Genomic DNA, 69,612 nt, shown 5'->3' with positions numbered 1-69,612 from the left:
ACCTGGACACCAATATCTTTCATCACCGAGTCATATAAGCAATGGTGGCGAGAGTGGAAAGAACAACTGTTCGCAACTTCTGTTCACACATATCGGCACATGATCGACCCTGAATATGCCATCCCTGACGACGCGGTAAGTTTCCTTTAACTCCCTTCTGCTTTTCCCTTCATATATCAGTAACTGATTCTCTTGTAACAGGTTAACAACCCAGCACCATCGGTGAGTAAAAGTGGGAAACCCTTCAATCTCCGGCCTGTTTCCCTAACATCGCCGATCGGCTACAACGCTCCCACCTTAGCCGCTTTGACCCACCAGAAGATTCGTACCAAGACCATCACTTCTAAGTCCAAATTGGCTACATCCAGGGCTACTCCATCGGCCGCTGCTACAACCTTGGTCAAAGCATTTAAGGTAACAACCTTGATTATTTTCACTTATGCCGATCACAAACTGTATTAACCTTAATCATCAGGGGGTAAGAGCTGCTACTGGATCATCATCGGCAATTCCGCCGATATCAAGCACCACTTCTTTCGATAAACCTTTAGAGGTAGCTTCTTGACTTTACATTTTATCTGTTAAATATCATATCTTACACTTGTTTTGTAGCAACAATTGGGTACATCGGCAAACGTACCAGATGTCCAAGCTTCACAACCAACAAGTGTCGATGCCCCCCAGCCAATCGTTGCCGATGCCCAAGCAAAGCGCAAAGCTTTAACAGATACTGAAGCACAGCCAAAACGACAAAGGTCTATGCCGATCCCTACATCTGCCCCAATGTCATCGGTCATCATACCTCAAGAACCCACTACCGATGAAGTCACAGAGGATATCCCATCGGCAAGCTCAGCCGATCCCCCACACGACATACTCCAGGTTGCTTCCTCCAGTCAAGCACAGGAAATTGCCTTGAAACAGGTAAACCGATCAACCTAGCTGATTTTACAATACTCATACTTACCCCTAACTGATCTCCCTTTCTCTCTCTCAGGAACAAGATTCCCCGAACAGCCTATTTTCCTTTGCCATTGACATTTCTGACGACGATGGAGAGGAGACAAGTTCTTCCCTTGCGCTGGGAACAATATCGGCAGAGACTAAATCCAAGTTGGAAACCCTCCTGAACTTGCTACAGCAAGGTACCGCCCAACTGGTAGATGACTCGGACCCCGCAAAGGCAATTTTCAAAACAATTCGTGGCCAGGTCCCTGCCGATGTTGAAGAAGTACTCCTCCCAGCAGCTCACTTAGAAAGCCGCCAACTGCAATATCAACGGGCTGCTCAGCGCATTGCCGATAGAGCAGCTCAAGCTCAACTCAAAGAAGAGATGCTACAACTGAAACAAATCGCTGATGAGAAGCACAAGGGCATCGTCAACTTGCAGACTTCGGGTGCTGCACTTAAGCAGAAAATCTTGGATCTATCAGCAAGGAAGATAGCTCTATTGGTTGAATTGAAAGAAATCGATGCAGCCTTAACTCATGCTCAACAAGAAGAAAGCCAGCTACCCAATGCCGTCAAAGCCCTTCAGCAAGAAAGAGATATCCAAGCTCGCAAAGCTTTAGCCATGAAGAAAAAACTCAAGCCTGTGGAAGGTGCTGCCGATGACGATATCAAAGAAATGGAGGAAGCCGACCAGATTCGCCTGCGTGCGATATTAGCTATCCAATCCTTGTTGAACATGTAATCTTATTCATTGTATCGGCACTTTATGAGACATTGACATCCTTGCATAATTCTAGCCGATAGTACTGTCATCGGCACTTATACTTTTATGCATCTATCCAGATACTAGGGTAATATTTCTTTAAATATTTTCCATTTAATGCTCTGGGAAACACAACCCCTTCGAGGGTTTCTAAAATATATGCATTACCAGGAACAGACTGATTTATCCGATATGGACCTTCCCAATTAGGAGACCACTTTCCAAACTTTGAACTTTTAGTCCCAATCGGTAAAATCAATTTCCAGACCAGATCTCCATCGGCAAACTCTTTTACTTTCACCTTCTTGTCATACCATCTAGCTACTCTTTTCTTATTTTCTTCGATACTAACTAAAGCCCTTAACCGATGACCCGCCACATCTTCCAACTCATCCTTCATAAGAGTATTATAATCATCGGCTGTCAGCTGATTTTGAGAACGTATTCGTCTAGAGCCAACCTTAATTTCCCAAGGCAATACTGCATCGTGTCCATATACTAACTGATAAGGCGTTACTTTGGTTGCACCATGACATGACATCCGATATGACCACAAGGCTTCATTTAATACTGTATGCCACCTCCTAGGATTTTCTTCAATTTTGCGCTTAATGAGTTTGATGATCCCTTTGTTAGAAGCCTCAGCTTGACCATTAGCTTGAGCATAATACGGAGAAGAATTTAAAATTTTAATTCCCATACCTACAGCAAACTCATCAAATTCTCCTGATGTAAACATAGTACCCTGATCGGTAGTGATAGTCTGAGGAATACCAAATCGGTAAACAATATGCTCTTTCACAAAATCAATCATATTGACCGATGTCACCTTTTTTAAAGGAATTGCCTCAACCCACTTTGTGAAATAATCGGTAGCAACCAGAATAAATTTATGTCCTTTACTCGATGGCGGATAAATCTGACCAATGAGATCAATAGCCCATCCCCGGAACGGCCATGGTTTGATTATAGGATTCATAGCCGATGCAGGCGCTCTTTGGATATTACCAAACTTTTGACACCCCTGGCATCCCTTAAAATATTTAAAACAATCTTCAAGAATAGTCGGCCAATAGTACACATTCCTTCTGATCATCCATTTCATCTTGAAAGCCGATTGATGTGCCCCACATACTCCTTCATGAATTTCACCCATCAAGCTTTTCGATTCATCATTGCTAACACATCTGAGTAAAACTCCATCTATAGTTCGATAATATAATTCATCATCGAGGAGCACATATTTGGTAGCTTGGAACCTTATACGTCTCTCAACCTTTCTATATGGATCCTTTAAATAATCGACAATCTCCTTCCTCCAGTCATCGGTATCAACTGCCGATGTTAGCACTTCCTGAATAGGCTGATACCCTGAAGCATGCTGAGCTAGTCGATTAGCTTCCTCATTATGCAATCGAGAGATATGTTCAAGACGAAAATCTCTAAATCCTTTCAATAATTGCAAACACCTTTCATAATACGAAATCAAAGCTTCACTTCGGCATTCATAAATTCCAGCCAATTGATTTATAACTAGCATAGAATCACCAAAGATTTCAACAACATCGGCACGTATCTCCTTCAGCAATTCTAACCCTTTTATCAAGGCTTGGTATTCAGCTTGATTGTTTGTCGCTGTAGCAACAATCGGCAATGAAAACTCATACTTTCTTCCTTGAGGTGAAATTAACACAATGCCGATACCTGCTCCTTCACCACATGTGGACCCATCGAAGAAAAGTGTCCAGGGAGCAATCCCCAGAGAGTCCACTATATTACAATGCTGAGTGACAAAATCAGCCATCACTTGCCCTTTAACCGCCTTAGTTGATTTGTAGCGTAGTTCAAATTCTGATAATGCTAAAATCCATTTGCCGATTCTACCACTTAATATCGGCATCGACAGCATATACTTGACCACATCGTCTTTGCATATGACCGTACATTCGGCAGATAGCAAATAATGCCTTAATTTGACACAAGAAAAGTATAAACACAGACATAATTTTTCGATGGCCGAATACCTCGTCTCAGCATCCACTAATCTTCTGCTCAAATAATAAATAACACGTTCTTTCCCTTCAAATTCTTGAATAAGAGCTGAACCGATAACTGTATCATCAGCTGACAAATACAACCTGAAAGGCTTCCCATGTTGAGGTGGAACTAGCACTGGAGGATTTGATAAATATTTCTTAATTTCATCAAGGGCTAATTGCTGTTCAACTCCCCATACAAATTCCTGATCAGCTTTCAATTTAAGTAGTGGGCTGAAAGCCTTGATCTTACCCGACAGATTAGATATGAATCTTCTAATGAAATTAATCTTACCGATCAAAGATTGCAATTCAGTCTTATTGGCAGGAGCAATCACCTTGTTAATTGCATCAATAGACTTCCTACTGATTTCAATGCCCCGCTGATGCACCATAAAACCCAAGAATTATCCTGCCGATACACCGAATGCACATTTATTAGGATTCATCTTCAATCCATGCTTCCTTATGCACTCCAGTATCTTTCGCAGATCGGCTAAATGTGCTGTGATATCTCTAGACTTAATCACTACATCATCAATGTAGATCTCCACTAATGTGCCGATGTACTCATGAAAAATAAAGTTCATAGCCCTTTGATAAGTAGCACCGGCATTTTTCAAACCAAACGTCATGACTATCCACTCGAACAACCCCACATGACCTGGACATCTGAAAGCAGTCTTGGGAATATCTTCCTCAGCCATGAATATTTGATTGTAACCTGCATTACCATCCATGAAGCTGATAATTCGATGTCCAGCCGCAGCATCAATCAACAAATCAGCAATCGGCATTGGATAGCTATCCATCGGTGTGGCTTTGTTGAGATTCCTGAAATCAATACAGACACGAAGTTTTCCATTTTTCTTATAAACAGGAACCACATTAGAGATCCACTCTGCGTATCGACATTGCCGAATAAACTTTGCTTCAATTAATTTAGTTATTTCGGCCTTAATGTCAGGAAGTACATTAGGGTTGCATCGGCGCGCTGGCTGCTGATGTGGCCGAAATCCAGATTTGATAGGTAACCGATGTTCAACTATCGATCGGTCTAATCCAGGCATCTCAGTATAATCCCAAGCAAAACAATCTTTATATTCTTTTAACAAATCTGTTATTCACTGCTTACACTTGGAATCTAACTTAGCACTAATAAAAGTAGGTCTTGACCTATCACCATCACCGATATCTACTTCTACTAAATCATCTGCCGATGTGAACCCTTGACCTAATTTTCCATCATCGGCAAACCTATCCATTAAAACTCCTCTTCAGAACCGACTGCTTGGATCGGTGGAATTTCATAATCAGCAACTCTAAGGAACTCTTTTTCCCAAGCTTCTCCTGATATGCATTTAGTTCGCTCATAAGTATCTGATTCTGCCGATGCGATGATATAAGAAGAATCACCAGGGATGACCTCAATCTTATCCCCAATCCACTGTACGAGGCATTGATGCATTGTAGAAGGAACACAACAATTAGCATGAATCCAATCCCTCCCTAGAAGCAGATTATATGCACCCTTGCCGTTGATAACAAAGAACGTCGTTGGCAAGGTTTTGCTGCCGATGGTCAATTCAACGCACACTGCCCCTTTAGCCGGTGACACATTGCCTTCAAAATCTTTCAACATCATATCGGTTTTGGTCAAGTCTTGATCTCCTTTACCAAGTTTCCGATACATCACGTAAGGCATAATATTAATCGCAGCCCCTCCATCAATAAGTACCTTAGACACAGGCTGCCCATCAACTCTGCCCTTCACAAATAAAGCCTTAAGATGCTGTCTCTCGTCATCGGTAGGTTTCTCAAAAACAGCCATCATTGGATCTAGTGTTAGCTGAGCTACTTGATCAGAGAGAACAACTTCTTCCTCATTATCAGATAGTGCCAGAAACTCCATCGGCAACATGAATACCATATTAACATCTGCCGATGGACCCTTATTTTTGTGTTTTACCTGCCACTGCTGATGACCAGGCCTTTTATTGGAGGAATTTTCCTCTTGGTATAAATCCTCCTGACGCTCACGTTGCATCCTCCTTCTCTGCGTCTTTGTCAGACCCTCTGGGCACCATCGAGGAAACTTGGTTTTCCAAACCGGCTGATAACAAGTCCTAGTTGGTTCTACATGACGTATATTAGGGTCCCTGTAGAATATTTCCTCATCGGGAACTCTTGCGTTTGCCATCTCCTCAAGCTCCTCTTGATTCCTTGGAAAATATCCAGCGCGTTTACCAAGCCTCTCATGTACACTAAGTCTGCCCCCCAGCCGATCATGCACTGATGCTCTGCCTCTGATCGGCTCATTGATAGACAAACCCTGATTACCAAGTTGAAACCTCCTTTCTGAGCGATTGACTCCGTAATAACCATTACACTCAGGGCAATTTTCAACAGTTGGCAATTTAATACCTTCTTCCCAGCAATGGATGAAAAACGGACATCTCCAATGATCTTTATGTCGATTCCATTCTTCCCGACGTCTCATTTCTTGCTGTTGTCGATATCGGTCATTACGTTGACGCCAACCCTCCTGCTGCCTTCGATGAGTAATCACAATGCCAGGTCGAGGAGGATTTTTGGAACTACTGCTTTCTCCTAGCAAACCCTTACTCTTTGCATCATCGGTAGTTATCCGATGTTGGGGGTCCACTGACGCGTTTTTCTCAGCAGCCTCTGACGTCAATACCTTGGTCTTTCCTTTGGCATCCAACATATTTGCTGGAAAAGGGTGTTGATCAATTTTCATCGGCTTCTGGGCCTTGGAAGTACCAAACTTAATTCTCCCAGATTCAATAGTCGATTGTAACTGTTGCCTGAATACCTTGCACTCATTTGTACTGTGTGAAGTTGCATTGTGCCATTTGCAGTACAAAATCTTCTTCAACTCTTCTGCCGATGGGATCACATGATTAGGTGACAGCTTAATTTGGCCCTCTTGAAGCAGAAGATCAAATATTTTATCGGCCTTGGTGATATCAAAGGTAAACTTTTCTGGCTCTTTTTGACCAAAGGGACATGATATCGGCTTTTTATTCTTAACCCACTCAGCTAAACCGATAACTGGCTCTTCATCAGAGTCAGAATCTCCTACTTCTTCAACAAATGATACCTTTTTACTCCAGTTCTTTTTAGGTTCAAAAACCCTAGTATCTTGATCAGAGATCCTTTGCACAAGATGACTAAGGCTTTCAAACTCCTGAGAAGCATATCTGTCTTTAAGATGTGGCAATAACCCTTGGAAAGCCAGATCGACAAGCTGCCGATCATCCAGCACCAGGCTGTAGCACTTATTTTTTACATCTCGTAGCCTTTGTACAAAGCTCTCTACCGATTCATCATTACGCTGTCTCAATTTTACTAAATCGGTAAGCTTCTTTTCATGGATTCCAGCAAAGAAATACTTATGGAATTGTTTTTCTAGATCAACCCAAGTAATAATAGAATTTGGTGGTAATGAAATGAACCATGTAAATGCTGATCCAGACAAAGATGATGAAAATAATCGAACTCTTAATTCATCTCTGTTAGCTGCCTCTCCACATTGAATAATGAAGCGATTGACATGTTCCATTGTTGATGTATCATCTTGCCCAGAGAATTTAGTGAAATCCGGTACCTTGTACCGATTTGGGAGAGGAATTAAATCGTATGCAGGAGGGTATGGAGTCCGATAAGAATAAGTATTGACCTTGGGCTTTATCCCAAACTGATCCTTCATAATTTCTGCTATCTTATCGGCCCAAAAAGCATCAGCCTCCTGCTGACGAACTGGTTGAACTTCTACAGGAGGTGCCTGCTGACATCCCTCCACATATCTTTGTGGACCACGATCTCCAGCAATCGGCATATTTGCCGTTACTTGTGGTCCATTAGCCTGTTGGAAAGGATTCATCGGCTGGGCTGCCGATGCTTGATTCTGGAAACCAGCTTGCATATGACCTTGTTGAATCCCTGCAACCTGCTGATTTTGCTGAACTGTATGTTGAACAGGTAACTGTCCTGACCAATCATTATTAGAACTCATCGGTACAAAACTTACCGATGGCTGGTAATTTGCTGATATTGTTGGATAATTATGACTGGTTTGAGGCATGAACTGAACCCCAGTTTGACTCATAGCAGGGGCTTTCTGCTGCATCGGCAGTAAGCTCGCCGATGGACTTGAATTGAATGTTTGAATCATAGGCCTCTGGAAACCTCCTGGAATTGGTTGCACAGAAGTATTTGCGGCATATTGAGGCACTTGAGCCATCGGCGAAACGGCCGATGGTATAGGCGCTCTTCCTACTGCATCAAACACTTAAGGCAATCTAGGATTGAAAGCAGATGACTCTGGAGGCATGCCATATCCCCACCAATTAGTAGGAATCTGGCTATTCTGAGACACAGGGCCTGACATAGCTGATGCCGATAGATCTGTATTAAGCTGAACTCGCCCTCCTGGTAGTACCTGATCTGATTGTATCGGTGTAGATTGAATATTAGGTGAGCCTGCCAATACTGGAGGGGAAGTAACTTCTGTATCCACAACGGCCGAAGGAGCCGATGGAGTTTTGACAGATGCCGGCTCTGGTTGATGATAGGCAGGCCCAACGTAATGTGGTGCCGCTTGTCCTTCTTTGAGAGTTCGAACCACAGCATTATGAACAGTATTGGACAGCACATTGGAATGATTAATCAAAGCATGATTTACTGCAGAATTAACCATCTCTTGAAGTTTACCAGGATTGGAGTCAAAGGTAACCTGCCGAGGCAACGGCAAATCTTGCTTCTGGATGACTTGTCCACTCTTGTTCAAGCTAAACGATCTCAGACAAAGCTGCTTGTATTCTTCCACAGCCTTTTCCATAGCCTGCCTCTGTTCTTCCTTGAGATCTTCTTCTGATACTGCGATGATGTTCCCTGAATCGATCTCGGGATTGAACATATCGATTGATTGGTCCCACCGGGCGTGCCAAAAGATGTGTTGATGCAAAAGTGGATCTGCAAACACAAAGGGCTAATACCCGAATCGATATCCAAAGCGTGCCAGTCGATTTGACCTGCTAATCGACAAGGATGAAGATACGAACACTTTGGTCCTGACAACAGCGATACGCCCGGAAGTCACGGCCAAGAGGTGCTCACGCGGAACTCGAGAATCGCCGAAGGTCGCACTGAAGCGATGCAGCTCGCCGAATCAATGAGAACTCGTAAAAAAAGGAAAAATATGCAAATTGATGAAGTCGCCGAAAAGTAAGTAGATGCAAATAGGAGTAAAAATTGGTTTTGATATTGATTGATTTCTATTACATTGCCCCTTACTCCATATTTATACCCTGATCTAAAGAGACACAACCAAACACAACTAGGACACCAATCCCATATCTAAGGAACACGTGACTCTTACATGAATCATACCCTAACAAATATAGAAAAGGAAATCAACTCCTATCTATTTCCCTGTCCGCCTCAATTACGATGGAAACCTCACCGTCCTCCTTCCCATCGGCATACTCCCTATTTCATCGGCAGTAGTCTTCAAGTCTTCCTTCATCGGCATACTCCCTGTTTCATCGGCAGTAGTCTTCAAGCCTCCCTTCATCGGCATACTCCATGTTTCATCGGCAGTAGTCCTCAAGCCTCCCTTCATCGGCAACGCCCGAGTCCAAATCAACCTTTCCATCGACCATCACCAGCTATCGGCAACCATCTTTACAAACTGGCTTTCATCAGCTATCAAAGTATTCAATAACTTTCCCCTTGCCGATTAGTCCACTCCGATTATTTTGACACGTGCAAAAAACGGTGTCAACAAACTTTGTGTCTCTTTGCATCACCATCCGGAATTGGGAACACGCGGTACAAATTTAATAGTTGGTTAAGGACCAGCCGGTCCCGAACACCAACACTATGATTTTTCAAAGATTCAACCAAAATAAATAAAAAATAAAAAAGATAAAACAGCCTTCAAAACCGCTTATCACCGGGCCAGGGAAGTAAGATGAACGGTTTTAAAAGTTGAGGGAGGTGTTTTGCCTGGATTTGAAGTTCAGGGAGGAAAAACTGACTTTTGCGAAAGTTGAGGAAGATAATGTGGACTTTTTCCATAAATAAAAGGTTCGTTCTATCTCGCTAAGATATTTTTTCTTTTCAAAATTCAAACACACGAATCATATTTCTGAACTGTCAAAACCATATAGATTAATAGCCTAGATTGAAGTGGCCCTTAAGGCAATTTTGTCAATTTTTATTTAATATAAAATCCAGTATACATATTATAAGATTTTTAAATCATAAAAATGTCTCTAAGCTTCTAGAAAGTCCAAGAAAATTCCTAGAGATATGTTGGAGCACGATAACCCAAAATAAAAATATTTAGAGCTCATGAAAATATCTCTAGAAGCTTTGAAAATATATTTATAGCTACAAAATAAGAAAATACACAAAATATCTTGAAAATCACCGAAAACATTATAATCGATGTATATACTTGTGTTTAAAAACTTTGCATGGCAAAATATTTGAGATGTAGCTAGCATGAGTGCACATTGATATTGAATGCATTTGTGCTAGTTGTGTCGTATGTTTTTGTTGTGAAACATTTTTAAAAAGGTGCTTAGACAACAATTAGAATGTTTTGAGAATTTTTTAAAAAATCTAGATATTTTCTCATTTTCTAGAGCTCATCTAAATTTTGGAAGCTTCTAGAGATATTATGATGATCTTTAAATATTTTATTTGAATTTTTTGTGTCCTAAACTATCTCTAGGATTTTAATTGAAACTTTTAGAATCATAGAGATAGTTTTTTGGATTAAAAACTTTATCAAATATTTATCTTATTTACAACTAAATAAATAATGAAATCGGCTTCAAAACCACTTCAAACCCAGACAAGGAGATAATTTAAATTTTTAGAGTTTTGGAAGTAAGATGTGTGGTTTTGAAATTCGAGTAGGAAAATCAGACACGTTGATAGTTCGAGGAGATAAAAGTGGCTTTTTCCTAAATCCCTTTATCCTCTCAATTATCCACGGAGCACAACTTTACTTCTTAGTGTATAAAATCTGATCTGCATGACTTTTAACATTGTTCTTTTTAACTTGGGCGATTTAGACGATAGTTTTGTGTGATATGGCATCAAGTAGATGATTGACGTGGCGCCAATGGAAAGACTAAATCGGACTATGTTATGGTTTATGGTTATCCGGGTGATGGTGATGTTTATGGCATGTTAGTTTTTGAATGGCTAGTGTGAGCATGCCAGAGTCTCAGGGGTGGCCCACACTAGCCATCCGAAACTAAAATGCCATATCAAGAACGGCTCAGGGATGGCTCATAGATATTTTTGTAGGGTAGGTGGAGCTCTAGAGTGGTAGCACACACTAGATCAACCTTGTGAAGATATTGTAGTAAAACTCAGGCGCATAGCTTGGGAGTGTCACATGTGAATAATAATCATGGCATACAAGAAATCATAAGCTATGGATAAAGACAAATCTCTGAAGAATGTCTAAAACTAATATATCATCGGTGCTCACGGGCGAAAGTGGCTGGGTACGATATGTACTCATTCCCCCACCCATTCAGTAAGTAAAAGTAAAATCTGCTTAGAAGTTGGAGATGATGTGGGGTGTCTAAAAGACTACCAGGAGCGCTTAGCGTATGTGTTTTCTAGGCACCTTCTTGTGGATTATTGGACAATCCGCTGCTATTTTTGTGGTTAATTGTATAATATTTACATGTTCGCTTATTTATATATACTGTATTTATTATTCATTTATGACATCGTTGTATGTATGGAAATTCATCTTAGCACATACGATGTACACTTAATTTTATTCTTGAAGACGGATGTGACAGTTTTTTTTAGTCTGACGCATAAAGAGCTGTCGTCTCTCTCATCTATATTCCTTCCGTCTACTCCTCCCCAAACTGAAGAAAGTTCATGATAAACTGGAAATGCATCCACGAATTTATTTGTTAACTTATTTAGACTGAATTTGGAAACAAAGTTCATGGATAAACTGAAAATGCCTCTACAAATTTACTTGTTAACTTATTTATGCTCCCTCCGGAATGTAGAAAATTACTGTGTAAATCCTGCAGAATTCATGTGTTTCAAAGGCCCCCACAAGTTTTATTGTTAATACCACATGGCATGCAGCCTTTTGGAGCTCAGAGTTGCTTGGCCGACCTGGGCTTGCTATAGTATATCTGTGATACCACTCACTCAGAGCTGTCGTTTCAGATTATTTTTTCTCTCTGCGTGAATTTTTCACTCGTCCAGCAGCTGGTCGGTTCTCCAGCTTTGGAATAATGCGGTGTCACGTCTCACTGGGGAGAGAATAATTCACCATCAGCCAAGAAATTTTTCGTTCTTAACATTAACGATGATGCATTCGAGGAAAAAAAACATACTCGAAAACTTGCGACATCTTTTCCCCTAAATTATCGATAGGTGCCTATCGTATGATTTGCCTGAAGTTACATGCGGTACTACCATCACGCAGTATATATTGCAACTTGCAAGGGAAAATCAAAATCATTTCGCGCAGAGTGCACTCGGTGTACGCAGTGTCGGCATACATTTCTGACGACCTGATCGGGTGTTATTAGGATTCAGGACATCTGGGCATGTCTGCGTAAATTTCTGAGGACCTGATCAGGATCCAGGCCACCATGCAGAAGTAGAATATCCGTCCATTACTTTGTTTTCAGCTCGTGGAGTTTTCACTTAAAAACTGTCCAACAATAATACAACAGTCATCGTGTCCTTTAAAAGTAGATCAAACATGATCGCTGTTTCGACAACACAAATAAAGGTCACAAACTATCTTTACGAGGGTAAACACGAGCAAATCACAGTAGCATATTCCAAAACCAACATTGAAACTGTCTCCAGAAAGCAAGACTTCTACTGAAATCTTCTGCTCTCACAGCTCTGAGGCAGGAGGGGACAGATAAGAAGAAACGAAGGAAAACGAGGAACAACAGGTAGAGAGAAACCTTAAACTGGTAAATAAGGAGTAGGCTCCTGCAGGAGCTCACCATTGCCGATCTCTGACTTGCCGGTCTCTGTCCACGCCTCACCGGGCCTTCCGGAACTGGAAGCTAGCCAGGGAAGACGGCCATAAGAGGCATGGGCAAATACAAACTGATGATGGATGAGGAGCAGCAGCTCAGCTGGCCATTGTCCTCCAACCATCCATGAGCTGCTTTGCTGCTTAGGCAACTCTCAAGAACCATGCAGACACTCCTGCCATGCTTCCTCCATGATTTGCAGGGGGGCAGAGGATTGCAGTAGAGGGGAGGAGAGGAATGCTTTTACCTGCCTGCAGCCGGCAGGTGTTGATGCAGCAAAGGCTCTTGTCGAACCAAGAAGAACTTGCACGGTGGCATTTTAAAGAGGCTAGTGGTGGTGTGCTTTAATGGAAAAAAAAAGAATAACAAAGAAAGCTTACTGTATGGGGTGCGTGGCATTGTCTAGAAATCCCTATCCATGCTATTCTTGTCTCACCAAACATCAATTCTGCAGCTATTCCTTCTGCTGACAATTCTCCATTCCTATCCTTGTTTGGGGGCTGTCCAAGAGTAATTTGTACTGAAGGTAAATGTACTACATCCAGCGATCCACCCAAGGCATTCATGCTGGTAAAAGCTAAGACAACCTCTATACTAATCTCATTAACCTTTTTTACAAGTAATAATTTGGTGTCAGCTTTTGACCATTTGCCATGCTTGCTGCCAAAATTTGGAAGCCAAATGTCCTTTCTTGCTACCCAATTGCTTAGCAATTAAGTTTCTAACAATCAACCTAAGGCCAAACCCCAACTAACCAATCTTTACCAACAAACTGAGGTTACTCAGATTTTACCAAAGAGACCAAATCTACAGGTCCACGATGCAGAAAATAAAGGTACCTTTTACAAAAAGTTGAAGAGGCAATCTCCTCTTTTGAGATGCACTTTTTGGAACAGGGAGATTGAGGAGTGTGGCCTTCCTGTTTTGCCACTACTTCGTGCTTATCAACCTCTGCATCCCTCAATTCTTCAGTGCAAGTGAAAAAATAACTTCCATGAATCTAGTTGAATTAGTTCTTCATGATATTGTCGCAGGGCCATAAAAGGCAACAAAGTGAGAAAAATACCATGTAAAAAAAATACTGTTTTTCAGTCTGCAACAAATAATGATTCAGAGTTCAGAGGGAATATACCATGCATTTTTTATTGAAACTGCACCACAAAAAAGGAGAGAATCAATACGGCCAAAGAATGGCATTCCACAAAAGTCGGATTTAATGGTTGAAGGCCTAGTGCAGTGGACCCCTCCAATGGAATTTCTGAATACCCTTTTCCTCCTTCAAACGGGTGGAATGGTGGAGGAGCCATGGAGGTGGTGAGCCTGCCTGTTGCAAGTGCTCCTAATCATCGCCATCATGGACCCAGAGAAGCACCACCAATAATAGGTCCCTTTCGACCTGACGTGTCCCACGATCAAGCATCAACATGCACAGGCATCAAGAATTTTCCAATTGATGGCCTCCACTTCTGACTGTGTGTGCTGAATGATTTTTGTCCTTAGCATCCAAAACAGCAACAAAAAAAAAGAAAACAAAAGGCTTCCTAGAATAGAACCCTAATAGCTTATCAGCCTGTTCGTTTGGCTGTGGCTTGTCGTAAACGATCGTAAATTTTCATCTGGAACAATATTTTTCTCTCACACAAACCAGCCAGCGGTATTTCTTCACGAACCAGCAACGATATGAACCAGCCAACCGAACAGGCTGTATGTTGCTCTCCCTACCGGCCCAAAGACCACTCAAGTTGGAAAATAGCCTCTTTGTCAGCTTCACAAGCATCAGTATTTTCCAATTTGTTCATCTTGTAATGGACCAAGCCAATTTTTGTTTACAAAGCAACTGAATGATCCATGAAGCAATTGCGAGCTTCCATTCCCATTCAAAAATTTATGTTGCTATCAGTCTTCAGACTAATATAAAGTAAACAACACTCAAAAGGTACATGATTGCCCCACCAGAAATAAATGGTTTGTTCTTTCTAGCATGTGCAGGGTGCACGATTGAGCAGTACAGATGTCAGTCACCTGACACATAATAGCTTTTAGTCACGAAACAAAATTGTACCTTTTCATCCCCAACAGTAACCAGTGGTCAGGCTAACGATTACATATAGTTTGTATACAGAGGACGTGATTAGTGTAAGGAGATACTACTATGTACAAGAGCTTGGTGAAACATAATAAAGTGATATAACACACAACTTTTGGGGCAACTCTTTACACACTTTGGCCAAATCACATGTATTTTAGGTTCCTACTTTTTACTCGGACTAACTTTGGCAGAAGATGGTTCAGCAATTGACAAGAAAAAGATTATTTTTTTAAAAATCTAGATATTTTCTCATTCTCTAGAGCTCATCTAAGTTTTGGAAGCTTCTAGAGATATTATGATGATCTTTAAATATTTTATTTGAATTTTTTTGTGTCCTAAACTATCTCTAGGATTTTAATTGAAACTTTTAGAATCATAGAGATAGTTTTTTGGATTAAAAACTTTATCAAATATTTATCTTATTTACAACTAAATGAATAATGAAATCGGCTTCAAAACCACTTCAAACCTAAACAAGGAGATAATTTAATTTTTTAGAGTTTTGGAAGTAAGATGTGTGGTTTTGAAATTCGAGTAGGAAAATCAGACACGTTGATAGTTTGAGGAGATAAAAGTGGCTTTTTCCTAAGTCCTTTTATCCTCTCAATTATCCACGGAGCACAACTTTACTTCTTATTGTATAAAATCTGATCTGCATGACTTTTAACATTGTTCTTTTTAACCTGGGCGATTTAGACGACAGTTTTGTGTGATATGGCACCAAGTAGACGATTGACGTGGTGCCAATGGAAAGATTAAATCGGACTATGTTATGGTTTGTGGTTATCCGGGTGATGGTGATGTTTATGGCATGTTAGTTTTTGAATGGCTAGTGTGCGCATGCCAGAGTCTCAGGGGTGGCCCACACTAGCCATCCGAAACTAAAAATGCCATATCAAGAACGGCTCAAGGGTGGCTCATAGATATTTTTGTAGGGTAGGTGGAGCTCTAGAGTGGTAGCACACACTAGATCAACCTTGTGAAGATATTGTAGTAAAACTCAGACGCATACCTTGGGAGTGTGACATGTGAATAATAATCATGGCATACAAGAAATCATAAGCTATGGATAAAGACAAATCTCCGTAGAATGTCTAAAACTAATATATCATCCGTGCTCACGGGCGAGAGTGGTTGGGTACGATATGTACTCATTCCCCCACCCATTCAATAAGGCCGCGTTTAGTTCCGAAAATTTTTGGCTTTTGGCTACTGTAGCACTTTCATTTGTATTTGGTAAAAATTGTCCAATTATGGACTATTTAGGCTTAAAAGATTCGTTTCGCCAATTACAGGCAAACTGTGCAATTAGTTATTCTTTTTACCTACATTTAATGCTCCATGCATGTGCCGCAAGATTTGATGTGACGGGGAATCTTGAAATTTTTTGGTTTTTGGCTTGCATCTAAACGGGGCCTAAGTAAAAGTAAAATCTGCTTAGAAGTTGGAGATGATGTGGGGTGTCTAAAAGACTACCAGGAGCGCTTAGCGTATGTGTTTTCTAGGCACCTTCTTGTGGATTATTGAACAATCCGCTGCTATTTTTGTGGTTAATTGTATAATATTTACATGTTCGCTTATTTATATATACTGTATCTATTATTCATTTATGACATCGTTGTATGTATGGAAATTCATCTTAGCACATATGATGTACACTTAATTTTATTCTTGAAGACGGATCGATGTGACAGTTTTTTTTTAGTCTGACGCATGAAGAGCTGTCGTCTCTCTCATTTATATTCCTTCCGTCTACTCCTCCCCAAACTGAAGAAAGTTCATGATAAACTGGAAATGCATCCACGAATTTATTTGTTAACTTATTTAGACTGAATTTGGAAACAAAGTTCATGGATAAACTGAAAATGCCTCTACAAAATTACTTGTTAACTTATTTACGCTCCCTCCGGAATGTAGAAAATTACTGTGTAAATCCTGCAGAATTCATGTGTTTCAAAGGGCCCCACAAGTTTTATTGTTAATACCACATGGCATGCAGCCTTTTGGAGCTCAGAGTTGCTTGGCCGACCTGGGCTTGCTATAGTATATCTGTGATACCACTCACTCAGGGCTGTCGTTTCAGATTATTTTTTCTCTCTGTGTGAATTTTTCACTCGTCCAGCAGCTGGTCGGTTCTCCAGCTTTGGAATAATGCGGTGTCACGTCTCACTGGGGAGAGAATAATTCACCATCAGCCAAGAAATTTTTCGTTCTTAACATTAACGATGATGCATTCGAGGAAAAAAAACATACTCGAAAACTTGCGACATCTTTTCCCCTAAATTATCGATAGGTGCCTATCGTATGATTTGCCTGAAGTTACATGCGGTACTACCATCACGCAGTATATATTGCAACTTGCAAGGGAAAATCAAAATCATTTCGCGCAGAGTGCACTCGGTGTACGCAGTGTCGGCATACATTTCTGACGACCTGATCGGGTGTTATTAGGATTCAGGACATCTGGGCATGTCTGCGTAAATTTCTGAGGACCTGATCAGGATCCAGGCCACCATGCAGAAGTAGAATATCCGTCCATTACTTTGTTTTCAGCTCGTGGAGTTTTCACTTAAAAACTGTCCAACAATAATACAACAGTCATCGTGTCCTTTAAAAGTAGATCAAACATGATCGCTGTTTCGGCAACACAAATAAAGGTCACAAACTATCTTTACGAGGGTAAACACGAGCAAATCACAGTAGCATATTCCAAAACCAACATTGAAACTGTCTCCAGAAAGCAAGACTTCTACTGAAATCTTCTGCTCTCACAGCTCTGACTGAGGCAGGAGGGGACAGATAAGAAGAAACGAAGGAAAACGAGGAACAACAGGTAGAGGGAAACCTTAAACTGGTAAATAAGGAGTAGGCTCCTGCAGGAGCTCACCATTGCCGATCTCTGACTTGCCGGTCTCTGTCCACGCCTCACCGGGCCTTCCGGAACTGGAAGCTAGCCAGGGAAGACGGCCATAAGAGGCATGGGCAAATACAAACTGATGATGGATGAGGAGCAGCAGCTCAGCTGGCCATTGTCCTCCAACCATCCATGAACTGCTTTGCTGCTTAGGCAACTCTCAAGAACCATGCAGACACTCCTGCCATGCTTCCTCCATGATTTGCAGGGGGGCAGAGGATTGCAGTAGAGGGGAGGAGAGGAATGCTTTTACCTGCCTGCAGCCGGCAGGTGTTGATGCAGCAAAGGCTCTTGTCGAACCAAGAAGAACTTGCACGGTGGCATTTTAAAGAGGCTAGTGGTGGTGTGCTTTAATGGAAAAAAAAAGAATAACAAAGAAAGCTTACTGTATGGGGTGCGTGGCATTGTCTAGAAATCCCTATCCATGCTATTCTTGTCTCACCAAACATCAATTCTGCAGCTATTCCTTCTGCTGACAATTCTCCATTCCTATCCTTGTTTGGGGGCTGTCCAAGAGTAATTTGTACTGAAGGTAAATGTACTACATCCAGCGATCCACCCAAGGCATTCATGCTGGTAAAAGCTAAGACAACCTCTATACTAATCTCATTAACCTTTTTTACAAGTAATAATTTGGTGTCAGCTTTTGACCATTTGCCATGCTTGCTGCCAAAATTTGGAAGCCAAATGTCCTTTCTTGCTACCCAATTGCTTAGCAATTAAGTTTCTAACAATCAACCTAAGGCCAAACCCCAACTAACCAATCTTTACCAACAAACTGAGGTTACTCAGATTTTACCAAAGAGACCAAATCTACAGGTCCACGATGCAGAAAATAAAGGTACCTTTTACAAAAAGTTGAAGAGGCAATCTCCTCTTTTGAGATGCACTTTTTGGAACAGGGAGATTGAGGAGTGTGGCCTTCCTGTTTTGCCACTACTTCGTGCTTATCAACCTCTGCATCCCTCAATTCTTCAGTGCAAGTGAAAAAATAACTTCCATGAATCTAGTTGAATTAGTTCTTCATGATATTGTCGCAGGGCCATAAAAGGCAACAAAGTGAGAAAAATACCATGTAAAAAAAATACTGTTTTTCAGTCTGCAACAAATAATGATTCAGAGTTCAGAGGGAATATACCATGCATTTTTTATTGAAACTGCACCACAAAAAAGGAGAGAATCAATACGGCCAAAGAATGGCATTCCACAAAAGTCGGATTTAATGGTTGAAGGCCTAGTGCAGTGGACCCCTCCAATGGAATTTCTGAATACCCTTTTCCTCCTTCAAACGGGTGGAATGGTGGAGGAGCCATGGAGGTGGTGAGCCTGCCTGTTGCAAGTGCTCCTAATCATCGCCATCATGGACCCAGAGAAGCACCACCAATAATAGGTCCCTTTCGACCTGACGTGTCCCACGATCAAGCATCAACATGCACAGGCATCAAGAATTTTCCAATTGATGGCCTCCACTTCTGACTGTGTGTGCTGAATGATTTTTGTCCTTAGCATCCAAAACAGCAACAAAAAAAAAGAAAACAAAAGGCTTCCTAGAATAGAACCCTAATAGCTTATCAGCCTGTTCGTTTGGCTGTGGCTTGTCGTAAACGATCGTAAATTTTCATCTGGAACAATATTTTTCTCTCACACAAACCAGCCAGCGGTATTTCTTCACGAACCAGCAACGATATGAACCAGCCAACCGAACAGGCTGTATGTTGCTCTCCCTACCGGCCCAAAGACCACTCAAGTTGGAAAATAGCCTCTTTGTCAGCTTCACAAGCATCAGTATTTTCCAATTTGTTCATCTTGTAATGGACCAAGCCAATTTTTGTTTACAAAGCAACTGAATGATCCATGAAGCAATTGCGAGCTTCCATTCCCATTCAAAAATTTATGTTGCTATCAGTCTTCAGACTAATATAAAGTAAACAACACTCAAAAGGTACATGATTGCCCCACCAGAAATAAATGGTTTGTTCTTTCTAGCATGTGCAGGGTGCACGATTGAGCAGTACAGATGTCAGTCACCTGACACATAATAGCTTTTAGTCACGAAACAAAATTGTACCTTTTCATCCCCAACAGTAACCAGTGGTCAGGCTAACGATTACATATAGTTTGTATACAGAGGACGTGATTAGTGTAAGGAGATACTACTATGTACAAGAGCTTGGTGAAACATAATAAAGTGATATAACACACAACTTTTGGGGCAACTCTTTACACACTTTGGCCAAATCACATGTATTTTAGGTTCCTACTTTTTACTCGGACTAACTTTGGCAGAAGATGGTTCAGCAATTGACAAGAAAAAGATTATTGGTAGTTTGGGGCAACCAGCTGTTCTTTGCACAGAAAATGTCCTTATCATATTTGAGTGCCATAATGTTACTCCACAGTGCCTATATTTAATCCCCTTGAATTAGCTCTAGACCGAACCCAATTGATCACTGCCTAGATTTACTCCCCTTGAGTTAGTTCTGGACCCAATTGATCACTGACAGTAGCGATATCCAAGAAGCAAACAATCTGAACATTTTTATCTGAAAAAAATGAACAAAAATCCGAATCAGTGTTTGTTTCAGATTTTAAATCTCACTTAATCTTAGAGTTACTTTTTGTGTACTTTTTATTCAAACACAGCAGTACAACTGTCTGCCATTAGATTAAAGAAGATGAACGCTTGCCCATGCAAACCCATGTGGAACACACTGCACACCCCAATACAGACACACCACCAAATAGAACACTTAAACACATCCAGCAAGGCCCGGGTTCATGAGCTGATTCCTCGTGGCATTCCATGTGTCTGCGCACTCCCCTCGAATTGGGGAGAGTGGAGGAGAGGCAGTCTTCAGCCAGTGGTGGCAATGTGTCTGTGTACTCCCCTCGAATTGGGGAGAGTGGAGAAGAGGCAGTCTTCAGCTGGTGGTGGTTCTACCCTCTGTACACGCCAGAAGGGTCGGCGTTCTGGACGATCCACGGGTGCTCAAGAACCTTGTGGAGTGGCAGCCGCTGCGCCGAGTTCTTGACCAGCATCTGTGTACAACAATTGATGAGGTTCTAAATCTGAACAGCAATTTTCTTTACGAGACAAGGGAAAAACTGAAGACTTCTTACCTGAGAAATCAAATCCTTCGCGGCAGGTGAAACGAATGGTTTCAGTGGGAACTTCAAGTTGACTTTCACTATCCTGTATCCAAGTAAAAACGACAGATTCAGAAACAGCAGTTGCTCTCTGAGTTTCACAACCACAAGGATAGATAGAAGGAATTCATGGATCTAAAACATGTGAAGCTGTGGTGATCAATATAGTGCTTCCTCTTTGTACACTAGCACTATATGCAACTTCAAAAGTTTCCTCACCAATTATCAGAGCACAGCTCAAAAGTCGCAAGAAATAATCTAGAACTCATATGGGCAAGTTAGGGACAAACGACAGATTCAGAAACAGCAGTTGCTCTCGAGTTTCACGACCATGAGGATAGATTTTTTTTTTTTTTGTGCAAGACGAGGATAGATATTCACTATGGCACTATGCTATACATATATACTAATGATAGATAGAAAGAATTCATGGATCTAAAACATGTGGAGCTATGGTGATCAATATAGTGCTTCCTCTTTGCTACACTAGCACTATATGCAAGTTCAAAAGTTTCCTCACCACTTATCGGAGCATAGCTCAAAAGTCGCAAGAAATAATCTAGAACTCACATGGGAAAATTAGGGACAAAATCGCTGCATACTAAGATCCCATAGTTGCTTTTAGAAACAGCAGTTGTTTTCAAAGCCGCAAACAAGCAAGTCAAAGACTCGAGTTTCACAACCACAAGGATAGATATTCACTATGCTATTACGTATATACTAATGATAGATAGAAAAATCATGGATCTAAAAACATGTGGAGCTATGGTGATCAATATAGTGCATTCTCTTTGCTACACTAGCACTATATGCAAGTTCTAAAGTCTCCTCACAATTATCAGAGCATAGCTCAAAATCACAAGAAATAATCTAGAACTCACATGAGCAAATTAGGGACAAAATTGCCGCATACTAAGATCCCAGAGTTGTGGAGTTACCTTCTGTATGTTTCTGAGTGCTCCTTAGCTTCGAAAGGTGGGACCCCGTAAAGGAATTCATAGCACAGAATACCCAAGCTCCATATGTCTACATGGTAATCATGTTCTGTCTTCTCCACTGGACAAATCACAACAGGATTCAGAGCCAAGGAAAGCAGATAGGCCTAGAGAGCTGGAACAGCTGTGGGAATTTTCAAGAACTAGTTGATAACTGGAGGAAAATGGTTAGCAAAGTACACATTTCAGGTGGCAGGTAATCCAGAGTTCCGCACATAGTCCGTCTTCTGCTGAAGGTGTGCACGGACCAGCCAAAGTCGGCGATTTTGATCTCGCCCTGTTCCAAGGAAACATACAACAATGCAAGTACCAGTCTTCCAAGTAAGCATAGAGTTCCAGTCTTCCAGATCAGGGATACCAAAAAAACACAATGCAAGTACCTGGGCTCCAACCAAAAGATTTTCTGGTTTAATGTCCCGGTGGATGACATGCTTCCCATGAAGGTAGATCAGAGCTCTAGCCAATGATGCAATATACTAAAAATAAAAGGAAATCTCCATTACTACTTTGGTGAAAAATGAGCTGCAGATAAATTCACCAAGTACATGTATAGAGCATCAACTCACAGTTGCTGAACGTCTCTCAGAAAAATGTTTGCACCTTGTCAGTTCCTTATACAGTTCACCCTTGGCAGCATATTCCAGGATTAGGTAAACCTGGCTCTGAGAATTCCACATGACAGAGAAATGATGATGTCTCTTGCCATATAAATGAAGCAATGGTAACTCTATATTAGAAATGTGGATATGTTTTTACCTGATCATAGAAGTACCCATACAGGCGAAGAATATTAGGATGGCGAAGATGACTCTGAATCTCCACTTCACGTCGCAGCTGATGCTCGACCTGTGATTGCTTGAGTTGGCTCTTGAAAAGCACTTTCAGAGCCACAATTTGACTGCTCTGTTCCACAAAAAGACGTACTGTAAGCCCTAGCTGCTTACTAGGATGATTAACTAGAGCATAAACAGAAAACACTCTGTAAGATGTTTCCAGAGTTGTCATTTAACATGTTTAGTAGTATATTTGCTGACTATAGCATTAGTTACAGTAGTATAGTTGCTGATTGTACAATAATATAAAAAAGTTCAGTTAGTAGATACGAAACAGGGTACAATACTGAATTAGTCAAATCCCAGCAATCTCGGTGCAGTAACCACTCAGCTAAGCTAGAGACTAAAAATAATCAGTGCAATATTTGCTGACAATTAACATTAGTTACAGTAGTATATTTGCTGAGTATACCATAATAATTAGTAAGTACAGACATTGTACAATACTGAAGTAGTCTATTCCCAGCAATCACAGTACAGTAAATCATTCAGTGAAGTTATAGACTAAAAACAAGCAGTTCAACTAACCAAAAGAAAGCTTAAACATGTTATTTACCCTCTTTTCTCAGGCCAGATAAACAATATCAAACCTGCGCTGCTCACTAGGATGATTAACTAAAGCATAAACGGAAAAAACACTCTATAAGACGTTTCCAGCGTTGTCATTCAACATATTGTTAGTCACAGCAATCTCGATGCAGTACCCATTCAGCTAAGCTAGAGACTGAAAATACCAGTGCAATATTTCCTGACAATTAACATTAGTTACAGTAGTATATTTGCTGAGTATACCATAATATAAAAAGTTCACTTAGTAGATAAGGACATTGTACAATACTGAAGTAGTCAACTCCAAGCAATCATGGTACAGTACATCATTCAGTAAAGTTAGAGACTCACAATAACCAGTGCAAGTAAGCTTAAACATGTTATTTACCCTCTTTTCTCTGGCCAGATAAACATGGCCAAACTTGCCCCTCCCAAGAGGTTTCCCAACCTCAAAATCAGACAGCACCCACCGCTTCTCCTCGTTTCCGTGGGCTGGAGCCTGCAAAGTGAAAACAAAATGCACCATTATGGGTGTGTTTGGTTCGTGTTTTAGTCCTGACTTGGCTAGCCAACTAAGCCAGGACATCACAAGCCTGGCTTTCCCAATGCAAGGTGCTGTTGTTTGGTTTACTCGCCTTAGCTAAGCCTGGCTTACCCAGATCATGTTTGGTTGCCTAGTTAGCTTGAATACAGTCAACTCAACCTCATTCAGGTAAGGTTACCTCATTGAGGTATTTCGTCGAACACGTTAGGGGCGCCTCCATCGTCTGGATCTCCAGCACATCTGCCGTCGCCATGGGACAGGAGCTCGAGCAAGGGGCTCGTGGCACATCTCCAGCAAGGAGCTCGTGGCGCATCTCCGGCAAGGAGCTCGAGCGCAACAAGCGAGCACCTCCATGGGACAGCATCGGCCATGGCACACGTGCGGAGGCGACCCTACGTGGAATTCCGGCGGCAGAGGCGACCCTGCGCGGATGTCCGGCGGCGGCAGCGACCCTGCGCGGAGGAGGACACATCGGCCATGGAAGAGGAGGTGCTCCGCGTCGGCATCGTCTTCGCATCCGGCCTGCTCCGTACGACTGGATGCAGGTTCCACCGACGAGCTCGAGCGGGTGGATGCGGGTGGGAGGTGAGGCCGCGCCGGTGGTAGTGAGGTCGGAGCGGGTGGACGAGGTGGAGCCCCTGCCGCGCGAGCTCTGCCGGGGAGCCCCCGATGCGCCGGCGGTAGTGAGGTCGGAGTGGGTGGATGAGGCCGCGCCCCTGCTGCGCGAGCTCTGCCGGGGAGCCCCGCCGTCGCGAGCGTGGACGAGGTGGAGGGCCGGTGCGCGAGCTTGGACGGCGAGCACGGACCGTGGATGGCGCGACTTGCGATGGCGAGTCGGGGGTAAAGATGTCCAACGGGCCGGCCCAGCCCGGCCCGGCACGAGCCCGTGCCAGGCACGGCCCGATGGGGTTCGGGCCGGCACGACACGTCGTGCCTACCGGCCCGTGCCGAGGCGGGAACCATGCCTGACCTACGGCCCAGGCACGGCCTGCTGGGCCGTTTATCGGGCCGGGCCGGCCCGAGACGCACGGCCAGTCCAGCGTGCCGGGCCAGCACAGGCCCACGATGAAGCGCTAGCAGCCAGAGAGGGGGGGAAGGGGACGAAGCGCGAGCAACCGGAGATGCAGTGGCCGCCGGCAACCTTGCCTTTGGGGCCCTTGACATCGGCGAGGAGACGGAGGGGGCGTCGGCGTCCGTGACGCAGAGGTGGGAGGGGAAGAGAGTTAGGAGCGCGGTGCTCCGGATCTCCGCCCGAACGCGCCCGCCGGGTCTCTGCAGCCCGCGGAACCCCCCGCAGTCGTGGTCGCCGGAGTGGAGGCGGGGAGGGGGTGGGGGCGCGGCATCGGCGCCCGTGCGCGAGGGCCGAGGGGAGGGAGGGGCGTCCCGCACGGCACCGTCAGCGCGTCCGAGGCCCAGATCCAGGACCGTGTGCGAGGGATGCGGAGGAGGAGGGGACCAGCACGCCGCCACGTCGGGAGAGAGGGAGAGGAAGGGACGACGGGAGCGGGAACGATGGGGGCGGGGGTCGCGGGAGGCTCGGGCTCGGCCGGCGCGCCTCGTGAGAGAGCGAGAGAGGGAGCGGATGGGAGCTAGGGTTCGGGTCTGAGGGTCTGAGGGAGAGCCGCCGCGTCGCGGCGTGCGCTCTTATATGAGGGGGGGGAGGCGGGGACGTTGGGCCGCGTTGGGCTGCGGGGAGGGGAGGAGTGAGGAGGGGGAGGGGGGAGGTTGCGCCGACCAACGCAGGCCGGGCCGTGCCGTGCCAGTCCACGGGCTTGAGCAGCGGCCCAGGCACGACCTGCTCCCTCGGGCCGGGCCAGCCCGGGCCCGCACGTCACCGGGCCGTGCCGTGCTCGTGTCGGGCTAAAAAAGCGGGCTTCGTGCCGTGCCGTCGTGCCTCGGGCTGCATGGACATTTATAGGCGGGGTGAAGGAGTAGCGGGAGGTGAGACGAGCCTGGCTCAAGCCTAGCTACGCGGAAACGGAGGGGATGGTCGTTTCCCCTAAAGCCTGGATAGTTGCTCCCTTTTGGCTTACCTAAGCCTGGCTAAATGGCCTGGGCAGCCAAACAAACATGGTTTGGGTGCATTAGGTGGCTAGAGGCTGAGAGCAACTCCAAGAATTTATTTAAAATTAGTAGCCAAATTTCATAGTTTAGCTATTATGTAAAATACAAAAGTTCTAAAAAAAGAAGAGGTCTACAACAGCTTAGCTATTTTTCATCTTCTATATTCAAAAAGTTAGCCACATCAAGTAACTGCCATCAATTTTCACTTGTTCCTGGCACTTGAAATAGGATCGGATCACATGTGCCAGCCAATCACAGGAGAGGGTAGGCGCGGGAGAGAAAACCATGCACGGAAGCCGCAGATGGCGAGCAGGCACGGCTCGCAAAAGATAACGACCGAGACAGCTGGGATAGCGCTTGGGGAAAAAAGGAAAATGGGATACAAGAGCTATTGGGAGTGTTTTTTTGCCAACACAGTATTTTTCTCTCACAACAAAACAACTTCAGCCGGCTTTAATACCAGCCGAACAGGCCTAATCATGTACTCTGCAAAAGGATATTGAGACAATGGACTGCGGCCAGGGTACCAAGCTCGCAAGCACTACCACAGTACTCTGAAGCTGGAACCATCGTGAGAAGCTTAATCAGTCATGAACCCTCGTTTACTAAGCCTCTAAACACAGGAAAAATCACTCAAATGGAGTGAAGTTCATGGATAACCAGACAGGAACAGAATGAAGAGTTAGAATCCTAAGCGAAGGATCTGGTAAACCCCATATTATACTTCACTGGCGCAAGGTGTAACAAGCCAAGCAAAGGGGATGCCCATGCTTTTCAACAAATAGAGGTCAAACCCTAATAATCACTCCGCAAAAGGATATATTGACAAAATGGACTGCGCACAGCTAATAAAGCAACGATATATTAATGTCACACGCAGGAAAATAAGAAACGTCTGTTTGACCCTGTCGCGTCCACGAGCTACAGCAACCACAAAACGAGAGGCAAAAGAGACGGAGGAAAATCCCCCAGATTCGACGGTAAACCGGCACCAATTTGACTACGGAGACGACTATAATCAAGCACACCAATCGCTCACCGAACCCCACGAATCAACCGCTACGCACGGAGCCCCCCAAAATCAACCGCGAGCGGATCCGACCAGGGGGAGGGGAGAGGTGAGAGGGGAGAGGAGAGAGGGAGCACTAGTATACCCTGTCCTCGCTGCCGCGCGACTCGGTGGCGATCGCCATGGCTGGAGCCTGGAGGAGCGGCGCGGAGGGGAGGAAGCGTGGGTAGGGATGGGGGACGGGGAGCGCGGAGTTTGGAATTGAGGGGAGAACGCAACGGTCGAATCCTTGGCTTCTCGCCTCGCCCGGTCGCCCGCTCGATTGCTGGTACTCAAGTTGCAGGCGGGGCGCGTTGTTAACGTAACCCGCCCACTCGCCCCGCAAAACTGGGCTTCGTGGCTGCTGTGGACAAGCTGCAATTTTTTCGTGGGCCGAAGACTTCCGGCCCTCAAAGCCCGCGAGAAGCCTCACAGCAACCCGCAAGACCCGCGGCCCACCCGCAAGGCCGCAACACCCTCCTCTGCTCTCCCTTCCATCGCCGGGCCACCACCACCGCCGGCCAAATCTGAGGTTGCCTTCCGCCTCCCGGACGACCTGGACCTCGGCGGCGGCAGCCCCGACGGCGACGCCTTCGACGAGATCGGCTCCGAGGACGACCTCTTCTCCACCTTCATGGACATCGAGAAGATCTCGTCCTCCGGGCCCTCCAACCTTGATGGTTATTTATTTTCATATTTACATGGCGTGTGCCAATTGCAATAAGAAGATTTTCTTGCTTCTGTTTTTGGCTCTAAACATCACGCCTCATGGTCTCTTCTGTTAACATTGCAGCAACTGAAGATAACTAATCAGCGAAGGAAGGTCAAGGTGCTTTTGCCTCTACCAGTTGCAGCGAAGTGCTCGTTAGCGTGTATCTGAAACCTCGCTCACAACTGATGTTCACCACTCTTTTAGTTTCTATGTAGCTTTATATATCTACTCTCACCCATGTATTTGGATCGGCATTCTAAGCTAACGAATCATTATGTTCTCATACGGCAGTGTCGACATTGTTCTCATTAAGATTGCATGAGGGACTGTACTGTACGTCTTGCGGGTCTTGCGGGTTTTGCATACAAGTTTGTTGTGTCTGCGGAACACTTGTCCGCAAGATCCGTAGCTTTGTGGCAAGCCACAAGCCCGCTAATAAACTTTGCGGCAAGCGAGGCGGATTAGCGGCCGGCCGCGAACGAGCCCGCCTGCAAGTTGACGGGGTTCTATAATTCGACACGCCTTGATAATCCTGAGCCGTCGATTGCTCTGTTTACGGTCTGGATCACGGGAGGGACAGAAACCTGGAGAAAGCTGCGGCGGTTTCGCCAACTGACCTGTGGGCCATGTTTCACAGCGACACAAACAACTCCGCCGCAACGGGGGCCAACACGGCGAGGCCAAACCAAACCATTTCTTCTTTCCCTTAAACCCTAGCCAAAACCCCACCTGTTCCCCGCTCGCCGCCCGTCACCATGTCGATGGCGGTGGCCTCCTCCCTCCGCTCCCTGGCGCGCCGCCGACCCCGCCTACGCTTGCCCGCTGCGCCGCTCGTCGTCCCCGGCGGCCGCGCGGCATTACTCTCCGGCGCGGCCGAGGAGGCGGCCCCGCTGGCTGCCGCGGAAGCGGCGGCGGCGGCGGCGCCGCCTGCCCCGGGTCGGAAGGTGCTGGAGAGCTTCCGGGAGGAGTTCGAGATCGGGGGGCGCTCCATCGCCTTCGAGACGGGAAAGATGGCGCGCTTCGCCAACGGCTCCGTGGTGATCTCCATGGAAGACACCCACGTCCTCTCAACCGTCGCCGCCGCCAAGTCCTCTGAGCCCGTTCGGGACTTCCTCCCACTAACTGTACGGATAACCCCCTGTATTTTTTCTTTTAATGTGATCGTTATGTGAGTTTGTAGAGAGCGTTGAGTTCTACAAGGAATGCCCAATTCATGTACTGCAACTTATGAATCTTGCAATTTGATATGGTTCTATACTGCCGTAATTGACCCCCATTCCATGCTCATATTTTAGCTTTTGAGGTTTTATATTGAATTTGGTTCACATTTCACAAGCCTGTTTTATATTGCAGATTAATAACTGTTCTTAACTGTGCAAATAGGGGCCCAACTGGCTTTTTTTTTAATATTAATGAAACTAAAAACTGGTGCCAGTTGTCAGTTCGATGCATATTGAGTTTGAAATGATTGCAAAACTGCAAAAGCCCTATCTGGTTATGTGGTCAACTAGCTGTGTCGTGTATGGTGTGTTATTTAATTTGTTATTTAGTATGATTCTAAATTGTAAAAATACTGAATGTTAGGATGTCATTGTCCAAAAAAGAAAATGATCTTTTGTGCTACATTCAAAATGGAAAATTGAAGTTTTGTTTGTCCTTGCATTTTTAATTGAACATTTGTTCTGTATCTTGTGAGTACTATTTTCGTGTTTCTTTTCCTCAGCAAAGTTTTTCGTTTCTGGGTGGCTGTAGGTTGACTATCAAGAGAAACAATATGCTCAAGGTGTTATCCCCACAACATATATGCGCAGGGAAGGTGCTCCTAAGGAAAGAGAACTCCTGTGTGGGCGTATAATTGATCGGCCAATAAGACCATTGTTTCCTCCTGGCTTTTACCATGAAGTTCAGGTATTCTTCTCATGATGCGTCAAATTCTCAAAGTTGGCTAAACCATCAGAACTCATAGCTAACGTTATATCCTGCTTTTTTAGATCATGGTAAATGTTCTTTCATCAGATGGAAAGCAAGATCCAGATGTAATGGCTGCAAATGCCTCTTCAGCTGCACTAATGCTATCTGATATACCTTGGAATGGGCCGATTGGAGTAATACGTGTAGGGAGAATTAATGGGACTTTCGTCTTAAATCCTACAGTGGATGAGGTAAATTGGATTGGTTTACTGACATAGGAATCATTGTGTTCTACCCTGAGTTGTGCATGTATTGTTTCCATGATATTGTACATTTATACTGCTTGTGGACTTGATATTTCTCTACCATTTCATAGCATATCTGAACGTCTCAATTTTTTTTGACCATGTATATTCTACACTACTAGAAATTTGTCTGGTTGACTCATATTTTGTGTATGTTGTACGGTGCTTTGCAGCTAGGTTTGAGTGATCTCAATCTTGTTTATGCATGTTCACGGGATAAAACTTTAATGATAGATGTACAAGCTCGTGAAATAACTGAGAGGGATCTTCAGTCAGGAATGAAGCTTGCACACTCTGAGGTATTTTCTTTTGTCTTCTGCTTCTTGATATATTGTAAGCGTATTCTCATGTGTTCGTTATTATGCTCAGGCAATTAAATGTATCGACCCTCAAATAAGGTTGGCTAAGCGAGCTGGCAAAGAGAAGAAAGAATACAAGATATCACTGATTTCAGATACATCCTATGAGAAAATTAGAACATTCTCAGAAGCACCCATTGAGGAAGTCTTCACTGATTCATCATATGGCAAGGTCAAGAGAAGCCAAAATATTCAGTGTTGATCATTTCTTTACACACACATTTGTTTTAGGGCCACCAGCAAATGCCTTGAAGTCTTCAGGGCGTGAACTTATTGGATGTTTTCATTTCAGTTTGAACGGGGGGAAGCTTTAGAAAAGATCACACAATATGTGAAGGCAAAGCTTGAAGAAGAAAATGATGAGGACAGCTTGAAGTTTCTTCATAAGGCAGTTGACACAGTGAGAAAACAGGTAGCCCACATTAATTTCTTCGGCCAAATTTGGCAAGGAAAACAAATAGCTTTGAGCATAAAATAAATGCATGGATATAATGTTAGTCTAAATTATTCCGCCATGATTTCTGAAGATACTGCTATCCATTAGTTATGGGAATTTCTGAATATCTGTGCAATTTGTTTATGGCTCTTAATAGACTGAGATCTGAATCTCCCAGCTATACTTGGCACAATGACACCACTTGATGCCACTTCATTCATTGGCTCATTGCTATAATCTTATTAAATTACCTGTGCTACTGTGTCTTGACACTGGCTCGGTGTCCGATTGTGCAGGTTATACGTAAAAGAATAATTGAAGAGGGACTTAGAGTAGATGGTAGACAACTAGATGAAGTGAGACCATTGTATTGTGAATCCAACACATATCCAGCATTACATGGGTCTGCCCTGTTTTCTCGTGGAGACACGCAGGTGCGCTCTATCGCTTGCTCTCTCTCCACAGTGCACAGTACGAAATGCTACAAGTATACAACCACACATTCACATAGTATTATTTGTCTGAATTTGGATGGACTTAACTATATTTTCAATCAAGTTATTGTATATATATACCCATGCAAATAACCAGTACTATGGTTGTAGGTTCTTTGTACAGTTACCCTTGGTGCTCCTGGCGATGCTCAGCGGCTGGATTCAATTGTTGGCCCTCCAACAAAACGTTTCATGCTTCACTATAGCTTTCCCCCATTTTCAATAAATGAAGTTGCCAAACGTGGAGGCCTGAATCGACGAGAAGTAGGACATGGTAGCACTTTTTTTCCATATGCTAAATGAATTGTCCTGAAATCTAGTTAAATGGATTTCTTGTATCCTCACCTAGTTTGGTTCATATAGAGGCTTACCAACGTGATGGAATTAGCCTTACAATGGTACCTGTGATAGTCTACTAGTATTATCCTAGCATATAAAAGCTTGGGAACTATCAAATAGTGGATGAAAGCTTGACAATTTGCTGTTGTTTGGGCATGCATGGAGTACTATAATACGCTGAATGCCATTTTCCCCTTCAGTTCTTCTAGATTTAATCCTGTCCTGATTTAGATTTGGATGAAGCAAAATGAAAACCAATATGGCAGCCATTTATTTTATACCATTGTGTAGGCACTCTTGCGGAGAAAGCATTGCTTGCTGTGCTTCCTCCAGAAAGTGATTTTCCATACACCGTTCGGGTAAATTCAGAAGTCATGGCATCGGATGGTTCAACATCAATGGCATCAGTATGTGGAGGTATACCACAAACCATTTTTCTCTTATAATGGTGCTATTCTTATAAAACTCCATCTTTCAGTTGTGGCTTGGAGATGCGTTTTGTGAGAGCTATGCTATTTATTGATATTTCTCTATGGCCTACAGTTTTTTTTGTTTTGCGGAACTTAACTCTAGGTTGGCAACATGGTGTGATTCTTTCATTTGCAAGACTATGTACTTCACTGTGATAAGAAATAGATTGACTGCCTAGTTTTATCCTTCTAGCATAACAAAACTTGTTTTTTGCACCACCTTTGTCATTTCTGACATACACGCAGCGATAATATGCTTTATATAAGATAATTTATATAGTTTTTATTCATTTCGTATAGGTTCTTGGGTTGATGCGTGAATTTTAGTGTAAACTACCTTTTCATTGTTACTGTGGTATCCTTGAACAGCTAGTAAATTATTATTTTGTGTTCTTTAATGTTCTGCTATTCTAAATGGTGACTCGCAGGAAGTATGGCCTTAATGGATGCTGGGATACCTGTAAGAGAACATGTTGCTGGTGTTTCAGTGGGTCTTGTAAGTCAAGTGGACCCAGCTACTGGAGAAATTTCTAATTATCGCATATTAACGGATATTCTGGTGAGTGTTTTGCTGTACTTCATTCAAAGATTTTTCAGTCAATTGTATTTGTTGTTTCCACAAATGGAAAAATATTGATCCTTTAAGTGAACATGATAATCAATATTTTTCAGGGCCTTGAGGATCACTTGGGTGACATGGACTTCAAAATCGCAGGAACAAGGAAAGGTATTACTGCTATTCAGCTGGATATAAAACCTGCTGGAATACCATTGGACATAATATGTGAAAGTTTAGAGCCTGCACGTAAGGCTCGAAATCAAATCCTTGACCGCATGGACCAGGAAATAAGTACTGCACGTGCTATTAACGATGGAAGTTCCCCTCGATTAGGTTTGTTGATGTACTTGCTTTGTTGTTTTTGTTTCTAGCATGATATGATTAAGGTCTGAACTGACCCTCCATTTGCAGCTACACTGAGCTTCAGCAGCGATTCTCTTAGGAAATTGCTTTTCCACAGGAAAAAAATTGACCAAGAAACAGGTATCAAGCTGTCTACATACCTGCCTTTTGTTCATGGTCTTTCTTTGTCCTCTGGTTTAGGAGCAACTAATTTCATTTGATAAGATGTTTATTGATAGTTTGGTCATTACTTGTTGTACCAAAAATCATGCTAATGAGTGATGAACTAGAGGTGTTTTTTTTTAAAGAAGTGTTTTCGTGAATCTAAAAGCAAATTTGTGAGTAAAATATAAACATATATTTCAATAGCTCTGACAGATGAAGGGAGAAAGCCAGTGGGTATCTGTGATGACAACATTAGTTCATCTTCTAGCATTAGGTGATTATATGGTTATGTACTTCAATAGGACTTCATATGCACTGGAAAACATCTTGGTTGAGATGGTTTCATTTTGTTTTTAAGGTGTGGCCTTTTGTTTTTTGTGCATTGGCTATCTACTCATGTGGGTTATGGGTTTGCATTTCTGTGAAAATCACTGAGAATATTAACATGGTTCATCACTAGTTTCCTTTTAGTTTTTTCTTTGAGGGGTTGTACAGTAGTAGGGAAAAGCCCTACTATGGCCAAATATATGAATATATAGAGTAGGCAAAGCTGTACAAAAAAACCATCAAGGGTATACTAGGAAACTCTACAACAGGCTGTTTAGCCAATTGAAGAGGCTGTCTAAGAGCGGTCTTCAATCTGTCAAAATGTAGTTTCCTTTTAGTTGACTTGTATATTTAAATGGTTGAGCATTTTTCATATAATTATGCTGGGTAACCTGGGTTATATTTTGTTAGCTACTGGGTGTTGTAGTTAATCTCTCTCTTCCATTTTCTTAGGTGCACGAGTATCAGTCAGTGATGGTACGGTCACTATTGTTGCTAAAACTCAAGAAATTATGGATAAAGCTATTGAGAAGGTACAAGTGCCTATGACACCTAATCATGAGAGCCTCAGTAGTAATTGCTTAATCATTAATGTACACATGGTGTCAGTTTGTGCTGGTTAGAATGTCAAAAGTGCAAGTGCTTCGGAGGAAAAAATAATCTTCATTTAACGAATTCTTAACTTTTCTTCGCTGTAGGTTGAGTTCCTCGTGGGACGTGAAATTGAAGTTGGTCGTACATACAAAGGAATTGTTTCCTCAATTAAGGAGTATGGCGCTTTTGTGGAGTTCAATGGTGGACAGCAAGGCTTACTTCACATTTCAGAGTTGTCACATGAACCGGTATTTCTCTTGAAATTCTGTAATAGAGGGATTGAGGTTGAATAGGGTTCATGTTCTATTTACTGAGGTTGTTCCGAATGATATCTGGAAATAGATTGTCAGTACTATCTCCCAGTACACTTAAGTCTACATTTGTTGGTTTCTTGTTAAAGGCAGTTGAATATTTGTTCGCAAATAGTTTAAAGTTTCCTTTGTAGGGCTACAGGCTGAATTTTTGTTGTGTCTTGCATTATATTGAGTGAGAGTCCGTTTTATCAACCCCATTATAACTTATTAGATTGAATACTGACATACCAGCTTTTCACCAGTTTTTAATTACTATATATTTTTTCTATTTTCTTTGTGCAGGTAGCGAAAGTCTCAGATGTTGTAACTGTTGGCCAATCTCTCTCACTCAGATGTATTGGACAGGATGTGCGGGGTAACATTAAACTTTCACTTAAAGCAACCTTACCCCAACCACGTAGCAAGAAGGATTTGAAAAGTAAGGATCCTTTGCCAAGTCAAGTTAGCGGTTGGGCTGCTGTAGAGAACATGAGTAGTGTGGATGCTGATGCTGAGCCATCCAGTACCGAACATGAAAATGGCACAACTGAGGAGGCACCTGCGTTTTCGACTCCTTCAGTTATAATTCTAAGTGCTGCTGACTGTGATGCTCAAGATGATGCAAATGGTCCTAAGAAGCGTGCAAAGGCTGCAAAGTCATCTTCTAGACCATATAAACCAGCCAGCGAATGTCATGAGGTTAGGAAAGCTACCGCTAAGAAAGCCACAGGTGCTACTACCAAGAAAACTAAGAAAGTAAAGATTGAGGAATCTGGAAGTAATGGACTGCAAACCAGTGGTTCTGATGTTCCAGAACAGACTGCTGACAACACTTTGGACCTGAATCAGAGTCCCACGAACTTCCAATCTGGGGCAATGAAGTTGGGTGATGTAGTTACAGCAAAGGTCTACCAGATTCGAGCCTTTGGACTAGTACTTGAGTTGAGTGATGGTGCGCGTGGGATGCATAAATTTGAGGTAACTTCGTACAAACTCTTGTGAAAAAAAAAACCTGTCTTTTTTGTTCATACTGCTATTAGCAACACAGTTTTTCATCCCTGTACTCCACCCTTTCAATGGCCACACTATATTAGTAGATTCTTAACCCTTGCATCCTTTCCCCCAATACTCCCAATGAACATTGGTAACTGAAATTCTGGAGCATCTGTTGCAGGCAAATGGCCAAAAGGAATTTGAAGTTGGACAGGAACTACTAGTGAAATGTTCTAGTTTCAACGCTAAGGGGATTCCTGTATTCTCATTGCTGGACTAGTAATGCCACCATTTGGGAAGCCGACAAGGGCCTTTCGCTGGAGGATTTACGGTGTTAGAGACACCTGTATACGTGTAACAGCCTAGCAGCTAATCAATAAACTAGAGCAACACAGGGCTAGCAAAGTTTTGTTCTTTCGCCGTGGTTGAGCATTGTTCTGAAACATGCAACCATGACATGTTAGTGTAGAGCGCAGGGGACTGAGTACGAACCATCCGACCTGAACCTGCTGCAGCAATTGTATATTATTAGGATTACGTTACTTATCTATCTATTGGAAATAATATAGACGACGAATATCATTCTTTGTAAGACGCACTAAACAGTGTTCCCTACTCGGTCACAGCCTCACAGGAATCCAGTTCCAGTTTGTGGTTTCTTTACCTGAATGTTCAGCTGTACCTTCTTTATTTTTCTTTTGATGTCATGAACTCATGATCATAAGATTCCATCACAGGTACGCGTTAAAAACCTCGACACAACTGCAGGCTTTAAGCAGGGCTGTTCACAAAATTTGATTGTGATTTTTTTTTTTTTAGTTTTGAAAAGTTAGCAGGAGCACTGCTATATTTAAGGAGCAGAAGTGAAGAATGCGGGCTCAGATTTCATTGCAGTATTACATAGGGGAACTTCGAAAACTCAAATGAAACTGGCCTCGGCTAGACTATCCATGGCTTGCCCACACGCCGCTTTTCTGATTTGATAGTCTGCTACCCAACAAGAATGCGGAGGAGCACGAGCTCCGTAGCCCCTTCGCGGACCACCTCTCCGTCGCCTTCTGGCCGCCGAGAACCGCAGCCGTCCCGGATTCCCCAGTGGAAGTTCTCCCAGGTCCTCGGCGAACTGCCGCCCGCCGCCGAAGCCCACTGCGACGGCGCTCCCCGTCCCCAGGATGACGACGGTATCTATCAGCCCTTGTTTAGTTCACGAAAAGTTTTCCCAAAAAATACTACAGTATCTATCACATTGAATCTTACGATACGTGCAAGGAGCATTAAATATAAACGAAAAAAAACTAATTGCACAGTTTGGTTGAAAATTACTGAGACGAACGTTTTGAGCCTAATTAGTCTATGATTAAACACTAATTGCTAAATAAAAACGAAAGTGCTACGGTAGCTAAATTTTCACGCCTAAACACGGGCTCAATCAATGTCTGCAAACTCAAACCTCAGACCTAGCCGCCGCATTTTTGTTGGTTGCTGGACTGATCGGTGCTTTCGCACGCGTGTTTCAGCGGACGAAATCTCGGCCGTCGAGTTCGACGGCCGCGGCGAGTACCTGGCCGCCGGTGACAACGCCGGGCGCGTCATCCTCTTCCGGAGGACCGACGACGACGGCGGCGACGGCGTAAGCGTCCCTGCTTTCCCGGTGCTCTGCTAATTCGTGCTTGTTGCGGCCACGGGGTGACTGACTGACGCGGGGTTTCTTTCCTACGCCTGCAGGCGCGGCCTCGTGCCGAGCTTGCGCGCGCGGACCGTGCCGGAGCTCCTCCGCCGAGGTACAGCTACGCGACGGAGTTCCAGAGCCACGAGCCGGAGGTGAGCCACCGATCATATTGTTGTGTATATCCTAGTGCACGCATGACGCATTCATTCTCTGTCGTTGACCTTGATTCCTGCCGGAGTGCCGGCGCAGTTTGACGTGATGCACAGCTTGGAGATCAGCGAGAAGATCAAGAGGGTGAGGTGGTGCGCGCGGCCCAACAGCTCCCTGCTCATGCTCGCCGCCAATGACCGCACGGTCAAGCTCTGGAAGGTATTACCGAATGACTGTAACAGATGACCCGTGTCCATGCGAAATGGATCGAGTATAACGGATTCTGTAGCTCCAGGGCAGGTCTCCGAACACAAGGCGCCGAAGAAATTGAACGATCGGCCGCGTTGGGGCACCACGGCGGCGTTGTCTCTGAAAGAACCGTATTATTCTGAATCTGAATGGGCAGCCACGAAGCCGAGGGGTTCGTCTGGAGACCCTGACGAACGTCCTGATGAAAAGGCAATGTTTTACTCTCTGCAGCTAGCATTGCTGGTCGCAATGTTCGATCTGACGGCCGAGCTCAGTTAATTTGATCGATGTACTAGGCTAGCACTATGTTTACGACTGCGTTGATTGTTTGCTGTCGTGTGTGATTTTATGGCCAGGTGGGCGATGTCGGAGATGGGTACTCTGCGAAATGCCGGAGAGTCTTCGGTCGCGCTCACGAGTTCAACATCCACTCCGTCTCGAATAACTGGTTGGCTGGTTCATTCTGCCTGAACCCTGCTGATTCTATTCTTGGCAAAGCGATCAAGGTCAATGCTTGCTCATGTACAGCGACGGGGAGACGTTCGTGTCCGCGGACGACGTGAGGATCAACCTGTGGCACCTGGAGGTGACGAGCCAGTGCTTCAACATCGTGGACATGAAGCCCGCGGACATGGAGGATCTCGTAGGTGCTTCAACATCGTTACTGAACAGATTCCAGGATCGCGAGAACCGCCTTCAGCCCAGCACATTTTTCACTGAGATCATATCTTGCATCACCGATCTGAAGTTCACAGGCGACGGAAAATAACTTTTAACTCGCGACTACATGAACCTCAAGGTGCTATAAACTCCGTTTGTGCCAAGTACCAACTGTGCAGCTACAGCTACCTATCCAGCAATCGCATCAACGCCTCACCCTGAAGCCTCGCCTGTTTGCAGCTCTGGGACCTGCGCATGGAAACCTCACCCGTCGCAACATACAAAGTGCACGAGTTCCTTCGCCCAAAGGTACGTTCACATCTTATCCTAGTAGCATATTCCTATCCGTCATCGGAATTCGTGGATCAAATCTATCCAAATTTCAGAACCACCTTTCGGTAGCATCAAAGGAAAGATGATAATTTTTCAGAAAAAAATGTTGCTTGTCTGCTGGTGCTGCAGCTGTCGGAGCTGTACACCGACGACTACATTTTCGACAGGTTCAGCTGCTGCGCCAGCAAGGACGGGCCCTACTTCGCTACTGGATCTTACAGGTTTCTCCACCCTCTGTCCGTGAATAAATGGATTCCTAAAGTTGTCTTAAGTCTAATTTTTTAAACTTTGACCGAATTTTTAGAAAAAAACCATCATAATTTATAACATCAAATTAGTATAAATACTTATACCATAAAATATATTTTCATAATGTACTCATTCTATGTCATAGATGTTGTTACTCTTTCCTATAAAGTTAGTCAAACTTAAGATAGTTTGACTCGTACGGATTTTATGAATTGATTTATTTGGTGAAATGCAAGAACACTAGTCTATAGTGAATTAGTGATCCCGCCGTCTTGGACACTCGGTCATCTTTTTCTTATGGTTCTTATGATAAGCAGCAATACCTTCAAAGTTTTCTCCCGTGCTGCTGCACAGACAAGCGGCACTACGTTGGAAGCTAGCACCAACCCTTACAGGTACATTGCGTCAAAGATTACTGCTTCTTTCTCCTCATTTCGAAAGAACAATCTAGCGTCCTATTTATCTGAATAAGATCAAACTTCCAAATTTTTCATGCCATACCATGTTTTTTATGGCTGTGGTTTGCTGCCAAATAACATCAAACTCTAAAAGTGCAAAGTTCATGACTAATACATGAATACAGTTTTGGCGTCTACTGAACCTTGCACTTTGGCCGCAGGATACAATTACAAGCTCCTACAAAGATTCCAGCGCTGCTCAGCAATTTCCCTCTTGGAGTTAATAGAAAGGTTAGGGAAGATCTATTTGCCAAGTTTTTCATGTGTGCTTTGAGGCTTTGAGCTATGTCTCAGCCAAGAGGTTATCACTGAAGGTCATCATAACATGCTCTGGAAAATCTCGTCGCGCAGGTCAGGATGGTCCGAGGTCAGACGGCAAGGAGGAAGTTTCATGCAACATGGCATCAAAGGTGAAGCATCTAGCATGGCACCCGGCAGAAAACTTCATAGTTTGTGCAGCCAATAACAACTTGTACATAAGCACACTCCAGTCATGTATGTGTACAGAGTGCAAACCACTGAATAGCATTCGTAACTAAACTGATGCCAGAAAAGAAGATGCTTTTCCATGTTACAGTGCATGTCATGAGCAGGATATTGAACTGACTGTACATTGTTCAGGATCTTCAGCAGATCATAGAAAGGAAAAGATACTCTTGTAACCAACAAAAGGGTCACCTCCTTGACTGTCTTTTCTGCTCCTCAATATATCCTTGCAATATTCCTGAATATCGAAGGGTTGACCTGCAACTCCGACTTGCTTTGTGCATTGAACAGCCTCTGGAAGCACGGAAGGGGAATGCTGATGCAGGATTTCCTCTTCTTAGATGGGCTGTCACGTTGAGCTGCAAATTGGGAAGATTTCTACTGGAGTTCCTGTTTTGAAAGGATTTTCACCTGGATTTCCTTTCTTGAAAGGATACTCAACTGGAAGACTAATAAGGATCTTGCTTTTCTCCAGTGGGCTATCCTTTCCGCCCACAAACCCTGGAGAGCTTTCATCTGGAGTTGTCAGCATCTTGCTCTTCTCAGATGAGCTGACATGCCTAGCTGCAAATTGCAGAGAGTTTTCAGCTGGAGTTCTGATCAGGATCTTGTTCTTCTCGAGTGGGTTATCTTTTTCACCCGTGAACCGCAGAGAGCTTTTGGCTGGTGTCGTGCTCAGCATCTTGCTCTCCTCAGATGGGCTATCCATTTTTCCAAACAGCATGCGGCTCTTTTCTGAGCTTCTACCCAGGATTCCGTGAACCTAGGCTCAACAGGATCAGAATCTATTGTGGTGGCCTCACCCACATGCAGAGAACCATGCTCTACTCCAAACTGGTCCCTTGATATCTTCATCTTCTTCAGTATACGAGGTTCATAAGAGCTATCCATGGATTTTGATAGCATCAGAGTGGGAAAGTCTTTGGATTTCTTGCGTATGTGATCAAAAATTGCGTTGTCTGTGGCACCTTTGCATTCTGCCTCTGCTGGTCCAGGAGCTGATGCAGCTTGCACATGTAAGCAAGATAATGCAAATTTCAGCTAGCTAATAATAAATTTCCAGATTTCAATTGAAGGAGCACAAATGAAGCATAAAGTGCATATAACTGTATACTGTTTGCAGCATTGTCTTACCTCCATACTCTTCTTCAGGCAGTAGATCAAAGCTTGGGACCTCCCTATAATCATGAAAATAGCACGTTACAAAAATACTGACCAAGGTTCAGAAAACATGACTTGAGTACAAAGTTTTTTTTCTGGAACAAAAATGGCAGGAGCTGTGCCATTCAATTATAAGAGAAAAGAGTGTTCAAAACACATATTACAGGTTGATCCCAAAGACCCAAAGACTATTTGCAAGGATCATAGAATTTATGGCAGATCTGTAGTTCTTTTTGTATATAAAATATTCTCGCATGCATTTGGCAATCCTACATCCATTTGAGCATATTGAATTTGTTTCCAGCATGGGACACTGGGACCATTTAAGTCAACATAGTAGGAGAGAAAATCAAGGGGTGTTTGAAACTAGACAAGCAAACAACCTGGTTGAGGGATAAATCTTCCCAACTGCAACAAGCAGAAGCTTTGACGATAAGCTTCATTGTATCAAACTTCAGCTAGAATTTTACCATCAGCCTCCCAGGTTTTGAGAGTGAACAATTAGATCTTAAAGGAGTCCTTTTTGACGAACAAATGCAAAACAGAAACATGAGAATGAAGCAACTGATTTGAATACTACCATCTCTTAGTAGGAAAATGGAATATATGAGAGCACATGGATTGAAAATAGTACAATAATATTCTCAGTTATCAAGTAATGCCAGGCTCCAAGTACCATACCTGCATGTCCAACCCTCAGAGTTGGGAGGAAAAAGAGATAATGTGTATTAGTGTCATTACCGAAATGATCTGAAGGAATCAACACAGTAATATTTCCTATGATGAATGTTCACTGTAATATCTTAGCAGTCGACCCTATGCAACGTCATTTCTCTAGTATTGCTTCTTTGCTATATTATCAAGCTAAACCCATGATAAAAACCTGACATACTATTAGACTTACTTGCTTGGACTGTTAGGCTGATGTTTGTTTTGGTGAAACTGTAGGGGAATCCTGTACTGCAGCAGTGTGTCTGTTAGGATGAATGCTAATATGCTATAGCTGTTGTTTGAATAAGCAATGCTTACTGTAAGTCTGCCAAGGTATTAGAACCTCAAGAAACATGGCAGTCATTGCAGAAAATATAGTGAGCTTGGCACATTTCCAGATCAGAGTTTCCCTCAGAACTCTAAGGACTTAGACATACAAATCCAACAAAACCCATCTCACAGAATACTATTTATTGTTCCACAATCCTAAAATGTTGAAAGGGGGTAGGGAGAGCGTATCCAGACCAATACAATTAGTTAATCTTCATGGATCTCAGGATCTGGCTGGTTGATATTTATAACATACAATTTGAGGCTACAGTCTAGTTGGGTTGGGTGCATCCAACGCATAAGTTCTACAGTACATTGCAACAAAATACAGTGAGCGCTATTTAACCTAAGAATGGTCAATCATCCTGCTCAACCTTCACACTCTGCAGCTTCGAATCCAGCTCGTCCTCGTTGTCCTCAGCATCCTCGTCCTCTTCCTCATCATCAGGCTCCCCATCAGGTTCATTCTCATCTAGTGAGCCCAGAACATCCAGGGATTTCTTACCAGCCTTCAGAATTTCCTTCACCTCATCAATCCCTTCATCGGAGATGAAATTTCCATTGATGTTCAGTTGCACAAAAGCTGGTTTAGTTGCGACTGCCCGCGCAAAGCACCGAGCTCCAACCCTCTGCAGCATGTTCGTGCTCACATCAAGTTCCTTGAGATCTGTGTGGCCATCTTCCAATGATTTTGCAATAATCACAGCACCGTCATCCTTCAGTTCATTTTCAGCCAAGGTCAGCTTCTTCAGTGACTGCATTGCTGTTAGGCATTCTGCCAAATCTGGGGCTGCTCTGGCATTTATTTCATTTCCTGCCATTTCAAGGACCTCCAACTGTGGTGCTGACTGTTTGAGGGAATTGACAATTGCTTTTGTACCCTTGTTCTCAAGATTGAGATCACTGAGATAAAGCTCAACAAGACCAGGAAGCTTTGGAAGGGTTTCGCTGAGAGCTAACCCCGCATCAACACCAAACAAGTTGTCCCTGAGATCAAGTTTCTTCAGACGAGTGCATGTCCCTAATGCCTCAGACAATGCGACTCCACCATCAGATCCGATCCTTGTTGCTGAGCACCTGAAACTCTCTACATTTGGGGAACGCTTAACCATCTCAGCGATATACATAGCACCTTCATCTCCAGTCATATTATTGTGGAAGTGAAGAACCTTGAGCTTCTCAGTTGCAGGAATAAGCTCAGATAGAGCTTTTGCAGCTTCCTCTGATATGCCATCATTCATCACATAGAGTTCTTCCAGGGATTCCTGTGATTTCAGGAGCTCACTGAATGCCCTGACACCCTTCTCACCCAAAGCATTGTCAGATATATTCAGATATCTCAGGACAGAACCCTCCAATGCTTTGGAGAATATGCGCATCACATCAAGTGCTTCATCCTCAGGCCTTCCTGCCACAAAATCTGAGATATCAACCTCTGTGAGCTGATTCTTAACTGCCTCAAGAATTGGCCCAGCAACATTAGCAGCACCAATACCAAAGCTCCTGTTGCTAAAGCAAATTCTTTTATACGAATTTCCTGGTTTGGTGAGTGGACTCAGCAGTTCCTTTGCTTCATCTGCCTCAATAAAAGCACGCTTGCCACCAGATATATCCATAACAGTATCAGCAGGCACAAGAGGTGTATCAGTAGGCACAAGAGGTGTATCAGCAGGCACAGGAGGTGTATCAGCTACAGGTGCCTCCAGTTCTGCAGTAGTCCTTGGGCCTTTTTTCAGAACTTCCAACATCAGCTTGCTCGTTTCCTTTGCATATAGCTGGACAGCAGAACTCCCATCGCCATCTGGCTCCCTTTTGAAATGCTCATCAGCCGAGGCAAAGCAAAGTTCTTCAATCCTTTTTGCATTCTCATGAGCCTCTTGCTTGCCCAAAAGACCATACTTGCGAGAGAAAATGGACTCTGTGGACAGATTCTCTGTCATCCTCTCAACAAGCATGAGCCGTGTGCTTTGACTTGGTGGCCACAACTTTATAGAGAATGTCCTGGGTTGGAAATCTTGTGTTGAATCCATGTGACAAGCTTGGACTTAACACAGCAACCTGTAATAGTAGAACATGATTTACTAGACTTGCTTTAATAACATAAGATATCGCAGTAGCAAAAAACACAAGAATAAACCAACAATATGAACCGATTAAATTGTATTTCCCGGTCTCTTGGAGGAACAAAACTAATGCAGTAAAGGACATAATTGTGCAGCAGATAATTTTTGCAAAAAAAAACGAAGTTAGCAGACAGAATACAGTATACATTTCTAATTTGATCAGATCCGGAGACAAATAGCTCAAGTTAGGGTTTGGGTTCTCAGCTTCGCACAGCAGGAACGGAAGAGAAGGGTGGGCGTACCTGGCGGAGCTTGTCGGCGGCGAAGAGCCCGAAGAAGACCTGGCGAACGGACCGATGGGCACCTGGGCAGCGGGCAGCGGTCGCCCAGTCGTCGCCGCGAGGGAGGGAGAGATAGAGAGAGAGCGTGCCCTTGGGGAACGGTAGAAGAAAGGGCAGTGCTGTTTCGAATTATTAGATCCCGCGCGAGACCGTGTGGCTCGGTGTTCGGCTGAGCAACAAGCCGGCTGGCTTTTTTTTTTTTTTTTTTAAGTCAGAGCAGTATTTTTTTCTTACCACCAGTCTATTCGGTTAGCTGGTTCATATCGTTACTGGTTTGTGAAAAAGTACTGTTGGCTAGTTTATGTGAGAGAAAAATACTTTTCTGACTGATCGTTTACGACATGCCACAGCTAAAGGCTGATTCCAGACATCGTTTTCCATGGACACTAAAATTTTCATACCAGCCGAACGCTGCCAGGCCGCCGCCGCTGGGGAGCGAAATGTATTGCTAGGGTTAGGTTTGGAGTATATACGTGGGCTAGTTGGGCCACTCGGGGTGTACGGGATGGGCTGGGTCACAGCTCACCGGACATACAGTAGAATATTAGAATTAGAATACAGAAAAGATAAAAAGTTCAAACTTCAAAACCACGAATCATTGTTTCTAAACTCGCAAAACCATTTAAATTATCTCCTTAACCTAGATTTAAGGTTCTGGAGACGATTTCATCACCTTTTTAGTTAATATGAAAATCCAGTAAATATATTATAAGCTTTTTAAATCACAAAAAAATGTTTCTAAACTTCAAAAAGGCCCGAGAAAAATCCTAGAGATGAGTTGGGAACGACCAACCCAAATAAAATAGTTCAAGCTCATAAAAATATCTCTCGAAGTTTCAAAATATATATTTATATCTAGAAAATGAGAAAATACCCAAAATATATTGAACAATCCTCAAAACATTATAATCGATGTCTATACGTGTTTTAAAAAACTCTGCATGGCAAAAAATACGAGATGCAACATGAATGCACGTTGATGTTGAATGCACTTGTGCTAGTTGTGTCTTATGTTCTTGTTGTGTAACATTTTAAAAAACGTGTTTAGACGACAGCTAGCACCAACCCTTACAGGTTCATTGCATCAAAGAATACTGTTTTTTCTCTTCATTTTGGGAGAACAATCTACAGCCTGTTCGTTTGGCTGTGGCTTGTCGTAAACGATCGTAAATTTCCAGCCGGAACAGTATTTTTCTCTCACACAAACCAGCCAGCAGTACTTCTTCACGAACCAACAACGATATGAACCAGCCAACCGAACAACCTAACGTGCTGTTTATCTGAATTAAGATAAAACTCCAAAGTTTTCACACCGTGCCAAGTTTTTATATGGATGTGGTTTGCTGCCAAATAACAATCAAAATCCAAAGTTCATGACTAATACATGAACAGAGTTTTGGCACACTTTGGCCGCACCGCAGGATACAATTACAAGCTCCTACAAAGATTCCAGCGCTACTTAAAAATTTCTCTCTTGGAGTTAGGGGTGTTTAGATCCAGCTACTAAAATTTAGGAGGTGTGTCGGGAGGATATTGCATGGGGTATTCGGATGCTAATAAAAAAACAAATTACATAATCCGTCAGTACTCCACAAGACAAATTTTTTAAGCCTAATTAATCCGTCATTAGCGCATGTTTACTGTAGCAAACCATTGTCGAATCATGGACTAATTAGGCTTAAAAGATTCGTCTCGCAAATTAGTAGTAAACTATGCAATTAATTTCGTAATTAGTCTATATTTAATACTCCATACATGTGTCTAGACATCCGATGGGACAGCGACTAAAATTTAGGAGGGGCAACCAAACACCCCCTTAATAGAAAAGGTTAGGGAGGATCTATTTGCCAAGTTTTTTATGTGTGCTTTGAGCTATGTCTCAACCACACTGAAGCTCCTCATAGCGTGCTCTGGAAAATCTCTTGTCGTGCAGATCAGGATGGTCCGAGGTCAGACGGCAAGCAGGAAGTTTCATGCAACATGGCATCAAAGGTGAAGCATCTAGCATGGCACCCGGCAGAAAACTTCCAGCCTGTTCGCTTGCTCGTATACGATCGTGGATTATAAATTGGAACAGTATTTTTCTCTCACACCAAACCAGCCAGTAGTAAATAATCCACGATCGTTTACGACGAAACCAACAGGCTGTTCATAGTTTGTGCAGCCAATAGTAACTAGTACATGTACCATACATAAGCACACTCCAGTCATGTGTACAGAGTGCAAACCACAGAATAGCAATCGTAACAAAACTGATGCCAGAAAAGAATATGCTTTTCCATGTTATGGGCAGGATATTGAACTGACTGTACATTGTTCAGGATCTTTAGCAGATCTAGTATAGGAAGGAAAAGATACTCTTGTAACCAGCAAAAGGATCGCCTCCTTGACTGTTCCTTCTGCTTCTCGATATCTCCTTGACATATTCCTGAATATCGAAAGGTTGAGCTGCAACTCTGACTTGCTCTGTGCATTGAACAGCCTGGAAGTACGGAAGGGGACTGCTGATGCAGGATTTCCTATTCTTAGATGGGCTGTCACGTTGAGCTGCAAATTGGGGGGAGTTTTCAACTGGAGTTCCTGTTTTGAAAGGATTTTCACCTGGATTTCCTTTCTTTAAAGGATACTCAACTGGAGTACAAATAAGGATCTTGCTTTTCTCCAGCGGGCTATCCTTTCCGCCCACAAACCCTGGAGAGCTTTCATCTGGAGTTGTCAGCATCTTGCTCTTCTCAGATGAGCTGACACGCCTAGCTGCAAATTGGAGAGAGTTTTCAGCTGAAGTGCTCAGTACCTCGCTCTTCTCCAATGGGCTCTCCTTTCCACCCGCAAACACAAGAGAGCTTTTATCTGGAGTTGTCAGCATCTTGCTCTTCTCAGATGAGCTGACACCCCGCCTAGCTGCAAATTGGAGAGAGTTTTCAGCTGAAGTGCTCACTACCTTGCTCTTCTCCAATGGGCTCTCCTTGCCACCAGCATTCTGAAGAGAGCTTTTGTCTGGTGTCGTGCTCAGCATCTTGCTCTCCTCAGATGGGCTATCCATTATTCCAAACAGCATGCGGCTCTTTTCTGAACTTCTACCCAGGATCCCGCGACACTTCTCAGCAGTATTGGTTGGAGAGACCCTAGGCTCAACAGGCTCAAAATCCATTGTGGTGGCCTCATCCGCATGCAGACAGCCATGCTCTACTTCAAACTGGTCCCTTGATATCTTCATCTTCTTCAGTATAAGAGGTTCATAAGAGCTATCCATGGATTTCGATACCATCAGAGTGGGGAACTCTTTGGATTTCTTGCGTATGTGGTCGAAAATTGTGTTGCCTGTGGCACTTTTGCATTCTGCCTGTTCTGGTCCAGGAGCTGATGCAGCTTGCATATGTAAACAAGATAATGCACATTTCAGCTAGCTAATAATAAATTTCCAGATTTCAATTGAAGGAGCACAAATGAAGCATAAAGTGCATTTAACTGTATACTGTTTGCAGGATTGTCTTACCTCCATACTCTTCTTCAGGCAGTAGATCAAAGCTTGGGACCTCCCTATAATCATGAAAATAGCACGTTACAAAAATACTGACCAAGGTTCAGAAAACATGACTTGAGTCAATAGATTAAGTACAAAGTTTTTTTTGGAACAAAAATGGCAGGAGCTCTGCCATTCAATTATGAGAGAAAAGAGTGTTCAAAACAGGTTGATCCCAAAGACCAAAGGATCCAGTAACAAATCCCCCAAGAAAACCATCTAGGGACCAAAAGCATTCAGTATAAAGTTGTGGTGTATGCTGATCTGCCACATGCTGAAGGTTGGATAATCCCTAGTCTGATCAGTATTTAAGGTTATGCTGGTGGATGGCAATCAATTCATATATTATTAGCCAACCAAAAAAAAGATTAAGAACTCACAGTGAAGCCAAGTTGTTAAATTTTCTGGTTCCCAGTACATTATCAGCTTTCTCGAGAGCACTGACAGCAACGTCATCATCTTCTATGACATAAACCTCTTTGGAAAGAGGGCTCTGTTCAGTGTGAGATTGAGATCGGCTTGTTCGAGTTGTCCTGGAGCTAACCAAACAAATCTCTGAAGGGAGATTGTATGCAGGTTCAAGCTTATCTATCACATGCTCTTTGGTCACGTACAAACCATCTTCCCTGCCTACTATATGCTTCTTGTGCACATCAAGACCAACTTCACCATAGCATTGAAAACATAAACTATGTGAGCATATAAGTGATATGTGCATAATATTTTTGAAGGAAAGTATTCTCTCTTTTTTTTTGTAAAACATGCAGGAGGACTGTGTATCACTATATTATAGAAGAAGAAATAAGGGGGAAACCCCCGAGTACACTGATTTAAAAGGTTACAGACTCGCCAATGCTAAAAGAAAAAACAACCTTAACCACAACCTCTATTGAGACCCAACATCGAAAGAAAGTATTCTCGGATGGTGATATTACCATATTCTTCAAATATTAGATCAACCTTCAGAGTGACCCGTGCATTCTGGGGGCATGGCACAAAAACTTTTACAGAATATGGGCTGCATTTTAAAAAATTGGCCAGTGAGCAATTCTGGAATAAGATATGCTGGTGAAGAAGAATGGATTAACATATCCTAAAATAACAAAAGTTGAAAAGTGTTACCTGTGGAATTCTTGAGTCCTGGAAGAATGAACCAAAAGAACAACAAACAACCATCCACCTCAGCAGATGAAAAATAGATTGTCAAAAGTATTAGATCGGTTTGAGAGGAGAGGCACTGACCTTATATTCTCATGAAAGAGGATCACATTGTCTTCCTCTGAGGCCACAACCTGAAAAATAATGTTATAACATTTAGTTGGTTTTAAAAGCACTCAATGACCCGAAGCAAAGTTAAATAAGGTACCATGTCAGCGCAACTGCGTTTACTGGATCGAACTGCCTGTGATAGACGAGTTAATGTTACAGTGATGGTCGTTTTCCCAAGTCTGTTTCCAGTTTCTTCTATGTCTATGTCAATTTTGGGTGGTAATGATGACATTGAATCTTTGATATGATTCCCAAATGGATAGTTGCGTCCTGTGGCCGATTCTATCTTTCTCGCATCAGCAGTTGCCAAGGTCTCAAAGCTATAAATTCCAGCAGTCTTCAGAGCCTGAGGTGGCAAGTGATCAACTCAAGAATTAATTATGCTGGCTGCAGATACAGCGGTGGCTACATAACAATCACAAAATTAATAACCTTTGCTGTTACAATTCCAATCCCAGGCAGTTGTTTCAGCAGAAAAGGACTGCTCTCCCAAAGCTTTTGATTTAGACTATTTGCAAGGATCATAGAATTTATGGCGGATCTGTAGTTCTTTTTGTATATAAAATATTCTCGCATGCATTTGGCAATCCTACATCCATTTGAACATATTGAATTTGTTTCCTGCATGGGAGTCCACTTAAGTCAACATAGTAGGGGAGAAAATCAAGGGGTGTTTGCAACTAGACAAGCAAGCAACCTGGTTGAGGGATAAATCATGGATTAGGGGGTCTCCAGTTAAGCAGTCATTTGCTAGCAAGAATATTTTCTCTTCTCTTGTCTGAACACGCTTCTTCCTTTTTCCATTCTCCATGACAATATGAAATAGGAGTCTACCATCTTTGTCGGCATTTATGTCATTTAGAATCTTCTTGTCCTTTCGGCGTAGTTGGATCCCTTGATACATCAAAAAATAAAAATAAAATAAAATGCTTGACACTTAATAATCAATTCAAAATATGTACATCTACCTACAAGTTATTTCTGCAGAGTGACAGATGACATGCAATAAATCTTCCAAACTGCAACAGGCAGAAGCTTTCACGATAAGCTTCATTGTATCAAACTTCAGGTAGAATTTTGCCATCAGCCTCCCTGGTTCTGAGAATGAACAATTAGATCGTAAAGGAGTCCTTTTGACAAACAATTGCAAAACAATTGGATCTTAAAGGAGTCCTTTTGACAAACCATCAGACCTGGAGCTTACTGTAAGTCTGCCAAGGTATTAGGGCCTCAAGAAACATGGCAGTCAATGCAGAAAATATAGTGAGCTTGTCACAGATTCACAAATACAATGCATGATGCCTATGCGAAATTGATCCATGCACTGTTTAAAGCTATATGATACACACAGTAACACAACGCAAATCCTGAAATAGGGGGGCAACATTTGCAGATCAGAACCCTAGGGACTTAGACATACAAATCCAACAAACCCAGCTCACGGAATACTATTTATTGTTCGACAATCCTAAAATGTTGAACAGGGGGTAGGGAGAGCGTATCCAGACCAATATAATGAGTTAATCTTGATGGATCTCAGGATCTGGCTGGTTTATATTTGTAACATATGATTTTAGGCTACACTATGTCTAGATACATAATAAAAGCAATGTATCAAGAAAAACCAAAACGTCTTATAATTTGGAATGGAGGGGAGTACACAGCAACCAAAAAAAATAGTGTTTTATCCCTGCAGATTGAGAGCTGGACCATATGACATCTTGTAATTGTGATTTCTGCATTTTCATTTTGATAGAGAGAAGAAAACTTTACCTAGTGGTTGTAGAATGAAAGCTCCTTCATCTGTCCAAATCAGTCCATAGTCCACCAACTCATGAATCTTCTGGACACATATATCTGTATATTCGGCTGCTTAGGATCAAAGCATAAGGCATCATAACAGAACCATCATGCCAAAAGAAGGTACCTTGAATTTGCTTTTCAAGGAGATCTTGAGGAGTCCCCCTCTTAACTCCATAGTTCTCAGGATTCTAGCAATTTATTTCATTAAAGTTATTCCATGCATTAAATTTAAATGTTAAACGAGAGTATGCATACATACCTTCCTTATTCTGGTGTACAAATACGAGCACTTGATCCACTCAACTGCCAGAATAATGTCAGATACTGTCAGCTGAACGATTTCTGCATTTAGATGCTCCACTGCACATGGCAGCAACCTGGTGGTAGTTATGTAGTATATATACTTTGTCAGAAGTACAAAATTATATGCAGTGCATATCACGGTCTTCTTTTAGGTGAAATATCACATGAGACACTAGTTTCTGATTAGACATCAAGCACTTACTGAGACTCCACCATTTCACAACCATTTAGAAGGTTCTCATATAGATGAACCTAAAAGGAAAACTTAAACATGTTAGTTCAATAAGCCATGTTAGTTCAATAAGCCAGGATTTTTTTTTTCTCTTGAACGAATAAGCCAGGAAATAGATCCTGTCAAATTATTGCACAACTGACAAAATTAATAAGAGTGGAAACACATGATGATTACTGTCTCTTTTCTTGTCATGATTATAATTGTTCCAGTATCATCGAATGGTGGACGTCCAGCCCTCCCACACATCTGCCGATCAGCCCAAACAGAAGCTTTCTCAAAAACAAGAGGATAGTCATATAATACATTTTATATTTAAAATTGAAATCACTAAATGTGTTAAGTTGAACTGTTAAATTTGGTATACATTTAAATATAAATTTCTATATATTTTAGGGAAATGCCGTAGGAGAGGACCCTACTATTGGTGATATGTGTAATCTAAAACAACAGAGTACAAAGAAAATAACTACAGTACAAGCATAGGCAGAGCCACTAGCAGACTAAACTACTGAGTCCAGTCAATTAAATAGAAATCTAAAAGCCTTGTTGAACGCTGTGGAAATGTAGGGTTACTTCATAAGTGAAACCCTTTATTCCCAGGAAGAAGAGATATAAATATTGAAGTATTTCAGTATAAGTAAAATTCAACCTATATATATAAGATGAGGTAAGATATCCAGCGCTCCTGCTTTCTTAAACAAAAGTGCCAATGATATATTCCAGAACCATCTTTTGCTAAAGGTTTAGCACACGTCTGTGCAAGTTATAATTTTAAACAAATTCAGTAGTTTGTATGCCTCAAATTATCAAATCTGACCTATTAGTTCAGAAAGAAGTAAAAGAAATTAAGCAATGAACAAACAACAATGAAGCTACACGTTAACCATACAAAATCACAGTAAGATGTGAACCAAGATGGAGTATCTATTCCTGCATATCAAAGATAATAGTTTTATAGGATTTTTTTTAGGCGAAGAGTTTTCTAGGACATATAGACTTAGTAGTACACCTGAAGCACCATGGACCTCTCATATTCAACATATAGGCCCTTCTCCTTGTTGCTGCATAATAGAATCTATGTCAAAAACTAGAAGTTCAATTTAATTGATGCCATATCTAAAAATTCATTCTTACAAAAACTGTGTTGACTTTATCACAACTGTATGTGCAGGTAAGTTGATGCCATGTGCCAAAGTATTCGTTGTGCATAGGACTTGAAGATCACCCTTGAGGAAAAGCCCCTCAACAAGACCTCGGTCTTTTAAGCAAAGACCACCATTATGAAAACCAACTGAAAATGGAACAGGATTGCATCAGTTAAGCAATCAATTAAAGTGTTTAGGCTAAGTGTATCAACTAACATGGGCACCTAAAAAGACATTACTAAAAAAATGGAGGTTGCAAAGTTAAGGAAGGTATTATGGGTGCCCAGGGAACAAGATTCCATATAACCTCCATGTACAATGCAAGCCTGAAGTTGCTTGTCACTACAGGTTAGGGAAGCCTCCTTTAGATGTTCATACTGCTGCATCGATTTCATAAATGGATTCGAATAGCCAAGTGATGCTCCAGTTTGTGAAAGGCACTGCGCTGCTTCTTGTGCACCTTTTCTTGTAGAACAGAAAATAAGTGCAGACTTCCCTCTTGAATGTTGCATCAGTATATCTGTAATCAATATTTCATTTATATTTCTAGTATTGATTTTTAAAACTGTAATTTACATGATGTGCAATGCTATTGAGTGATGTGGGGATTTTACTTACCATAAATAAAACTTTGCAACCTCTACAAGTTGAAACAAACAAAAAGAATCAAGTAGTTAGCATTATATAAAGTACAACTATTTGAAACAATATGATACAACTCAGGGAGATGCAATTCTGACTTAAAACCTCCCTGCTAATTTTTATTCTAACTGTGAAGAAGGAAGATTTTGGATAGTAAAGATGCATACCCTCTCAAAAAGGAAGTCGTTTTTAGCTGGAGCATAACCTAAATAGCACACAAAGAAAAAGGAAAGAATTAGCGGCACACAAATGGCTGACGAAGTGGAAGCTGAAAGATCATTGGGAAGATGCTAGCAATTTGTACCATGTGTATATATGTTCATAAATTTTACCTAGTAGCACGAAAAACACAGGTTTATCTAGAGAAAGGAAAATTGCGGTTATTTTGTACAAGAGGTGTTTTACATAAGTAAATCAAATGTAACTTAAATGGCATAGAAAAACAATCAAATCATTATTGATAAAAACTGAAACACTTCAATGACTTGGTGTTGATCCTTCAAGCAACATATGATAGGAGAGCATTTACTGCCAGATTAGCACAAAAAGTTTGCTGCAGCATAACTAAGTTAGAGCAGCTTCTTGATAAGCTAATCTTAAGGGTTGGCAATGTATTGCATCAGTGTTTGTTACAGACATGAGCCCTTGACATGTGGTCAGTTTGATTCTAATATATAAGAAGTCTCAATCATACCAAAGACCTTGGTTGTCAACTTCACTGGCCTCATTTCTTCTCCAAATCTGCAAAAGGAGGATACCACAGATAAGGTAAATTTATTGGGAGTACTCCACAAAATCCTCAAAATAAATTGTGTTAGTCACCTTTTGATTCCTTCTGGGGGTGCTAGGAGCCACTGTGCTGAAATTTTGTAATATTAATGAGAAACATAACTTTCTTTGCTGGAGCGTGATATGGCAATGTAAATGGTATGTTGAGAATTTACTGTGTAGAGTTACAAACCTATGTCCTCAATATTAGGGATAGTAGCAGAAACAGCTATGAATCGAACATTAGCCAGAGGAAAAGATTTCATGTTGTCATGTCGTGAAAGCATTTTTATCCTACTGACAACTGCTTCTAATGCAGCTCCACGTGGATCATTGAGAAGGTGAACTTCATCAATAAGGACGAGAGCAATGTCACAGAAGAAACCCAATCTACCACCTTTTATACCATGTCGACTCATAGAATCAAACTTCTGCATGTATTACAATTCCAGTGAGAAAGCAAGATATTGGTTAGCAGGCTATCATCTTAACTTCTGCAGATGAAAGTAAGTAGTGACATGGACCTCTGGAGTGGTGAGGATTAAATCAGCATCATGTATAGCTTTATTGTCGTAAAATTCACTGTCACCAGTCATCTCCAAGCAATTGATCGCCAATGGGCCCAACTTCATGTTCCAGTCCCGCAGCTTTTCCTGCACCAATGCCTTGGAGGGTGCAATGTAGATCTGCCATATAAATCCAGTGAACCACACGATAACAATAAAATACCCGAATCCTAAACTCCCAGTTTTTTTAGGAATGGCATCCAGAATCAGCACATACTGTTTTCAGAGTTCCTTTATTCAAATTGAACCTCCAATCTGGTGAAAGGAACCTTGAGAGGAGCCTCAGAATGCAGAGTTCAAAGAGTACGGTCTTCCCACTCCCCGTGGGTGCCGAGATAACCATGTTCACATCCGAGAAGAAGCACACATGAAAGCACTCGCTCTGCAAGGAATTAAAGTATCTGCAGAGAAACCAAAACATTACTTTACTAAATCCCACCTCTATACCACAGCATCTCAATATTACTTTATATTTCCCATAATTCCAAATTCCATTAACCTAGCATTATAATCTCATGCAATACGCGAGACTACTACTCAATTCGAACCATCTACATGAGGGTGCTGCAGTCACGCAACTGAACAAAGACAATAGTGCAGAAACACGGCGTATGAACAGCAAAATTCGAACGTGTAGCTTGATAATCAGCGCACGGGTCGCACCTGAACCTGAACACGGAGCGGAATGGCGGGGGCAGGTCAGAGACACAGCGTAGCGCGTACGGATCGGCGAGAGAACCCATCCTCGGTCGGGCGACCTGACCGCAAGCGGGTGTCACTTGAGATCGATGCCGCACAGAGTCCGCCTCCTGCAGAATCCGAACGATCGCGGTGAGCAATCGACTAGCGGTGACCGGTGAGCAATCGACTAGCGGAGTGAATAGTGATCAGTGGTGAAATGAAAAGCCCGAGCGATCGAGGGTAAAAAAATCCAAGCCATCGGTGGCGAGAATCCATCGCGAGGAGTATCGTCGAACACCTTGCGCGCGGCATCGCTTCCAGCCGAGTCGGCAGGATGATCTATATGTCGAACTGAATTGCGGAGCGAGGTACGAGTGGGGGAGCGGGAACTTACTCGCTGGTGGAATCAGACCGGAGGAGACTGCAGCGAGAGGCGGGAGAGGCTGTTGACGAGACGGCGGAGAGAGAGAGAGAGAGAGAGGATCAGAGGAGCGTCTGCTAGCTTCGAGAGGGTTGAGCGTAGCGCGCGGATGTTTGTGGTGTTGTGGTGGTCTGGTGGAGTTGTGGGGTGGAAGAGAAGGAGCTGCTGAGTCGTTGTGCGGAGGAAGAAGAGATTCAAATTGTGCCCGTGGATTTTGCAGGCGGGCGCGGGGACTCGTTGTTTGGCACGGCTTCCTGCTCCGGTCTCCACTACTCCCGTAGTCCCGTGTGCAGTGGGAACAGAGGAGAGAGCACGCCGACACCGTGACAACTGAGGCCACGGATGCAAATGGTGATTTAGTAACAACGAGCCAACACCAACAAAACAAATGCACAGAGCATATATGACAGTAAGATCGATCAAAACCAATTACTAATTATGTTTATAACATGACACATCACACATCAGGAAAAACACTGTCGCTTGGATTAAGGCACGAATCTTGGCAAACTGATCGTCCAGCACATGGCTAGCGTGCTAGGTACGTGACACATCACACACATGTACGTACAACTCGTGTCCGGCTGTGATCAAAGCTAGACTACAGGCCCTCCTGGTCCATGGCGAGGATGGTGCTGAGGTTCATGGGGTGCATGTAGTCCGTGTCGCCGTGCATGAACTGGGAGACGATGATGCGGTTGGCCCTCTCCGTGGGGTGGAACGCGTCCCAGAACGCGAACACGTCCCGGTTGGCGCACACGTTCGACGCCGCCGTGCACAGCCCGATCCCGTTGTACGGGCCCTGCCCGCAGCACGCCACCTGCACGTTCGTGAACCCTGCAAAAGAAAGCAGCACAAGGAGATTCAATTGTCACCGATCGACCCGCTTGGTTGGTTTAGTTTCCCATGGAAACACCGTCGCCACCGTGTCTGATCTAGCTCACCGAAGTCCTGCGGGTTCGCGAGGTAGTCGAAGTTCATGCGGTAGGTGTTGGCGGTGACGAAGACGTCGGCCCCGATGGCGCGGTTGAGGCCGCGCACCATGTCCACCATCTGCGGGTTGAAGAGGTTCACGGCGCGCGTCAGCTCCGCCGCGCACTCGCCGTTCTGGCTGTGCAGCGCCAGCTCGGCCGGGACGCACCCGAGCGGCCCCGTCCCCGTCACGATCACGCGCCGCGCACCCAGCTCGTACAGCCTCTGCACAATGACATATGCATGCGTTGGTCACACATGTTGCGCGGCGACCTAGGAGCGAATCCTACGACGACCACCATGTGCTTGTTGTTGGTGGACATTCAAGTGAGTCACCGACTGAGTTTGAGTGCGTGTGCAGTGGGGGTGTGCACGGCATGGAAGCTATTCGGCCGATGGTTTGGCTGAAGCTATTTTGTTGTGTACCATGGTATCTTGTGGATTGGTAGCTGTAACTGCTGGTGGTTGCTAGAGTGTAGAGAGTCGTTCAGTACACTTTAATTACCGAGAGGATCTTCCTGTACTCGGAGATGATGAAGCGGACGTAGTCCGGGAGCGCGTACTGGCGCGAGCGCACGGACATGGGCACCAGGTAGTAGTTGTTCACGAAGTCGTTGCCGCCCAGCGTGATGAGCACCAGGGCCTGGTTCACGAGCTGCGTCGCCTGCGGCTCGCCGATGAGGGCTCTCAGCTTCCGCTGGTACTCCCGGAAGTACTGCAGCTGGTCGCCGATCCTGATGATGTTCACCTGCGCGCGCACGATGCATGGCAGGACGTCAGAATTCGGAGCTACAGCATGCGTGTGTGCGTGAGTGTGACAGAGGTTGAAATGAGTAGCTAGCATCCTCCCGTACAAACTGTATTCCCGTGTCGTTGAGGATCCCGACGCCGGCCGACGCGAAGTTGGCGCCGACGAGCAGCTTCTCCCCTCGGAGCTCGGGGCTCAGGTACGGCAGCAAAGGTTCGGCCCCGAGGTGCTCGCCTGAAAGCAAGTGTCAGCATGTGTGTCTGCGCGTATGCGACACGTCATTTCTATGAAGGAGGCATAGATGATCAATCATCAATGGCGTTATATATATATTACTGATGATGTCGGGGATGTTGAACCCGTTGGAGAAGCGGCCCGTCGCGCGGTGCGTGGGGAAGTCGATGCCGTAGGGCGGCGCGTCGGCGCGCGCCGTGGTCAGCAGGTAGTTGTTGTTGCCGTTGTCGACGAGGGAGTCGCCGAAGACGAAGAAGGCCCGCGCCGCGGACGCCGTCGGGGCAGCCGCCGCCAGCAGGCAGAGGAGGAGGGAGACGACGAGCGGAGGCATAAGAGCAGCAGCCATCGCGGAAGTCTCGTCCGGGTAGAGGTGGTGACTGACTGGTGAGCGTGTGCAGTGTGCTTTATAGAGGCCGGCCGGCCGGCCTTGATCGCCATCTTGCATGCGTTGCACCCATACAAGCTGATGAAGGAAGGCCACTAGGCCAGTGGTCGCCCCTACCCCTAGCAAATGCACACATGCGAGGTGGTTGTGTGGTTTGTCACTTTTAGTACCCCCGGCAGCCTTGGATCATGTGCCCCAACAGCTAGCCCAGCAGGACTGTGTCAGCCTGTAGTTGCAGCATACTGCAGGTCGCAGAATCCTTTTGTCCACCACCAATGAGAATGGGCTGCACGGCCAGAGTGGGCTTTCGAATTTGGAAGATGAGTTGTTAATCCCCGATCCTAACACTGTACCGCCGAAAATCTGCTTGCTCGTCGTTAGTGTGTTGTTTGGCACGTCGTTAGCGTGTTGTGGGCATCGGGGAAGATACAATGTTTCAGTTATTTAAGAAGGATCTATAATGCTAAAACAATCTAGTACAGTACAGCTGAACTGTTTCATTCAGTTTGTAGTACCGGAAAATAGGGAATTGCTGTAAAAAAAAAAGTTTATGAAATACTAGGAGAAGAGCAATTGCTAGATACTCCATGCCCTTGTAGTTGCATAATGCTATGAAAACATTTCACTATTTACAAGTGTTCTTTTCAGTAATCACCGAACCGAATGAACTGATCATAAAGGTTCAGCATGAGACAATGAGTTTCTCCTCTGTAATTTTTTCATCTTTTAGCAACTCGTCGACTATCCGACGATCCTGTAAACCTGTTGGCAAGGTGGAAAACGAAATGGATTCACAGACAGGCAAAATTAAAGATGCGAGACTGCATCTGTCAGAGACGTTCCTACCATCTCACCGTCTCGCTGAAATCAATATCAATGTACTGCTCATACAAGTAGACTGCCTATTCAATTTTGGCAGAACAAGGGTGATTCAGCCGACACCTAACATCAAGAACTTACCAGAAAGATACACACCTTCCAGTCTACGTACTCCGTATTTAGGCCGCATTTAGTTCACGAAAATTTGGGAATTTGGCTAGTGTAGCACTTTTGTTTTTATTTGGCAATTAGTGTTCAATTATGGACTAATTAGGCTCAAAACGTTCGTCTCGCGATTTTCAACCCAACTGTGCAATTAGTTTTTTTCGTCTACATTTAATGTTCCATGCGCATATCGCAAGATTCAATGTGCTACTGCAACACTTGAGAAAACTTTTTGAACTAAACATGGCCTTACAATACTTATACCCTGCTTTTCATTTATTACGCTGCCAGCCAGCCATGAGCAAAGTACAGTAACTAACACGTCATGTGAAATCCATAAATGGGTGGGGTAGAATGTTAAAGATGAATTAACCACCGCCACGCCACGCCACTCCACCCCCACGACGTTTTGAAAATCCACCGTGGTGCCACAGTTGCCTGTACAGCTGTACTGCTCGATCCCCTTCACAATTCAACAGCTGCCAATTCATCTTCCTTAACACTCTCTGAATTGTCGGGATCCTAGCTACTCCCTCTGTTTCAAAATAAATATAATTTTAGAACTGGGCACACGAACCAATGCTATATGGGAAATTACAAAAATGCCCCTTATCTTTTGTGACTATTTTACTTTTTTGGTGTATATGTGTGAATAGAAGCATTCAGACACTTCTTTGTATTTTGTGGCAGACGAGTCAAAGTACTATTTTTTGTGGGACAAATTTTAAACTCTAAAGTTTACAATTATTTTGAGACGGAGTGAGTAGAGTGTTAGTTTGTACCGCTGTAGTTTTTGAAAAGCGATTGAGCTGGGAATTGGAGTGAGAGTAACGAGTAGCGAAGCACGCACGCACGACTGTTGGTCGTTCCACGCAAGAACAACGATTTGCATTCATTGGAACAGTACAGTACAGTCCTGGACTGATCCTCCTGTAGCACTCTTGTACTTTACAATAAACTCTTTATTTGCTTACCTTATAAGTCGTACTTTATCAACCAACGAACAATATTTTTCTTAAACAAAAAAAAATTAACGAACGAAACTTCCAACCATTACTTATGAGCCAACACGGGGAAAAAACTGCAAGGCTGGGCGAGCACCAGCGCACGACAGATTGTACCCACCAGTCCACCACGCTCCTGCCGCTGCAATTTCTGACCTGGCCGCGGACGTACCAGTGTACCACGACCTCACGCTCTGGGGTGGGGATCCAGTTTTTGGCCCCGTTTAGTTGGCCGCCGAATTGGCGCCGACGGAATCGGCCAGCACTGTAGCGCAATGTAGGATTTCGTTTGTATTTGGTAATAATTGTTTAATCGTTGACTAATTAGATTTAAAATGTTCGTCTCGCAAAGTATAACCAAACTGTGTAATTAGTTTTTGATTTCGTCAACATTTAGTACTACATGCATGTACCGCAAGTTTGATGTGACGGAAAATCTTCTTTTTGTATAGTGCCAAAGTTTGGATTTTAAGTAACTAAACAAGAGTTTTTCACCTTCGGGTGGTTGTGACCTGTGGAACAGAGGACTGATCAGACCAGATCTCACCCGGATCGAATTCTGTGCTACAGTGTTTACAGGCACTATGACAGTGCAGGAAACTCCGAATGTACTCTGGTGGTTTTACCTGTGTGCCTGTTCACCCACAGTGACGTTCCTTGTTCGTTTCTTCCTTGCATCAGATCGGCGGATCGCCATTGGTCAGTCACTGTAGTAAATGACTGTGATCCCTTGTTTGTTTCAGATCTGGTCTCGTGTATAGTACAGAACCACCAGCACTGGGTTACCTCCACTGAGTTCCTCCCCAGGCCTGAAGTTACTCCCAATTCAGCATCGCCGTCCAAAGCGGTCCTGATCCTGCTTCCGGAAGCCTGAGGAGCGAACAGCGAAGCGTCGAAGGCCTCGTAAAGCTTTCCAATCCAAGCAACGAGTTATGCCGGAGTAACTGGCGTCGTCTGATTCATTGCTGCTGATATCTTCGACTGGCGGATGGTGGCATGGTGCACTGGAGGAAACGGCCGCAGTACAGAGATCCGCAGCCGGCAGCCCGGCACGGCATCGGAGGATGATTTGCTGCAAGCTGGTGCGAGCGGGAGTTTACTCGTACCAACTACCAAGTGCGGGTGTACTGTGCATCGGTGCGTTAGCGCCTAGCTGAGGCTCTGCGTAGCCGGTGCCAGTCCCAGCATAACCAGGCGAGGCGGGGCAGACAGCCGGTGCCAGATAGAGATGAGCATAACCAGTCAGAGCATCACTCGCATGACGAAGAGGAAACTTAATCTGGGGAGGAACTTCTTGCAATCTCTTTACAAGCCATGAAGGGAACAGAAGGGAACTAATCTGTCAGACTGAGGGGATTTTGGGCTAATCAAGAGGTTTATATGCTGATGGATTCTGGCAGTACACACTGCTTCATTAGTGAGCACCTATAGCTGCTGCTGTACAGGGAAGGAAGGCATTGCAATTGCAACACCAAGTCCAAGTCAGAGTAGCCAATGGGGATATCCTTCAGTGCACCCATGAACTACCTGATCAACTATGGGTCATACAAGGAATTACTTTCAGGAATTCTTTCAAGATCATTCCTCTCAGTTGCTATGATATTATATTGGGTATGGACTGGTTAGCAGGGCACAGTCCTATGGAGGTTTATCGGGCTGAGAAATGGTTCCAGTTTGATTACAAGGGAAAAACAGTAAAGATCCAAGGCTTCCAATCTGAAGCTATTCTGCCCACTAACTGAATGCTACTCCCTCCGTCTCATCAAGATATAAGACACGATTTGACTTGGTGCATATATAACCGTTAATTTATACTATTGCATGTAATTTATGGCAACAACAAAAGTATCATTAGAAAGTATTTGTAAAGACAAATCTAGTATTACCATAAACTTTTTATATTATTAGATTAATTATTGGTCAAATATAACAAAGTTTGAATTTGAAATACGTGGATCTATGAAGATACACAGTGCCCGTGCCCACGGACAGTAATTACAAAACGAAGTCACTATTCCATAACACAAAACGTAAAACATAGCACGACATATAAAATTCCAAACACAAAACGTAATTACAAAACGAAGTCGCTATTCCCTAACAACGGCGACATACGGTAGTTCTACGGAGCCCATGTACAGCTTCCCGCCTTCCCTCTCCACCACCTCCGTCGGCCTCACGCTCTTGGGCCCTCTCATCACCTGGACCACCTGCCCGTCGGCTCCGACCCTGACGGCGAGCAGGTGGCTGTCCGGGCCAAAGGGCAGCTCCATCTTCTCCCGGTGCAGCGCCACCCAAAACCCTCCTCTGCCATCGGCCCTCACATTGTCAGGGTACCCCGGCAAGTCAGCGAGGTGCTCAGACGTGCTCGCCTTGGGACCCTCGATCCAGTACCTAAGCAGCTTGCACGGCCCAGTGAGCGCGACCACGAGGTGCGTCCTGTCGGCGCTAATGGCGAGGCCATTGGGGTACGTGACGCCGGCCTGCAGCACGGTAACCTGGCCCGTCTTGGGGTTGTACTTCATGAGGCGGCCGGACGAGTCCCCGGTGGCGGTCACCCTCTCGTGCTGCGACCGCGGGTAGTTCATGCTGCTGTCCGTGAAGAAGACGTCCCCGGTGACCTGGTCGACGTCGACCCCGTTGGTGAAGCGGAGCGGCACGCCGTCGGCCTCCGCGGCCAGCACCGTGGCCTCGCCGCCGCCCGGGCCGACGCGCATCAGCCCCTTGTACGCGTCCGCGATGTAAAGGTTGCCTGACCGGTGGTGGAACCGCAGGCCTAGCGGGCGGCCGCACTTGCTCTCGGTGAGCTCCGCCGGCCGAGCCCTGGACGCCGTGCAGGCCTCGGCGTCGTAGCCCGGGCTGTACGTGTACGTCGACCACCCACGCGCGAAGCCGTTCCACTTGAGGACGCGGCCGTCGGAGACGCCGCTGTAAGGACCGGCGCCCGCGCCGTCGAAGGCCACGCTCTCCGGGCCGCGCAGCAGCGATCCCCGGAGTGGCAGGTGCTTGCTCCGGCTCCCGTCGATGGTGCTCGTCTCGGAGATGGGGCGGGCCGCGCACGGCAAGAGTAGCAGCAGGACGGCGAGGCACCAGATCGCCAATGCCCGAGCAAGCTTGTTCCCCGTGCGGATCGCCATGGTTTCTGCGGTTTTCGAGGGCGCAGCCGCAGACAGTGTTCGTGTCGTGGGCTTGGTGGCTTGGACCTTGCGTTCGTTTGCTGAAGGCTTTGCGAACGGTGCCTTTGGTGTGGTGGAGAGAAGCAAGGGCGCCTCCTCCTTTTATTAGCCTGGCTGGAGTAGCTTCTTTACGAATCGGGCAATGGACTCCGACTCGTTGGTCTCGGACGTTCGGCTTATCGGACTCGGTTTGAGGCCCCAGTGCTCTGTTCCGTAATTCTCCGTTTGCCTTTGGGCTGTCTACATGTTCCAGACGGAAGAACGGAAGGTGACCTCCGATTATCGGACTCGGTTTATAGACCAGGCCAGTATTTACCTACGCTCTCTCCTATATCTACTCTATCTATATTGCGACAGTCGACATAAATCCTCAACTCCTCGCTTCGCGCGTCACAGCTCACCGCGTCGTCCGCCCGGCCCATCCTGCATCGAGTCGCGGCATGTCTGCTGCCACGCCGTGCTCCATCCCCACCGTGCCCACTCCACCTCGTCACGTTGTGCCCGGTCCCCTCCCTAGCGTGCCGTGCCCCTTTCCTTGCCGGGTCGAGGTGCTGCTGCCGCCGCCGTTCCCCACCAGGAGGTCATGGCCGCTGTCGACGTCGGCGCCGCCACAACGCTCGACCTTAGCTCGTGACATCACGAGATCCGGAGTGGCTAGACCCGAATCGGGCTTCTCTGGCTGCACTTTGCGCTCCCTTCCTTTCTTGGATGTTGCAAACGCATGCTGCAAATGTATGTTTCAAATATTTTAAATGATTCAGAGGTATGTTGTAAGTGTTTCGTATGGATGTTGCAAAAGTAGATCGATGTGTTACATATGTTACAATGGGTGTATACGTATGTTGTAAAAGTCTGTTGTTTCATCTGATTTTTTACGCATATTGCAAGTGTATTAATCTGGATTATAGTTGGCCAACGGGCCGGCATGGCACGCCGTGCCTCCCGGGCCGTGCCCCTTCGGGTCTCGTGCCTAGCCTTTGGCCCAAGCACGGCCCTACGGGCCGAAATCTGTGCCATGCCAGTCCGCTAAGCACGGTCAAATCCGCGGGCCGTGCCAACCCACAGCCCGGTGCCCTTAAAACACCTTAAACTGCGTCTCTCATCCAACACTTCTCCGTTTTCACAATCACATTTTACAAATCATTCAAATTTCAGTATTTCACATTCACAAGTAATAAACTGATCACAGATTCTAAATTTTAACAAAAGCCACCAAAGGACACAAGGGAATTAAGATAACTGAGTTTTTTTGTGCAATGTTGCCTTATTAAAAATCTTTTTAGATAGAACTCACCCTTGTGAGAAACCCTAAAAAGAGAAAAAGAGTGCAACACGACTCTTAATTAAGTCTTAAACCATTGTTCAACAGTATCAGTCACACATCATAGATACAAAGATAACAGATCACTCTCAAGTCTCACAACTCTTAAGTCTCACACACTAAGTACCAGCAGAAGCCACAGATATAAATCCAGATGTGCTAGCAGCAGCAGCAGCTCCAGATGCATCTTCATCAAGATAAAGATTTTTGAATGAGTCTTCCAATTCTTGGTTGTCAACACATGTTGTAACCTTCTTTCTCCTGACTCCCAATCATTTATGCAAGCCAATATCTCCACAGTTTCAGGCAACAAGTGTCATCGTCGCTCTTCAATTATCCTTTCTGTCAAGCTGAAACATGATTATGAAGAGACAGTAGAAATAGGAATAGACATAATATCTCTAGCCATTATAAATAGGATATGATAGGTTAGTTTGTGATCACGCTACCAGAGAAGTAAGTCGAAGTCATCCTCATATGCAGTGACATTGTCACTGTCCAGATAAGCTGTGAGCTCACAACTAGTAGCAGAAGCAGAGGAAGGACCAACAACACCAGATGATCTAGGGCCTCCAAAGATTCTTCCCCATGCCTATTTTTTCTTATCCGTATGGCTTACAGGCTGTGCAAGCCTCTGAGACCTAGCTGTACTAAATTTTCTCTCATATTTGTTAAACAACTTGTAAATTTTAGTTTTCACATCAGTATAATATGAACTGTAATCAACATCAGTGTTCTCTTTAAGTATTTGTAGAACATTAAATAAACCTCTCAACTTAGCTCTAAGATCAAGAATGAAAGCAAATGAATATAACAAAATTATATCCCGCCAGTATTTAAGGAATTTAAGCTTCATAGGATAGTCAACAGCTATTAGATTTTGACCTTTTTCACTTGCATACAAATGAGAAGCAATGTCTAGCAGATTGTGCAGAATAAGTGGACTAGTTAGATAGTAAACACTAGAAAGAATAACTGTGGATTCATAAATATTTTTAGGAACTCCAATATCTTTTCAGCTATATACCAATGCCTCGCAGTCAACAATGTTGAGCCATAATTTGCATTAATGAACACAGAAAGAATATCCTTATATGGAACTAAGTGTTTAAGCATAAGGTATATAGCATTCCATCTAACATCTATATCTAAGCCAAACTTTCTAGGTCTAACACCCTGAGCAGTACAATAGTTCTTAAACATAGCAATTCTTTGATTAGAAGAATTTAAGAAATTAATACCAGTTCTAAAATCTTATGTATAAGGTTTGCACCTCTTTAAACCAGATTTTACAATCAGATTAATGATATGACAAGCACAACGTTGATGCAGAAGACTATACTTATGCTGATTAGGATTTACAGGCTCAGGTGAAGGATTACAACCCAAATAACCAGCAAACATAGGTGTTAAAGTATCCATAGCATTAGCATTAGAAATATTTTCTAGAGTTATAGAGAAAACCTCGTCAATTAAACTAAATTCCTCAACCACACAAGCAATTTTTTCAGTAATATTTTCACCAGTATGTTTTACCTCAATTAACCTCAGACCAATAACCTTTTTTTGTAACTCCCAATCAGCACTCACATAATGAGCAACTACACTAATGCAGTCCTCCTTAGCATTATCAAACCAAATGTCTGATGTCAAAGTAACAGATAAAGCACCAGACAACACAAAAATCCTTAAGCATATTATGACATTCAGTAAATAGATTAATAAGATCTCTAGTGGTGGTCTGTCTAGAAACCTTAGTAAACCTAGGATTATGAGCACGAATAATGACTCCTTCCATGCATTTGTCTCACCAATACCCAATGGCAAATTAAGCCTAGAAATCAAGAGACACAATTCTAATCTAGCAACATCAGGTTTATAGTCCTAGTTATACACAGAACCATCAGGATTGTAAGTAAGCCTAGACTGAACCCTAGCAGCTTGATCAGTTTTCTGCCTACAAGATTTCTGGTGCCTCTTCAAGTGGCAAGTGCCAGCATTAGATCTAGCAGACAAAGTATGCTTACACATTTTATAGGTAGCTTTAGTGCAGATTTTCCTACCATTCACAGTCTCATAGATCTCATCAAAATCAGCCCACACAGCAGATTTACGCTTACCAGTACCAACACCAGAAGAGTTACCAGCAACAGATGGAACTAAGCCGTTGGAGCAGGCCAGGGTCCCAGTCGCCGTCGCCCCTTCACCACCGCCGCCGTCCAGATCGATCGGAGCAGTAGAGCCGCCACCGACATCGATACAGAATAAGGTAGCAGCGTCCTCATGGGTGCCGTCGTCGTCCTTAGGGGCCCGACCTGCCGCGATTAGATCATCGTTGCCGGTGAGTGGCCAGACAATCTCATCGTCAGCACCAGCCATGGCGCCCTCGACCGCGGAGGGCTCTCTAGCACCATTCCTCAATGGTGCGCGAGGCAGCCTTGGTCTCTCTATGCCATAGCTAGATGATGACACATCGGCCACCGACCTGCGCAAAGAGATGGAGGTGGAAAAGAACAGATCAGAATAGATCAATCATCAATGGAAGAAGAGGAGGGTTAGGGTTAGGGTTGTACCTACGGAACCGGAGCCCGGAGCCAGAGAAGACGAGGGCCACCTAGAGAAGACGACACACCGGTTAGAAGGACGGCGAGCGGCAGAGGAGGGACAGACAGGGAGTTAGGGACACGAACCCACATAATCAGCGAGATTAAGAGGGAGATAGGGAGAGAGAAGGAAGAGGCGGAGAGGGAGGGGATCAGGTAGGAGGAGACGAGGAGTAGGGAGCGGCTCGCCGACGGCAGGCGGATCGATGTCACTGGAGTCGGGGAGGTCGGACGCCACCAGCAGACGAGACGGCGAGAGCGGCGCGGTGGGGGGAGTGGAAATGATTTAGGGTTCAGGGTGAGGGAGAGGGTGTTGCGTCTGCGTGCTTATATATGAGGGGGGTGGGGCGGGGGGAGCCGTTGGGGCTGGGCCGGCTGGCAGACCGCGGGGGACTAGGGGTTGGGGGGATGCCGGGCCGCTACCGGGCCAACCCTTGTAGGCGGGGCCATGTCGTGCTAGCCCACAGGCTTGAGCGACGGCCCAGGCACGGCCTGTACCTCCGGGCCGAGCCACCCCGGGCCCGCTGACCATCGGGTCGTGCCGTGCTTGCTCCGGGCCAAAAATGCGAGCTTCGTGCCGGGCCTCGGGCTGCATAGACATTTATAATCTGAATGTTGCATATGTTTCACACATATGTTGTATGTGTTTTATCTGGATGTTGCGTATGTTTAGCAATGATAGTATGTTTGGCAATGGTTTTCAAGTGTCTTTCAGGTGTTTTTGCGAGTGTTCTAGACACATGTTTCAAGTGTCTCATCTGCCTTGAGAGGTGTGTTTCAAATGCTGCATCCAGATGTTTCAAAAGTAAATCGGATGTTTTGCACGTGTTGTAACCTGTTGTAGCTCCTGGAGGGCGTGAGGGGCCGTGCGGGGCGCAGACGCCACGCGGGGTCGGAGGGTGGCACAAACGCGCGCGTGGGGTTAGGTGGGTTTGCAGCGCCCCGCGGGGTCATGCCGTATAGGCACGACATATGGGACAGTCGCAGGTGTCCAGACGTCCTGGCGCTAGCTGCGCCCTTATTATTTCGTCGTTGTACCAACTCAAAACGTTGGAAGTTTTGAATATGCTCCTCAACGGGATCCCGGGGCCGTGGATCACCTGCAAGAGGGGGCTTCGGCAGGGCGACGCGCTCTCGCCGTACCTCTTTCTCCTAGTGGTGGACGTCCTCCAGACCTTGATCAAGGCAACTGCAGGCATCAAGCAGACAAGCACCCACTGGCAGCCGACACAGCGCCCGTTCTCCAGTACGCTGACGACACCATCATCTTGGTCCGCGCCAACATGGAGAGCGTGCGCCAACTCAAGCATGCACTCGACATCTTCTCCGCAAGCGCCGGGCTGGTGATCAACTTCGGGAAGAGCACGACCACCCCAATGCATGTGCCACAGGCGGACCTCCAAAGCTTCATGGACATCCTACAATGCAAGGAAGGCAAGTTCCCACAGACTTATCTTGGTCTGCCTCTCTCCAACGTCAAGCTGCCACTGTCGGCCTTCGCCCCTCTCATCGCGAAGGTAGACAGATACCTGGCCAGCTGGAAAGCTCTCCTCCTGAGTACAGCTGGACGGGTAATCCTCATCAACTCTGTACTGGGCGGCCTCCCGACGTACGCCATGGGCGCCATGGCGCTCCCCCCTGGAGTCCTCGACGCCCTTGATGCATGCCGCCGGGCCTTCCTGTGGACAGGCACAGACAAAGCCACGGGCGCCCGGTGCCTTGTCTCCTGGGAGAAGGTGTGCCAGGACAAAGAAGATCGAGGCCTTGGGATCAAACGCATCGACACCCAGAACGCATGCTTGCTGCTCAAACTACTTCATCGCCTACACTACCCGGATGGCTCAGCCTAGGCGGTCTGGGCAACAGACCACGTCGCTCGGGCAGACCTGAGCGGTGACCTCTACGGCGCGCACTGGTCATCGCTCCGAGAGCTGCTCCCCGTGTACCGGAGTATCACCAAGGTCGCGGTCGGTGATGGCCGAGACACTGACTTCTGGCAGGACTGCTGCTTGTCCGACTCGCCGCTGGCCATCCAGCTGCCGGCACTCTACAACCACTACAAAGCCCGGGTGACGACGGTGCACGACGTCGTGCGTTCCAATCTGAGGGATTTGTTCCGGCGCAGATTGACGGTCCAAGCATCGGAGGAGCTCGCCTGTCTCACTGGGATGATCCAGGAGGTAGCACTAAGCTCGGACCGTGATGAACGCACCAGCTTCTTCGAGGACAGCAACCATCGCCTACTGTCCGGCCTCATTTACAAGGCATCCACGCGTGGTGACCACGGCTGCCCCTCCCACACCTTCGTCTGGAAGAATTTTGCTCCGCACCGCGTGAAGTTCTTTGGCTGGCTACTCACCCAAGAGAGAATACACTGCCGAGCAGCCCTAGCCCGCAAACACATTCTGGAGGACGCAACCTGTGAGATTTGCAAAGCAGCAGAGGAGACGGCGGATCACATCTTCTCCGAGTGCTCCTTCGCGCACAGCTTCTGGGCGAGCATTGGATGGAACCCGGCGGGAGTTGCCAAGGTACTTCAAATATAGAACACCCAGACTCCACCTAGAATTGCAAAGAATGTGCGGCATCCCTTGATTCTACTCCTATGCTGGGAGATGTGGAAACATAGGAATGACGCCATTTTCCGAAGTTTGCCC

The 69,612-nt window shown here is 44.5% G+C and overlaps 6 protein-coding genes and 1 pseudogene across 8 annotated transcripts; 2 read left to right on the top strand and 5 right to left on the bottom strand.

Moving 5' to 3' along the window:
- Positions 1-20,011: 20,011 nt before the first annotated feature.
- Positions 20,012-27,394, bottom strand: LOC136474330 (serine/threonine-protein kinase Aurora-2-like). Of its 2 annotated transcripts, XM_066471922.1 has the most exons (9): positions 27,120-27,389; positions 23,746-23,856; positions 22,732-22,878; positions 22,542-22,637; positions 22,356-22,451; positions 22,156-22,252; positions 21,919-22,036; positions 20,954-21,026; positions 20,012-20,872 (listed from the first exon to the last, which is right to left on the bottom strand). In XM_066471922.1, exons 1-9 carry the CDS (start codon positions 27,156-27,158, stop codon positions 20,771-20,773), a joined length of 879 nt encoding a protein of 292 aa, XP_066328019.1. In that variant the 5' UTR covers positions 27,159-27,389; the 3' UTR covers positions 20,012-20,770. The 2 variants fall into 2 exon arrangements, with proteins under 2 accessions (XP_066328019.1, XP_066328020.1); XM_066471923.1 differs by lacking the exon at positions 23,746-23,856 and having other exon boundaries at positions 27,120-27,394.
- Positions 27,395-28,423: 1,029 nt separating this feature from the next.
- LOC136474329 (polyribonucleotide nucleotidyltransferase 2, mitochondrial-like) lies at positions 28,424-35,963 on the top strand. The gene is made up of 16 exons (XM_066471921.1): positions 28,424-28,849; positions 29,478-29,633; positions 29,717-29,887; positions 30,115-30,240; positions 30,311-30,472; positions 30,593-30,712; positions 31,033-31,170; positions 31,342-31,504; positions 31,861-31,986; positions 32,468-32,598; positions 32,712-32,931; positions 33,010-33,081; positions 33,886-33,965; positions 34,131-34,274; positions 34,623-35,297; positions 35,494-35,963. Exons 1-16 carry the CDS (start codon positions 28,481-28,483, stop codon positions 35,590-35,592), a joined length of 2,952 nt encoding a protein of 983 aa, XP_066328018.1. The 5' UTR covers positions 28,424-28,480; the 3' UTR covers positions 35,593-35,963.
- Positions 35,964-36,220: 257 nt separating this feature from the next.
- LOC136477778 (serine/threonine protein phosphatase 2A 55 kDa regulatory subunit B beta isoform-like) lies at positions 36,221-39,759 on the top strand (annotated as a pseudogene).
- A 1,879-nt stretch (positions 39,760-41,638) lies between these two features.
- LOC136477777 (RAN GTPase-activating protein 2-like) lies at positions 41,639-44,281 on the bottom strand. The gene is made up of 2 exons (XM_066476030.1): positions 44,134-44,281; positions 41,639-43,826 (listed from the first exon to the last, which is right to left on the bottom strand). Exon 2 carries the CDS (start codon positions 43,796-43,798, stop codon positions 42,125-42,127), a length of 1,674 nt encoding a protein of 557 aa, XP_066332127.1. The 5' UTR covers positions 43,799-43,826; positions 44,134-44,281; the 3' UTR covers positions 41,639-42,124.
- Positions 44,282-46,264: 1,983 nt separating this feature from the next.
- On the bottom strand, positions 46,265-55,765 carry LOC136477776 (ATP-dependent DNA helicase MER3 homolog). 2 transcript variants are annotated; one of them, XM_066476028.1, is made up of 27 exons: positions 55,502-55,765; positions 55,090-55,235; positions 54,644-54,827; positions 54,385-54,546; positions 54,054-54,291; positions 53,915-53,951; positions 53,787-53,833; positions 53,260-53,297; positions 53,069-53,090; positions 52,758-52,970; positions 52,440-52,596; positions 52,315-52,366; positions 51,480-51,551; positions 51,273-51,322; positions 51,027-51,144; positions 50,892-50,955; positions 50,738-50,821; positions 49,937-50,062; positions 49,662-49,858; positions 49,397-49,585; positions 49,062-49,310; positions 48,938-48,987; positions 48,818-48,835; positions 48,631-48,713; positions 48,076-48,358; positions 47,669-47,712; positions 46,265-47,541 (listed from the first exon to the last, which is right to left on the bottom strand). In XM_066476028.1, the coding sequence occupies exons 2-27, from the start codon at positions 55,167-55,169 to the stop codon at positions 46,508-46,510; spliced, it is 3,891 nt and encodes a 1,296-aa protein (XP_066332125.1). In that variant the 5' UTR covers positions 55,170-55,235; positions 55,502-55,765; the 3' UTR covers positions 46,265-46,507. The 2 variants fall into 2 exon arrangements, with proteins under 2 accessions (XP_066332125.1, XP_066332126.1); XM_066476029.1 differs by having other exon boundaries at positions 46,265-47,532.
- A 173-nt stretch (positions 55,766-55,938) lies between these two features.
- On the bottom strand, positions 55,939-57,863 carry LOC136474328 (GDSL esterase/lipase LTL1-like). The gene is made up of 5 exons (XM_066471920.1): positions 57,585-57,863; positions 57,355-57,482; positions 57,006-57,248; positions 56,473-56,725; positions 55,939-56,365 (listed from the first exon to the last, which is right to left on the bottom strand). The coding sequence occupies exons 1-5, from the start codon at positions 57,826-57,828 to the stop codon at positions 56,130-56,132; spliced, it is 1,104 nt and encodes a 367-aa protein (XP_066328017.1). The 5' UTR covers positions 57,829-57,863; the 3' UTR covers positions 55,939-56,129.
- Positions 57,864-61,780: 3,917 nt separating this feature from the next.
- On the bottom strand, positions 61,781-63,084 carry LOC136474327 (protein STRICTOSIDINE SYNTHASE-LIKE 10-like). Its single transcript, XM_066471919.1, has one exon. The coding sequence runs from the start codon at positions 62,990-62,992 to the stop codon at positions 61,946-61,948; it is 1,047 nt and encodes a 348-aa protein (XP_066328016.1). The 5' UTR covers positions 62,993-63,084; the 3' UTR covers positions 61,781-61,945.
- Positions 63,085-69,612: the final 6,528 nt, after the last annotated feature.

The sequence above is a fragment of the Miscanthus floridulus genome, chromosome 8 (genome assembly GCF_019320115.1).
Source record: "Miscanthus floridulus cultivar M001 chromosome 8, ASM1932011v1, whole genome shotgun sequence".
In the NCBI taxonomy this organism is placed as follows: domain Eukaryota; kingdom Viridiplantae; phylum Streptophyta; class Magnoliopsida; order Poales; family Poaceae; genus Miscanthus; species Miscanthus floridulus.
This window is presented reverse-complemented; position numbering and strand designations above follow the sequence as displayed.

What these genes read in the sequence shown, in the direction of transcription:
- LOC136474327 (XM_066471919.1), bottom strand. Translation starts at nt 62,992, where the DNA reads ATGGCGATCCGCACGGGGAACAAGCTTGCTCGGGCATTGGCGATCTGG.
- LOC136477776 (XM_066476028.1), bottom strand. Translation starts at nt 55,169, where the DNA reads ATGGGTTCTCTCGCCGATCCGTACGCGCTACGCTGTGTCTCTGACCTG. An exon ending in CCCCCAGAAGGAATCAAAAG is followed by an intron (nt 53,834 to 53,914) that starts GTGACTAACACA and finishes CTCCTTTTGCAG; the next exon opens with ATTTGGAGAAGAAATGAGGC. An exon ending in ATGATTTATCCCTCAACCAG is followed by an intron (nt 49,586 to 49,661) that starts GTTGCTTGCTTG and finishes ACTCCCATGCAG; the next exon opens with GAAACAAATTCAATATGTTC.
- LOC136474328 (XM_066471920.1), bottom strand. Translation starts at nt 57,828, where the DNA reads ATGGCTGCTGCTCTTATGCCTCCGCTCGTCGTCTCCCTCCTCCTCTGC. An exon ending in ACGACACGGGAATACAGTTT is followed by an intron (nt 57,249 to 57,354) that starts GTACGGGAGGAT and finishes GTGCGCGCGCAG; the next exon opens with GTGAACATCATCAGGATCGG. An exon ending in AGTACAGGAAGATCCTCTCG is followed by an intron (nt 56,726 to 57,005) that starts GTAATTAAAGTG and finishes GTCATTGTGCAG; the next exon opens with AGGCTGTACGAGCTGGGTGC.
- LOC136474329 (XM_066471921.1), top strand. Translation starts at nt 28,481, where the DNA reads ATGTCGATGGCGGTGGCCTCCTCCCTCCGCTCCCTGGCGCGCCGCCGA. An exon ending in TGAAGCTTGCACACTCTGAG is followed by an intron (nt 30,241 to 30,310) that starts GTATTTTCTTTT and finishes TATTATGCTCAG; the next exon opens with GCAATTAAATGTATCGACCC. An exon ending in AAAAATTGACCAAGAAACAG is followed by an intron (nt 33,082 to 33,885) that starts GTATCAAGCTGT and finishes CCATTTTCTTAG; the next exon opens with GTGCACGAGTATCAGTCAGT.
- LOC136474330 (XM_066471922.1), bottom strand. Translation starts at nt 27,158, where the DNA reads ATGGCGATCGCCACCGAGTCGCGCGGCAGCGAGGACAGG. An exon ending in ATCTGGCCAGAGAAAAGAGG is followed by an intron (nt 22,879 to 23,745) that starts GTAAATAACATG and finishes TTTGTGGAACAG; the next exon opens with AGCAGTCAAATTGTGGCTCT. An exon ending in TTACCTGCCACCTGAAATGT is followed by an intron (nt 22,037 to 22,155) that starts GTACTTTGCTAA and finishes TGATTTGTCCAG; the next exon opens with TGGAGAAGACAGAACATGAT.
- LOC136477777 (XM_066476030.1), bottom strand. Translation starts at nt 43,798, where the DNA reads ATGGATTCAACACAAGATTTCCAACCCAGGACATTCTCTATAAAGTTG.